This window comes from the organism of the source record quoted next, unplaced genomic scaffold (genome assembly GCF_019419815.1).
Source record: "Pyrus x bretschneideri cultivar Hongxiangsu unplaced genomic scaffold, Pyrus_bretschneideri_v1 Contig7, whole genome shotgun sequence".
NCBI lineage: Eukaryota > Viridiplantae > Streptophyta > Magnoliopsida > Rosales > Rosaceae > Pyrus > Pyrus x bretschneideri.
This window is the reverse complement of record NW_025999809.1, coordinates 7,991,982-8,046,181: the sequence shown is the minus strand read 5'-3', so window position 1 is coordinate 8,046,181 and position 54,200 is coordinate 7,991,982. Positions and strand designations below refer to the sequence as shown.

General features: G+C 36.0%; 6 protein-coding genes across 6 annotated transcripts; 2 read left to right on the top strand and 4 right to left on the bottom strand.

Annotated features, from left to right (window-relative positions):
* Nucleotides 1-3,592: 3,592 nt before the first annotated feature.
* Nucleotides 3,593-4,404, bottom strand: LOC103933755 (auxin-responsive protein SAUR71-like). Its single transcript, XM_009343441.3, has one exon. It carries the CDS (start codon nt 4,298-4,300, stop codon nt 3,881-3,883), a length of 420 nt encoding a protein of 139 aa, XP_009341716.2. The 5' UTR covers nt 4,301-4,404; the 3' UTR covers nt 3,593-3,880.
* An 18,984-nt stretch (nt 4,405-23,388) lies between these two features.
* On the bottom strand, nt 23,389-24,228 carry LOC103933757. Its single transcript, XM_009343443.3, has one exon. The coding sequence runs from the start codon at nt 24,146-24,148 to the stop codon at nt 23,540-23,542; it is 609 nt and encodes a 202-aa protein (XP_009341718.2). The 5' UTR covers nt 24,149-24,228; the 3' UTR covers nt 23,389-23,539.
* A 2,381-nt stretch (nt 24,229-26,609) lies between these two features.
* LOC103933758 (probable potassium transporter 13) lies at nt 26,610-31,810 on the bottom strand. Its single transcript, XM_048574087.1, has 10 exons — nt 31,620-31,810; nt 30,464-30,695; nt 30,122-30,367; nt 29,974-30,024; nt 29,501-29,761; nt 29,358-29,410; nt 28,971-29,085; nt 28,334-28,588; nt 27,717-28,239; nt 26,610-27,628 (listed from the first exon to the last, which is right to left on the bottom strand). The coding sequence occupies exons 1-10, from the start codon at nt 31,659-31,661 to the stop codon at nt 27,172-27,174; spliced, it is 2,235 nt and encodes a 744-aa protein (XP_048430044.1). The 5' UTR covers nt 31,662-31,810; the 3' UTR covers nt 26,610-27,171.
* Nucleotides 31,811-40,107: 8,297 nt separating this feature from the next.
* Nucleotides 40,108-42,560, top strand: LOC103933760 (acetylornithine aminotransferase, mitochondrial). The gene is made up of 3 exons (XM_009343447.3): nt 40,108-40,654; nt 40,889-41,323; nt 41,865-42,560. The coding sequence occupies exons 1-3, from the start codon at nt 40,232-40,234 to the stop codon at nt 42,402-42,404; spliced, it is 1,398 nt and encodes a 465-aa protein (XP_009341722.1). The 5' UTR covers nt 40,108-40,231; the 3' UTR covers nt 42,405-42,560.
* A 55-nt stretch (nt 42,561-42,615) lies between these two features.
* Nucleotides 42,616-44,931, bottom strand: LOC103933759 (nucleolin-like). Its single transcript, XM_009343445.3, has 3 exons — nt 44,581-44,931; nt 43,968-44,156; nt 42,616-43,569 (listed from the first exon to the last, which is right to left on the bottom strand). Exons 1-3 carry the CDS (start codon nt 44,761-44,763, stop codon nt 43,063-43,065), a joined length of 879 nt encoding a protein of 292 aa, XP_009341720.2. The 5' UTR covers nt 44,764-44,931; the 3' UTR covers nt 42,616-43,062.
* Nucleotides 44,932-48,269: 3,338 nt separating this feature from the next.
* Nucleotides 48,270-53,975, top strand: LOC103940737 (cyclin-T1-5). Its single transcript, XM_048573955.1, is given in 8 exon segments — nt 48,270-48,293; nt 49,057-49,378; nt 50,686-50,767; nt 51,388-51,522; nt 51,990-52,165; nt 52,243-52,394; nt 52,648-52,890; nt 52,893-53,975. Coding segments are annotated over 7 exon segments (1,803 nt in total). The 5' UTR covers nt 48,270-48,293; nt 49,057-49,151; the 3' UTR covers nt 53,681-53,975.
* The last annotated feature ends 225 nt before the right edge of the window (nt 53,976-54,200 follow it).

Sequence of the window (54,200 nt, the reverse complement as noted above, 5' to 3'; positions counted from 1 at the left end):
TAAAAAATACGTCTTTGTGACGCCTCCATTGCACTTGAGGTAGCCAAGCTTGCAGGCCCCGTCCTTCACTTCATGATCAGTTTTTCATTTGTCACCATATACATTTGGTACCTTATCCTTTTCAATTACTTGTCCATTTCTGCTTGTTTTATTTCAAGCCGGATCCTATTCGGGTCCACAATTAATCCACATTTCACTTGATTGACTACATAATCAAATCAAAATTTCTTAATTATTCTTCTTCTTCTTCTTCACACTCCGCATTATTTTTATTTAGATAATGCTAAAGACACTAAATTGTGAAGCCAAATTTGCAAACCAAATGATGTGTCACCAATAAGCAATAAGCATGTTAATCTAATTATCAACAACCACATCATCTGGTTTAAAATTTTGATCTCCGTATTATTGTTTTTATTTTTATTTTTATAAAGTAATGTTCAAAATTGAAATAATTTTTTTGTGGGGTCTTGAACCCAATATATTCTACCACCATTTTCCATGATTTCTTGTTTGAGACCACCTTAGCCTACTCATATGTCATGACAAATTACATAGTCATCGGAATATCAGATTTGCATATATCATATTCATAGGCAAATGGGCTCCCCCAAAAAATAATCCTCTCTTTTTATTTTTATTTTTTGGTCGTAAAATTGATATATACAAATCTGATATATAAAGTAAGGTCATGTTTGTTAATTGCACTTTCAAAAATATATCATGGATTATAAAGACAGATTGACTGCACCAATCCTCGATTTTTATGTATTAATTAGGAATACCAAACACATATAAGTAAGTTTAAGGGCTGCATTTAAAACGACTGAAACCGTTTTTAACGAAAATGTTTTAGAGTTCTAAAATCATTTAATTAAGTGTTTCCTACAACAATTGGTGCTTCTTGCATAAAGCACTTTAATTATTTTTAGGATTTACTTGCATTTTTATCAATTATTGGTTCCGAAAATATTTTCAGCAAAAACGCTTTCAACCATTTTAGAAGCACTTCCAAATAAGCCACTATGTTTAATTTGGCCCGGCGCGCATAATGCATTTAGATTTGAGGTTAGGACACAAACTACCTCATTTCAGTAATGCCCCTAGCATTTGGTGTAATCCTTGCCCATTAGAATTTTGCTATTTTTCAGCTCCATATAAAGCAGACTTTTTAAAATCTTATGTTCCATATATGTATTTTTCCATCCTTTGGGAGCAAGAGGAGTTAGGAGAACATGCATACTAAAAGGACGAAAGTTTTTCGTCTTTGCATTATGCAATGCACGAGCTCTAACTAACAAGATTTGACATAGAACTCATTAATGATATACCGTAAACACTATACAAAAGTCAGAAAACTGACGCCGAACAAAACTTACATTGAACGGGTTCGAATCCTTATCTTATTATAAATCTAACTCGTTACGCCGTCGTTCCTAAAGATGTTAGTGTTACTAGCTAGTTCAAAGACCATGCATGGATCTTAAGCTAGTTATAGTTATGATCAATGTTTAGAGCTTAGTATTAAAGAGAGGTAGCTAGGTAGACTTTGTATTTTCCGTTCATGTTTGTGCTCCAATTAGGGTTTTTGTTTTTTACGCGGAAAAACAAATAATTAACACTTGTTTCTTATGAAAATGTTAAAATTAAATTAAATTAATCAAATCCTTGATATATACTAGCGTATAAATATAAGTGACACAAGCATATCACCTACTCAAGATAAATTTTGAAGTAATAATATTGGTACATTTGCTTGAAAAGATCGATAAAAAAAACCTACCTACCTAGAAATCTTTGACAAGTTAGAGGCATGCCACCAAAGCATCTTTGACAAGTTTCAGTGATATGTATCGATTGCATGGTAATCAATCTACATTTCAACTAATTAATATGAGATCAAGTTATAAGCTCTCTATCCCTCTAGCTACCTAATCAATAATGTTACTAATTAAGTTTCTAATTAGTACGTAATTACCTTTTAGAAATTTTAGTAGTGACTTCCTGAACTGTGCAATATTGCTATGCAGACTTAAGGGTAATGCTATGGAGACTAAATTTGTAGACAAAATTTACAAACTAATGATGTGTCACCAATAGATAAGTACGTTTATCAACGTTTAAGTAATAAATCAATCATCAACTTTCATGTCATTTAGTTTTTAAAATTTTGTCTACAAATTTAATCCTCATAACATTACTCAATCCTTATTCATATTAGGTGGCAAATGTATTAAGGAATTAGTCATGGTGTCGTTGCTTTAGGTGGACATGCAATGTATGCCTTGATTTGTGTATCTAGACTTATCTAATTTGGACTCTAAATCGTTGGTGCGTTGAATGAGATTTATTTTGACAGTTTCTTTTAATCATTGAGTTTAGGCAAGATTAACTGCCGGATTATGTGCATGTTTGGCCATAGTTGGTATATATAATTTGCTGTTTTTCTTTTTGTTCCCTCTAAAATATTACTGCTGTACTAAGCAAGGTTGTAAGTTGTAACTACACCCACATTCTTGGTAGAAGGATGTTTAGTCAGTTTATACGATGCGTGGGTTAATTTTGTCTGTTGATGCATTATGAATCATGTGTACATCAACAATCAGATCATTCTTGTTGGATTTCACTGACATGATTGACACCTTTAAAACTCACAAGGTATCAACGATCAATATCATCTCTATCTTACCTACTACTAACTTTACTGAAGCCTTTTAAATCCACAATGTATCAACAGTCAATATTACCTCGACTCGACCCTCGCTCTAATTTGATTGACATCTTTAAAACCCAAAGTATCACCTCTGTCTGACTTACCTAATAGTAGCTTACCTAACCGTGCATCAACTATCAGTAAATAAATTTATTCACACATGACATTCTGTTCTAATAACTTACTGTCACGTGGCAAAAAAAAATTTAAATGTAACATTGTATTATTGAATCGAAACGGCATATATAACTTGATTGACTACTTTACTCTTGAAGTGATTTTAAATACAATTTTTGAAATTAAACTACGAGGATGACACTCTACTTTTTTATTTGATGCTTGCTTGTGCTTCAGCCCTTCATCTACCACGGTCAAAACTTCATAATCAACCGAAACCATCATCCACGCGAATTGACCAAAAACACCCTTCACCAGAAATCCAGACAGACAAAGTTATCCCTACACTCAAACAGCCACCAACAAACACGCAAATTACGGAAAAGACACCATTTTCAACTCGGTCGTATGGCATCAAAACTTTTTCCAGATCCGTTTGGGACGTTACAACCCCCGACATTAACACAGTCCCAGTTCCGTGATTTGGTCCCAACTTCGTGTCCTGGTTCCGTGCCGCCCTCATTTTCCAGGAAAACTCTGCCCCGTTTGGACTCCCAGAAAATGCAAAACACTGTCTGGAAATACAACTCACTATTCGCTAACCCCAAAACAAATGAATAATTTCTTCATCCAATTTTCCACGAATCCAAATTTTAATATTAGCAATAATCTACTCTAACACATGAAAGATTCGAAATTCAGTGCAGAGGAAGAACATACTAATACCGCCAATTTAAGCACAGGTATGCGGAATCTCAACTGTAGAGCTACATGATTTCTTTTCTTTACCATTTTCCATCCCATATTTTCTTGGGAAACAAGCAGAAAATTAAGACAAGAAGAAACAGAACACAGAATTTGGGACAAAGAAGTACAAATATTTTCCATTCTGCTACGACTGTAATTTCTAGCATTTCACTAGTATTTCTTCCCTTTACAACAACACCCCACCCCACAAAAAATAAAATAAAAAACGTATCGCTTCGCGTCGCTTCGTTTTAATCGATGTATTTACATAAAAGGCCAAAACATTTCCCTGAATTACCAAATCTACCAGGATCTCAGGTCGACGGAGTTCGAGTTGAGGAGGTCGTGCAGGTCGCACGACGGGGCCTGTCCGAGGCGGAGCGCCTCGAGCACGCGCTCGAAGACGATCACGTGGCATGGGATCCGGAGGACTCCCTTCTGCTCGTAGCCGTACTCCTGTGCCGACTTGTTGAGGAGCTCGACGAAGACCGGGTGGTTCAGGAGCTCGGCACTGACCACGAACCGCTCCATCTCCTCGCCGACATAGACCGGGACGTGGCCCTCGGGGACCACCGGCTCGCCAGCGGATGATGTCCGGCGCCGGAGCTTTACACGGAAGGACTCGTTTCTGCGCGGGCGGGCGGAGGCGTCGGCCGGGGAGCGCAGGAGGCAGTACTGCGATGAATCGGCGACGCGGGAGAGTCGGCGGATCAGCTGCTTCATGGTGATGTACGGACGGCGTAAGGAGATGAAGAGAGAGAATTGAAGAGTTTTTTAGAGAGAAAGAATTGGAGAAGTGGGTGTGAGGGGTGTGAGGTGCGGAAGGGAATATATAAAGGGCTAGAGAGAGAAAGAATAGAAGAAAGAGCGGAGGAGAGAGAGACTGTCATAGTGAAATGTTAAGACATGGAAAGGTGATGATGAGAGAACATTGGGAGGTACAATTAGGCGTACTTGGCAGGTACAATAAGTGAGACAGACTTTTCTTTTCTTTTTTTTACCTTCAAATTTTTAATTATTCTTAAACAAAACTATTAAATATCATGAATCATTTTTTATTTCTTGATTGCAGAATTATAATTAAATTACCGTATTGTCTTTCTTCTTTTGTTTTAGATTTTTGGTGGGCACCATCATTCGCCTTTGCAGGTAAAGACTGCAGGTTTGGCATTCATCTTTTAATCTCATTTTTTTTTCTATGTTTAAGAAATGCTAACGAGATTTTTTCAAAGTAAAACTCTCTATTAAACTCTTCGTCATTTTATGTTTTGATACAATATTTTACAATGTTGGCATGAATATTATGCAAAAAATATAAGATGGCGAAGAATTCATAGAAAATCTTACTTTTGAAAGAGTCTATTTAGCATTTCCCTTCTATCTGTATATTAAGTGAGAAAGGTAAATAACCAAATATAAAAAGCAAGTAAAATTGTAAAAACAAGAACAATTAAAAGAGAGTGAAAACAACTACGCTTCCTTTAATTTTCTTCACATTCTAGCTAATGTTGTAGTTACGCTTTCAATGTAGACAGCAACAAGTGTTGTGCTTTCCACTTTTTCTCTACCCGCTACTTGCACTTACCAAATTAATCAGCACTTGCTCGATGAAGGATGGTAATCCATGCTTGCTAACCATTTGCCCCTTCGCCTATCCATCCTCCTTTGGGCAAGTGACGATTCTTTGGATTTGGTAAGTGCAAGCAGTGAGTAGAGAAAAGTGGAAAGCACAATACTCGTTGCTAATTGCATCAAAAGAGAGATACGATCGAGAAGAAAAGACATCGGCGGTTCCGTCTCCTTCGAGTAACTGTAACGTCAATGTTTGTGAACGTTGGAATGTGGAGAAAATTAGGGAAAGCGTAGTTACTTTCATTCTCTTTTAACTGTTTAGTTTTTATAATTTTACCCTCACTTTCTATATACGTGTCTCTGGTTTTCTTACAGATGAAAGTTTCAAGGATTTTAAAAGTTTCACCATTTTTGCTAAAGTGATACACAGCAAGTTGCTATTGAAACTTTGCATGTTCCAATCATTTCTTGCCACAAAATCGGTGTTTTTTTTATAGATATAAATACATTCGAAAGAACATGCAGAAAAAAACATTCCAAAACCATTCCACAAAAAAGCAAACTGTCACGGGATGATATTACTGCATGCATGTATGCCATCTGCTCAAAGAAATCAGAGCAAACAAAATTTGGAAACTGCCTCAAAGTTGTCACTTTAAAAGTACCGCATTACCTTTTTTCCTTATTTTTTTGGTTTTATTTTTTCTCTCATATATGGATAACAATCCTAAAGAATTCGTTCTAAACCACTTGTAGTCAGAACCGGATGCATACTGGGATCTAGATGGTCCCAGAACCACCTAAAGTTTTGAAAATATAGATGTGAAGATCTTTAAAGGATTTTTCGAATGTTTTATACGGATCTCATTGTTCTTATCAAATGTTTGATGTAATACATGTCAGACATATTTTAATGGGTTGAGTGGACAACATCGGACAAACTCTCTCAATATCACTGATTAAGTGTTCGACGAAATGACTCAATAAATAAATTGATTTTTTTTTTTTACGCATTTCGCACTGTATTTAAAAAATAAGAAGAAGCCTTGAATTTGAACAGACCACCTAAATTCAAATACTGGATTTGCCACCGCTTGTAGTTACCATTATGTCATCATTTCTTTCTCTTTTTTATTTTTTTATTTTTTTTATATATGATCGATTTTGTCACCATGGAAATCGAAATTCTATGAAAAAGACAAGATTTTCTAATCCATGATAATAATATCAATATGCGTGGATTATGTTCTTCAATATCATTTTTTTTCCCACTTACAATTGGAGGGACTCAATAGTCAATCCCTTGATATAAGCCTAATTCTACATCATTAACGCATAAACTCTCGCCATCACTTGGATTACTTTTTATTATCAATTGGTTTTGGATAAAATTCCAAGTTCATTCGTAGTATTGCAGTCAACGGTTGCTCACTTGTAAAGTAACTGGCTACGCATGTTTCGCGTGTCTGACTTGTGTATCAATACGACTGAAGAATGAAGTCTATATGAGGATTTGAAAAGTCTATATTAAAAAGTTGTCATTTTGCACACTGAAGAGTAGATATTAATAAGGGAAATTTAATGAAAATCTCTCGGTACTATTTATTTTAACGAAAAATTATATTTTTACTCTAGAAAGTCACTCATGGTACTATTCACTTACAACACATTTTTATCATTTTCGTTAAAACTCAAAGTTTTCAAACCTTTTTTATTAGTTTTCCTTATTAATAATCAGTTGCTTCCTCCACTTTACTTGGAGGGGTTGTTATAATTAAAATAAAATCGAGAAAGTGGAAAATTGCGTTCTAAGATAGTACTAATACATGTCATGATGCAACATCTACAAGTCACCAATCCATGTATGAACTTTGTAATACAAAATATAAATATATATACATATAGACATATCATGAAATTTAATTGGGTCAAATAAACTTGGTAATAAAATTATTCCATTCAAATGAAATGAATTCTAATATTAATTGAGTTGATTTCTCATTTGAAATTTCCATGAGGGCCATATAATAAAGAGCAATATTTCTTATTTGCGTCCAAACTACACATTAATTCCAGGACTTGTTACTCATCCATAACACAAGCAATTACTTCACTTAGACTTACCTATTGAAATAATGAAAAGTGTTTTTCATAACACTTGGCTCTAAAAACCAACACCACAATCAGTGACAAATTCAGGGTTAGAATCTCGAAGGGTCCCGGTGTTTAAAACATGTTTTTAGATAGAATCAATGCGAAGCATTCAAAAAAATCATATTCACTAAGGCATTTCGTTGAACACTTGATGAACTTGTTATCATCAACCAAATCATGTTTCACACACGTCATCACACATGTCAACAGATATTGACATGTGTCAAAGCAATTTGATAAGTGATATAGAGATAATTTGTCAAGTGTTGTCAACGCAACTGGTTGAGATATAGTTAGCAGACATTCATCAAATACCTCAGAAGACCTTCACATGTATATTTTTCGGATCCCGAATGATCCTAAGAGTACCTTAGTCTCAGAGTCCATCCGCCTTTGACCACAATTAAATTTGTGTGTATAGTTTGACACGTCAAATTCTCTATGACCTAAACCATAGGCTCAACCTTGGTTATTTTCCCTCTAAAGTTTTTTCATATTTACCTTCTATTTTCTAGTTGAAATGCTAGTAAAAAAAGGCAAAACAAAGGGAGTATTATATATAGAGACAAAAAAATTAACTATATTTTAAGAAATTCCAATGACTTTTAAACATGTCAATGAGAGACAAAAACTTAAAAATAATTAAAGCCCAACCCAAAAATATGGAAACAATGTTTTAAAATACTAGTCATACCCCTAAGGCTTTAGGGCAGCTGATAGAACTCAACCCTCACAACTCCAACAAAATTAATATGTGCAATAAGCTTAACCCATCCTCGACTATTTCTATATAATTAGTTTTGAAATTATATGTAGAATCAATTTGTATCCTTTATTACCATAATCAGTTCAACTCATTCTCAACCATTTTTGCAGAATCAGTTGAACCCGTCTTTAACCATTTTTGCAGAATCAGTTCAATCAATCCTTACCCACTTTTGCAGAATCAGTTCAATCAATCCTTACCCACTTTTGCCGAATCAGTTTAATCAGTCCTTGATCTTTTTTGTAGAATCAGTTTAACCCGTCTTCGACAACTTTTGCAAAATCAGTTAAACCTGTCATCGACCATTTTTGCATAATCAGTTCAACCATCGTCAACAACTTTTGCAGAATTAGTTCAATCAGTAATTGATCATTTTTGCAGAATCAGTTTAACCCGTTCTCGACCATTTTTGCATAATCAGTTCAACCCTTATTCGGCCATTTTTTGCAAAATCAGTTTAATCTTTCCTCGATTATTTTTGCATAATTAGTTCAATCAGTCCTTGACCATTTTAGCAGAATCATTTCAACCCGTCTTCAATCATTTTTGCAGAATCAGTCCAACCTGTCATTCACCATTTTAGCATAATCAGTTCAACCCATCCTAGAGTATAGGAGTGGGCATGGATTGGTTCGGTGTGTTTGTGGTGAAACTAAAACCGAAACCGAAACTGAAATTTTTTATAATTCAGTTTGGTACGGTTTTGAAGCTTGAAATAATATGGAACCAAACCATTTGGTTGCGGTTCGGTTTCAAATTATTTGCAAACTAAATACATTATGTCATCAATACAAAAAAAGAAATCCATGATCACCATATTAAAATTCAAGTTGAAATAAAGATTAATAACTATCAAATGAAAATCAACCACATAATAACTTGTAAAGATTTAAATCACATCTTTGTAGACTTTGTTATATAACTAAAATTAGAAAAGAAATGCTGCACGGAAATAGATGTGTAGCAATTACAGCTCCAAAACTCGTTTTACGCAAGGAATGAATTGAATTTGAACAACAACAAATCCATTACCCCTTCCAATTATCTTCTCCACTTCAACTTGTTTATCTTTAAGATTAATTCCCATGGGTTTGAGAACCTTGCATGGCAGCATTACCAGTCCCTTCACCAATAAAACTCAAAAGTATCTTGGAAAAACCCAGAACCTGTACTCCTTCTGCAACTCGCGAAGGACCAAGCTCCAGTCCACTGCAACCTTAACAATCCAAGGCCCTATGCAACGCTCCTCAAGCTCGCTGCCACACTGTTCTTCGCACCGCAGCCTGCATCGTTAGCCTTGCGTCTGCCCAATTTGGGAACTGCAAACAACACGGTTTCAGCAATCCACAGCTTCAGGGGCTGAAGATTTGGGCTTCGAATTTTTGGGATCTGTGGGATTGGTGAGAACCGGAGACGGAGCGAAACCAAATATGAACCCAAATTGTTGAAGCAAATTAAAAAATAAAAAGAAAAAAAATGGGAATGAAATTGAACGGAGACGAAACAAAATGGAATGAAAGATCAACTTCTTGCCGTCAGTAGCTATTTGGTCACTTAACACAAGTGCATTAAAATTTCTCTCTCCTTGAAATAATTAAAAACCATTGACTCAATTCAAGATTAAAGTTTAAACGTACTAAACCTTAGGTGTAATTTTTCCTAAAAGAAAATCAACCCAAAAAAAATAAAGTCTTAATGAAACAATCATAGGACTATTCATTTTTAACGTTAATAACATTTTTAGTCTAAAAAGTCACTCATAGTACTATTTACTTTACCATTTATTTTGTCATTTTGATTAAACCTAAAGTTTTTTAAAAAATTTCGTGAATTTTCTTAAAAAAATAAAAAATAAATAAAAAAAGAAGAAGAAGAAGTAAAAGATGAAGAATATTGAATAAAATGCAAACAAAAGTAAGGGAAAAAAGGGCGGGGACTCGGCGAAAGCGAAAAGATGGCAGCGTAATTAGCAGTTTCCGAACGGGTCGTCTTTCTGTAGTCCATTGCAGGAATGAGGTTCTTCTCTTGATACTTTTTGTGAAGATTTTAAGAATTTTTAAATTGTGTTCGTTTATTGTACATCACGTCATCATAAATTATTTTAAATTAAATATAAATAGTACTTGGTGAAACTAACCAGACGATATACGATGATCGGACACGAATTGAAGATTTTTATAATTCTAAATGAATTCAAAGAGGATCCTTCCGGCTGTTGCAGGTAAGGTTCCGTGACTTTGAATCACGCTTTTCCACGCATTCCTTTTCTTACGTGTCACGTTCCCTTGCCTTCACTCGCCACTCATCAATTTCGATTAACTGCGCCGACTATGTCCACACCAACCCCCCACCCCCCCCCCCCCAAAAATAAAAAAACAAAAAAGTCCCCCTCCACACGAAACCTCTCCCTTAAAAATAAAAATAAAAATAAAAATAAAAATAAACTAATAAAAAATGTTTGAAAACTTTGAATTTCAGATTTTTAGTTAAAATTTTTCAAAAAAAAAAAAAATCAATTTTATTGTTTGCCGCGATCGCAGGCGTTGTTTTGGTTTTGTTTTTTGAAGCCGGGATAAAATGGGAATTTTCGTGTCCGTCCTTCTTGGTATAACGTAATATGTGGTTTCACCTTAACCTTTAACCTTCTAATCCGTTGAACTTTAACTTCAGATCATGGTGATCCAAAAGAAAAATCAAAATTTTAGCTTTTAAGTGTGACGAATAATCTGCGTTTGAAAACCCAAGATTTGAACTAAGTGTTCCCCAATTGTTGGAAAAGAATTTCATGTCCGTATTCTACACAGTATGTCATGAATTCAATTCTTGACGCTGGTGTGATACACAATAGTTGCTAAGAGGAGGTTGAAATATTTCTATAAGTCTTCTCAACATGTGAAATAGCGGTTTTATTGCAAAACCACCAACCGGTTTTTTTTATTAAAAAAAAATATAACGTTAGAAATTTTGAGAATTACTCAAAAGTACTATTCCAATAATCTTGTTAATTAATTAGGGAATTATGTTTCATTCGAATTTTTAAAAAAAAAAAAAGAAAAAGAAAAAAAAGTGTGAGATTGCCACGTGCATCACTTTATTTTGTGGGGACGTGTCTGTACTGGACGACTATATCATACTTTTAACCTTATCGTTTATATTTGAGTGCTTAAACCAAAAAATAAATAGACAAAACAAAACAAACCAGTTGACTCAATTTTATAGAGTTACAAAAGAACTTGAACTATATGTTTTAGCTTTAACTGTTGGAACTTTAAAGGCTAGCTACAACACATGAAACAAGTGAAGTACATAGTATGAATCAAAACAAACATGATGAAGACATTACTGAATGATCGGGGAGAAGTCTTCTACTCAATGGGAATCTTATGTTCTCGCTAGACTATGGCTAGTTACAGAAAAAGAACGTGGACCTCTTGAGCAAGGACTTAACTATTTTATAGACGTGAAATCACAACCGTTTCTTCCTACCATCGAAACAGTTTGGCAAAAACTGCACGTCCACTAAATGCCAACTGGGATATAAACGGTTAGTGTTCGACCACATTGTCCTACTTTAAAGGAAAAAACATTTGTTCAAATATCAACTCTAACTGATTTCAGTTTCCACTAAACTTAAACCCTTATGTGATAAGTTTAGAGTCCAATAGGGTTTTAATCGGCTATATTTTATGATCAGATTGCAAAGTTTGAGCACTAAAATGCATGCGTTACGTACTTGTTTATGTTTGTAAAACTCTAATATTCAACACTAAAAGAAAAGGAGAATAGAGTATCACATTGCAAATATAACAAAATAGTATTTAGTTTATATTTTAGAGGTTCACTACTAATATTAGCACAATATTTTGTGGTCAAACTTTACACAAAATAATAAATTACTTTTTTAATTGAAAAAATGACAATGAAGTTAGTGATGACCGTGCCGAATTTGTCAAAAGCTTCTTTAATTTCCATTTGCGTGATGCACGCACACCAATTACTACATTCACTACTACATTTCATTTGCGTGATGCACGTGTGAACAAAATTATGGAAAAGGCAATACTATTCTTTTTGACAACGTAACCAACAAGAGTTTACAATTAATTAAGAATGCCTTTTTTTGTTGAAAATATGATTAAATTGCCTAATGTTTGCATTAGTTCCTAATAAGTACCTTTTTGTTGCCCTAGCTAGGTCCCGCGTATATATGCCCCACTCATGGATAGCGAAGTGCAACTAGTTATATTTCAAATTTAGGGTTTACACAACCCAATCCAAGCATAAAGTAATGAACTAACTAGCTAGGGAGGGCCATGGAGATTTTCACAAAGCTTACTTGTTGTCTAGTTGGAAAGCCATCCTTGCTGACCAAAAAGAAAAGGAGTGAGTACCCGTCTGCATGCACTTTATACACCAGCAGATATTGATATAATCAATATATGCCTAAGTTCGTGATCAATCCAAACTCCTCTTTTAACCAAATAATTTAGCATAATTGAAGAAGCACGAGAATTATTTTGGCATATTGTATAAGCCAATGATGAAATCATAATAACATTATTCAATACATACGTAAACAGATATTGGAAAAATCAATGCCGTGGTGCATATATACATTCTGCATAGATTTATGGGTTCTTTAGATATAGACCCTTGAAACTCCTATTTTCCAAATAAAAACCCATCTAAATTTAAACATTCAAATAAAACCCAAATTTCAAATAGCCTACCATGTAGACAAATATATGACCAACTATTACAATACAATTACAACTTATGCCATAGAATCCTAATTTGGTCAATAAATGTTATTACTCATCCTAATTATGATGAGCAATTAAATCCATATGGATATTTTACCTTTCTTGTATCATAAATATTAGCAACATATATAAATTAATTTACCAAATTTAAAAGAGAAAGACAATCTTGTACGGAAAAAATAATATTGTTTGAATTATGTAATTACTTACATACAAATTAATTTACCTACTTATAAAATATTATACTAATAAACCTGCATTTTGAATCATGCAATTACCTACATATAAATATTATACTAATTTACCAACATTTAAATTAATTTACCTACTTATAAAATATTATACTAATTTACCTACATTTAAATTAATTTACCTACTTATTAATAGTATACTAATTTACCTACTTATTAATATTATACTAATTTGCCTACATTGAAATTAATTTACCTACTTATAAAATATTATACTAATTTACCTACATTTAAATTAATTTACCTACTTATTAATATTATACTAATTTACCTACTTATTAATATTATACTAATTTACCTACTTATTAATATTATACTAATTTGCCTACATTGAAATTAATTTACCTATTCCAAATTATGAAATTAGTATTATTATTTTTCAATTAGCACGTTATAACAATTTGAAAGTTAATACATTGAATATACAATGAATGGCATGAATTATTTTGTAAAATATATAAAATTAATTAAATGGATATAACAAGTAACTGATCCAAAAACCCCATCCAAGTATTAATAGGGGTAGTTTAGGCATTCAAAAAATACACAATTTGAAAAGTCAAACTTAATTAAAGAATTTGTTTGATTGAAGGTTAGTCAATGGGCTTTATTCAAGAAAACAAAAGGAGATGGGTTTTAGTAGAGGAAAATATAGTTTCAAGGGGTAATATCAAATTTTCAGTAGATTTAAGGACAAGGATTTAGTTCAATTATAATCGCAATGAATAGACTAAATTAATTGACCTACAAAAAATCATAATGTTCGCCATGTGAGAAATAAGATTTAGTAGATTAAAGTTTTGCCAAGAAATTTCAAGTACTATTATTAGCAAGGATGAATGACCTAAAAATGAACGATTTGGATTATGAGGTTAAATTGTGTAAATGCCTAAACAAGTAGTTAGTTTCGTATTAACTTAATAATTGGTAAGCGCTACTATATAAATTGACTTGATTTGAACTGACACAAATACATGTGCCAGTTAGTAGGTATAGTCGTCCCACATAATTTTTTTCCATATTGAGAATTATTCACAGTTATATTGCATGATTAGACTGGTAAAATTTAGTTAAACTCCGACACTCTAATCATATCATGTACATAAGAACATGTTGTGACTATGTTGAACATGCTAATTCCATCTGTTTTTTAATCTATACCTCCGAATGATTGGATCATCAATTTGTTGATATTCAATGCTAGCTGGGGATTCATGTTTGGAGATGAAGGGCAAAGCATTTGAGAATATAAGGTGGCCGAATGTGAACTCAATTTGGATCTTCATTGTCATCCAATCAACTACCTACATTTGGTAATGTAGACTAATTTTGTAACCACATAGTCCCTTTAACTTGTTAACTACCCCTTGTTCTTTATAAAATTAACTAACCAACTGTAACATATATGCTTATTTAAATGAGAACCCCCGGAAGCCATGTTGATGCCATCACGGTGCACCGCAGAATAATAAATATTCATTTTAATTTTCAAAATCCAGTAATATATAAGTTAATCGTTGAACTATGTGTGAACAGAGAGACCAGCTTGAACAAAAGTCATCCGTAATCATTCGCAGGCAGCTCATCACAAAACCCTAGCTATCACCGTTTCCACACCGCGTGGATATAGCGTGTTCTAATTATTACCAATCATGCATGCAAACCTAGTTGTTATTATTTTAAAATTCCACGACTCTGATGAACCTTCCAAACATATTTAATGAACAAGCAAGGAACAGCGGAAATTCTCATTGATTGTGAGGAGGCTGCAGGAATGGAGGTCCATAAGCTTTACTGCATCAGGATACAGGAATACCAGGGCTGACTCACCGTCCTTGATTCTTTATGTATTTAGGGTCTGTCTTAACTTTGCTAATCTAAATTTGTGGAAAATCCACAGTGCTACGGTATTTCAATGTAATGTGAAATATGAATGGGGGAGATTTAAAGAAATAAATCATATATCGTCATCACCGTTGATCTATCCTATTAATATTCCGGTGCAATTAATTAAAGCCACATAATATTGTAGCCACGCTTCTAACTTTGTTCATAGCATTGGATTCTAGCAGAATTCTCAGGGCAAGATTTAGGAAAACTCCAAATCCAGGGGTATGAACTTTGAAATGCGATATAATTATGGAGGAGGACAATTAATCATTTTTTAATTAGAGAAGTACCCAACATTCAAAAAGCACTAGTATTAGGTCAACTATATGGTTGTCTAAACAATGACGTTTGGTTTGGGCTGTACTCGAAAGCTGCAAAGAGATTATTTCTTGCAAGATACGTATATTGCCTTTGATCAAGGAGACAAGCCACCCCCATTTTCACGCATATATTTGCTAGCTTTTAAGGGGGCGTTTGTTTGCCCTCACTAAGTTGGACTGGACTGGATTGGACTAGCTATTAGTCCAATACTGTGTTTGTTTCATGCTGGGACTAACATTAATGAGACTAAATGGGACTAGCATGGACAAAACCCTTCACTAAGAGGTCTTAGCGAGACCCCCCCAATAACTATGGGACTAGCTAAGGCTATCCTCTCTTTCTCGTTCTCGTCATGCTCAACGACCACTCTCGACAGACTCCTCGTCATCTCCGGTCACCTAGATCAATCATTGACTTTCCGACTCTCTTTCAGATCCATTTGTACAACCAACTTTCATACAAAATATACCAAATTGAAGCTGGGAGTGACAAGATTACGATTTTACCTGAATTGAGGCCAAAATGTGGTCGAATGTGGCTGGAAAATGGCCTGGAAGTCTCGGCCTGTTTGGGCTTCTTCAAATCCATAACAGATTCGAGCATTCAAAGCTAAGATCTCGGTCTAGGGATGGTGATGAATTTTTTGGCGGTGCTAACTTCATCCAATTTAACAAGGAAATGGTAGGAAAAAATGAAGAAAAAGATAAGATCATAATAAAATATTAATAATTTATATATTAAATAATATAATATTATAATTTGTTATTATACAGCTTCTTAGTCCAATACTGCACCAAACGCTTTACTAAGTTAGTCCAGTTTAGTCTAGTCTAAGCCAGTCCAGCTTAGTCCTTGAAGCTAATCCAGTCCGAGATAGTCCGGCGCAACAAACGCCCCCTAAGAGTTTTAAGTTTCTTCTTTTTGTTGTTTGTCAATGAGATGGAATGGATAATACAAATTTATAAAGCTTCGTAGAACTCCCCGCTTTATTTTTTGAGTATCAAAATTTTTTCTGTCCATATTACATTTTATGTTTGTGCAAAAGAGTGAATTTTATATAATAGTGTCAAGAGAAATCAATAAGTTAGGATATTTTTGTTGTTTGGTAAAATTGGGGTAAAAATATACCGCACTTTACAAACACCCATAAGAGTTAACTCAATCCAAGCATGCACAAGTGACGAGTGCCATAGAAAACAAAGCTAACGAGATCCGTATTAAAACTCCAATTCGCTAACTGATCAACAATACCATTTTGTTCCAATAGTTAAGATCGATGTTGATACAAATGAAAAAGAAAACCCGCATAGGGTTGAAAAAGTTCAATGAGCTACGTGGAATCTAAAGTACCAGAAGAAAATACATACCAAGGCAACAGATTCTTGAATTTTGATTACTACTTCAATGAGTTTATTGTAAAATACAAATTAATAGGGACCAACTACAAACAGATCAAGACAGATTAATTTCTACTAATGGCTACTAGAAACTCCGGACGATGACAAACAAATCAGACCTACACTAATATTTACTAATATATTTCACATCTTTATCATCAAACGAACTAAACTAAGATGGTTTAGATACAATCGGGTAAGCAGCGAATTGATCGAAGTCACGATATTCAATGTCTTTTTTTTCTTCTAGCCATGTAATTGTCTCTTACTGTGGTTGGCTATCTGGAACCTAGCTTCAAGAAATACATGCTATCAAAAGGTAGTTAACTGCAACTTTAATTATATTCTAATTTCAACAAGATTTATGGATTAATCGATATATTCCATAAGATTTCCTCACCATCTAATATATATGCCCCTTATTTGAAGGCACAAAGGTTTTTTTCTCCATTCCCATCTAAAAAGCTCTTATCAAAGACATAACATACAATAGTATTGTTGGATACAATCAATGATAAATTTATATATGCTAATAAATTATAAATATGAATAAATAATTTAACAGAGTATGAACAAAAAGAAATAATATTAAACAGACAAATTGAAAATTGACGCTTGCGTACCGCAATATCCTTGAAACAGAAATTTTGTCCCTACTCAATGCTTGTAGTACTTCGGACGTTTACTTCACTAGGATTCAATGATCTAAGTCAAAATTCCAACACCGAAAAACTTGACTTCTGGCAAATTTCTTTGTGATTCTCTCAGTAAGAATGTTTGGGATTGTAGAAGAAGAATTTTATTTTTCTGTGTTTTAAATACCATGCAGATGGATATATATAATAGGTTTATACCTGTTCGCAACATGTATGAGAATGAGATGCGTCTGTCAGGAGACATCTTCTCATATATAGGGGTGCTTTGCTCTTTGTTGTTCTTTCATCACTACAGACTTCATCTGAAAAGATGACTGTTGACATAAAAAATAAATAATTAATTAAATTCAAAATTAATTAAAGAATTTAATTATTAGAGCCCGAGCCCGAGAACCCCAAGGCCCATCTTTTGATACATCCCAAAACTTGGCCCCAAGGTTAAGCCTAATTTTATTCTCCATGGTCCATCACTCCAATTAATTTCTATAAAGGACAAAATCTTATAAAGTGAGGGAACCTTTTGGTAGCGACTAATGTGGGACAATGAAATTTTTACCCAAAATTTCCAACAAGTATAATAAACAGGTCGCTATCTAGATTAGCTTCGTTTGGTCATGCTGCTAATTTGAGCCTTGGATCAAGCTAATCCGAAATGGTGGGACTTTGTTTGGTTCATTGTACAATTCTACACCTAAACCCTAAATAAAACCACACACATTGTCAATATGCAACTTTAGACGTAAACCTGAAACAAAATCAGACACGGATTCTAGATATAAATTCCAAACAAAATCACACACTATCGAGTTAACATTGTGTGTGGTTTTGTTTGGGATTTGAGTCTAAGACTACGTATGGTAAATTAGTAGGATATTTTTGCATATACAAACAATATCACTCTTGATTTGGAGTAAGCAAGAAAACAGGGAAAACAAATTCAACTATTGTAGGCTAGTTTTTGTTTAAATTATTGGGAGACCATCGAAGAGCAATGTAGGTCCGGGTCCGGCTGGCAGCCTGAGTCTTGTAGAAGGAAGGGCAGAGAGAGTCCTACACGGCCCGTGAAAAGGGGCGCAGAATTTGGCAGTCTAGTCTCTATATATAATGAAATGATAAAGTGAAGTTGTTGCCAAAGTGCCGTACATGTCAGTCAGTCGGTATTGAACTCACCCAACGACCAACACCGAACGACACAAAATGCAGAGAGAAGACATTTATGTCATCACCAATAACCTTAACTACGCACTTGCGGCCTTCGGTTTCTACTGCAATGTGCCTTTGACAGTGTTTAAACCTCTTTTATATTTTCGCACATTGCCTATTTGATCACATTGTACTGATTTTCTCAATAAAAATTTTCATTTTCCCCAACCTATCCATTACAATGTCTATTAACATTCCCAATGAGCTAGCATGCATAGGTAATATTTATTCATTATAAAAAAAAATTCACTACGTTAATTGCTTAGGGCGTCGAGTTTAATTTACAAATTTTGGCCACCTAAGCTTTAAGCTCCCTCCAATGACATTCCTAAACTCAAAATGATCAATTACAAACCTTGACGGACCTTCTTAATTTACTTGCGATATTTTACAAATTTCAATAGTAGATAAATATTTTTTGTTAAAGGGGGAACTAAACATGCGATAACACACAATTTAGTGCTCCTTAATTTATTGTTTGTTTAATGTTCTTTAATAAATAAAGGGAGCTTCTAGTCCCACCCAATGACCAACCCTATCACCCCAGCCACCTTATAATCTCACCCCCATGAAAACTTAAAAATTAAACAACACTATTTTTCCACCCACCATAATTCCTAAAGATTGTTCTTGTAAATAAAATAGTGTACTAACGTCGTACAATTGATTGTCACGTTAGCAAATATATGAGTCAGGCATTTGTCACATCATAGTTTAACGGTTAACTTAATAGAATCTCTAACGGTTGTACGACACTGATACTAAATCGTGAGTCGTTGCATGAATTGAAAAAATTTTAAAATCCTTTATTTGAATTTAAAATTGAACAAAAATGGGAGAGGTCAAAATGTAATTTACCAATAATAGGATATTACAATAAGATAAAATAGCTGGTCGAAAATTGACTGCCTCGATCCAAGCCATCGATGGAGTAAGTTTCCTTTTCTAATTATGTTCTGCTTCTTTATTCTATTTCCTAGAAAACCAGAGTTTGAGTTGAACTTTGAAAATTGGTTGGCACTTTGCGTTCAGTTGAAATTTGAAAACGATCCGAAACAATAGTCTAGTCTCCAAGTCAATCCGTACATGGGTGCAATAATCTTATCAGATTGGCCCCCATGGCTTATATATCCATGGTAGCACATTGGAAGTTGACTGGCTTTCGTGTTGGGTCCCTTATCAATATGATAAAACGTATAGGCCACACTAAGTCCCTACATACCTTGGATTTTCTTGACATATTTCAAGATTTGACCAAGAAAATTTGTAGAAAGTTCAAAAAAAATTGAAGGTTATTTTATTTGTATAAATGAAATACATACACATACAAATACTGAAAAATAATTAATTATTTACTGTCAACGATGTAGAACAATTACGAACAATCTAGAGAAAATCTAGAGAGAGAGAGAGAGAGAGAGAGATAAGAATCAAAGAGAGAGAACCTGACAAATGTATTTTGAAATCTCAGTTAATAATTGTGTAATAATGACGGAGCTCATATTATTTATACAACATACACGGTAGATTAACTAAGTTAAGACAAATCCAATGGTATAATGACGCATGGCATATTTAATACTCTATCATCCTCATCAAGCTCATGCTTTGAACAAATAAAATAGGGAGAACACAATCCTTTTGTGAGTATACCTATACATACTGATCTGCAAAAGCCACATGCTGCAACATAATAGTTCCTTATTGAACTCTTTCACGCACAAAATGATAGTCAGTCTCTATGCTTGGCCTTGGAATGCAATACAAGATTAGTGGCCAATGCCAGAAATGTAAGTCCTTGAGTAGCTGATGGAGGATCTACTTCTATGGAGGATCTACTAACAGTGTGTTGCTTCTTAGAACTCCAAGAAATAGGATTGGAGCCAATAAATACTACAAAATTAGTATGTTGCCCCTATGATACCTCAAAAACGTTTTGACTGCTGCAAAATGAGATTCGAGAGGTGAATGCATGAACTAACACACTTGATTTACTATGAAAGCAATGTCTGATCTCTAGTAAATATCAAATATTATAGAGCACCTACAATACTTTTGTAAAATGCAATATATGAAAAGAGAGCACTTCAGGATTCAACAATTTCTGATTAGGATGATAAGAAGTAAGACAAGGTTTACAATCCAACATGTTGGCTTTGTTCAGTAAATCCTTCACATACTTCATTTGATGTACAAATAGCCCTTGTGACTGATAATAATTTGAAGTCCAAGGAAAATTGCAAAATACCCAAGTCCTTCAAATCAAATTTCCCTTGCCGATTGAGAAATCTTGAATTGCACCACCACTATCATCAGTGAGGATAATATCATCAACATATAATAGTAAGACAATAATAGACTTACCATCATACTTGACACAAAGAAAGATCTTCATTAGAGGACTTCAATCCTAACTGAAGCATAAACTTGGTGACCTTGTCGTTTCAGGCTCTAGGAGCCTGTTTTAACTTTTAAACCAGATAAAGAACTCTCCAACTTACAAACATAATTTGGGTGAGTACTATCACTGAACCCTTGGCGCTGAGCCATATAAACTCTCTCTTCAAGAAACTCATGTAAGAATGCATTGTTTTTACAGCTAATTGCTTAGTTTCCAGCTATGTGAGCAGCCAATGCTTTACCAATCTCACTGTGGTTGGTTTAACCACAAGACTAAAGGTCTCATAGTAGTCCTCCATTGGCTACTAACCGTTCCTTGTATCTAGCAACTGATGTGTGAACTCGTAAAACGTGGCTGCACCTTCGCTTCAGTCAAGAAGCTGTGGCTTAGAAAGTAGAAGTTTGCAGTTGGCATAAGGGATCCTCGGCTTTTCTGATGGTTAGGACTTGAGAAGTCATATTTTTGCTAGCAGAAACTTGAGTGCCAAGAACAATGAGTTCTCTACTTGGCTGAAAGAAGAGAGAGACGTGTTGTTCTCCGATCTTTCTTCAGATTCTGCAGGTCAACTAATTTTCAGACTTTGCCAAAGTTTGGAAAGAACAGAAGCTTGAACCCAAGTACTACCAGTGGATCACGCGTACGTGGAAAATTAAAGAGTGAAATGCAACCGCAGGGGTGGTTTCCTGACTAAACGTCGCAATATATATATATATATAGCTTATTTCCATATGTAATTTTCGTATTTGTAGATTGGTAAAACAAATTGATTTTCTATATATGAAATTTCAAATTTGTAATATTAAATGGAAGGATTTCAGTTTCGGAATCAATGAATTACTCACACATTAGTGTTTAATTCCTTTGTTTAACTCCTTACCAAACAAGTTAGTGCAGAAGTTGCAATCTCCACCATCCTTCTTATTCCGGTAGTTAAAGTTATCGAACAGAGAGTAGTATCATCAGAAAATTACAGAAATCGGCGAAATAGAGACATTGTAGACTGCTTGTAAGGGTGGAATAACTAGCCATCTCCATTACAGTGGCCTATTTTTTCCCCTACCTTGAGAACCTCGCGGCCATTGTTGGCTCACTGTTTAATATTTTAGTTTCTTTCTTACTCCCCATGCATGTGCTATCTCAAATTTTCTTCTTAGACCATCTCCAACACATGGGATAAAGTTTAAAATATAAGCTTTAAAACTCCCTCAAACCATCTCCAACCATGGGCTAAAATAAGTCATGGGAAGAAAATATATCATTGGGCTAGATTCTTCTAGGATTTAAGTCTGACTTAAATTATTCTGGACCCACCAAACAGTAATATTTCAAACTTTTTTTTTGTTTTTTACTTATAATATAACCGTTATAATCAAACGAGATCAAATCTAATAGTTTAAAAAAAAAAAAAAAAAAGATTTGACGGCCCGAAATTAAATATAACGTTTAAAATAATTTAAGAAAAATATTTAAATCAAATTTAACTTAAAAATTTATAAATACCTATGTATTTGTATGATTTTTAATTATTGATCAGAATTTAAATATTTTTAGATTAAAATGTTCATAAAAATCAATTAAAAATAATTACTAAAAACAAAAGTTAGGCTAAAATCATTATTTAATCATCATAAGCTAAAATTTTAGGCCACATTTCTGGCTTATGGCTTAAAATTTTAAACTTTAACCCCAAGGGTTGGAGATGGTCTTATGGAAAATGGAATTGCGAGGTTTTAGGCATTGTTGGTTTGGAACTTTAGCAGGTCTCTTGGGGACTTACTCTTCCATTGCAGAACTTGTACAAAAGTATTGAAACGTTTTAAGGGTCTATTGTATTAATGCCTAGAGCAGTTAATGTTTGAGATTGATGTAGATCAAATGGCAAAGTAGATCTGTAATCAAATTAAAAGGTGTAGATCTGGCAACAAAGTTTAGCAGTGCATATTTGGGCTCTAGTATTTGATTTGGGCCCATGACAGCCGTTTTGGAGAGAACGGCATCACAAGCAAGACTCGGCACTTCACCCGACACCACAAAGTTCTTCTCCCAAAGTTGCAAGTTTATGAAATTCACTAATGACATCAACATCAAATGGTTAAAAAAAAAGAATTTTAACGAAAAGCTCCAGTTACTGTTCACTTTAACGAAAAACTATATTTTTACATTAAAAAATCAATCATGATACTATTCATTTTACCCTTTATTTTGTTCTTATCGTTAAAACTCAAAATTTTCAAGTTCTTTTCATTAGTTTTCCTATAAAAAAACCTACTCTTTTTAGTTCATGGTGAGAATTGCAGAGAATGGCTTTGCTCCACACCAAAAAGATACTTTTATTTGGGATTCTAATCAGTCAAATTACAGCTAATCAAATTACAAACTATCAAATTACAAAATTAATTAATTAATTAATTAAAAAAAAAACATATTAAGGCTAATATAAGCAGTCATCCAGATTTGTTTCATAACTATGCCAATGTAAATTCCCGGAATTACAAATAGCAGAACAAAACATTCTGCAACCAATTTCTTCCCCCACCACTTATCCAAAACCCAATAATTAACCAATCTAATCCCCGATTTCGACCTTCCTAGTTACACAAAATAAATCTGGTGACAATGATCACAAAGCAAGACACAGTGAAGAAAAACAGAGTCACAAAATCCCTCGCATTCCACTTCCTCACCGCCTTCGCTTCGACTATCAAACTCTTGGCCCTCCTCAGCGCGTCGACCTCCTTCAACAAATCGAACTCCAACCCCTTCTTCTTCAGCTCCTCAATGCACTTTCCCAGCAGGTTCTTATCCTCCTTTTCTCTCTCCAACAACTTCTCCAGGTGCCCCTCCGTGTCGCTTTTATACCTTGTCGCCCAAATGATCCCCAGCGAGAAGCAGAGAGAGCAGAGCGACGGGATCCAGGACCTGCGGCACGCGAACCCGTGCGGATCCCGCGACGAGGAACTGAAGAGAAGGGTGAGAGCCGTGGAGTGGAAGAGGAAGAAGAAGATGAAGAGCATCGTGATCTCCTTTCGAACTGAGTCGATTTGGGACTCCTTGAGAGAGACCCTGTTGAGGATTAGCTCTTCTTCTTTCAGCCATTGCTTCAGGAGAAGCTTGTGGCTCGGAGACTGAGCTATTTGGTGAAGTGGGTGCGAGAACTTCGGCTCCATGATCGATTTGTTTGTGCTCTCGTCGGCCATGGATTTTTGTGTCAGAGAAGGGGAGTGGGAGTTTCTGGGGTAAGTGGTGAGTGGGACTTTGAAACGGTCGCGAGGGTTTCGAGTGTTATAACGGTCAAATTTGGAATAATTTTAAAGTAATTTCCGGAAGTACCCCTACCGTATGCGGGTATTCACGAGATCGCGAGCTTTTTTAACGGCTAGGATTATTCCAGATCATCAGATCCGTGATAGTGAAATTTCATGTTTGTCCCCTGAAGTGGCACGCTCCAACGGTCATGACGATTTAAATTAGTGCCAAAATATTTGCAAGTTGATTTAGAAGTAAGTGTTTTTCTTTCTAAATAAAATCAGAAGAGTCTTCTAATCATACAATTTCATTGCCAATAGAAACGGTAAAATATTTGCATGTTGATTTTAGGAGTAAGGTACCTCTATTTTCTTTACCCCAAAAAAAAAAAAAAAAAAGTTACCTCTATTTTCATAAACTTTTTACTTTATTTCTTTTCCTATAGTTTATACTATTATCATGTTTTCTATATTTACGCTCAAACCGTCATCAACGACTATTAGTATTTCGGCGTTAAAATTTTTGGTCGGCGCATATACAAAAGTTGCTCTTCACAACCTTCTTCGCGTAATTGTGTTAAATTTGACATTCATAAACGATTGAGCGTCAAAACCTCAAGGACGGAAGCAGGTGGTAAACTTTTAGAGGTAAATAAAGAAAAATGTTCACACAAGAGAGGTTTATAATAATTGCCCGATTTTATATATTATTCTACTCAAACAAATTTCTTAGGGATTTTTTGGCATCGGAATTTTATGATATATAAATCAATGTACACATCTTCTGAAATTTTTATATTATATATCATTCGTTTTGGCACGAAGTTGTGTGTTTAATTTCCTCACTCCGTCACTCGTATTGCTTGCACCATACTTGCTACAAAAAGTTAAAAAAAAAAAAAAAAAAAAAAAAAAGGAAACTTCATTTCAATCCTTGGCAAAAAAGACTCTTAGCAACTTTACTAAAACCATGAGTAAGATGAAAATTAATTAATACATTTCAGTACATACATTTCGGTACTAAAATTTAGGTACATTAATTGAGTCTTTCAAGCTTGAAGAATGTTAAATGAGATTAAAATATTAAAAATCCTTTTCTTTTTCTGTCAAAAAATAAATTCAAATGTGTATATTAATAAATTCAAATATTTAATAGGAGATATTAAATAAAATATACATTAATTAATTTGAATTAAGAACACATTAAAGGATTATAATCAATATATAATCTAACACCATAGTTTTATTAAATTTCAATCTGTTTCAAGGATTAAAGTTAAAAAAAAAAAAAACCCAAAAAATAATACCTTGTTACAAATATGAAAGCAAATTATTATGATTTTTATATCAAACTCCATGCCTGACGACTGACGATCACAACCGTCCATGCCTTCGATCTCCCAAACCAGCGGTGGCGATCATCTCACCTTGACCCGTTATATGCAGTGGTCTCTTGAAACCGGAGATAAACCAAGTTCCTGACCTCTTGCTTGCAACCAAAGGCAGATAATGCATGAAAGCTCTTCACTCTCTCAAAGAGTAAAAAGACATAAAGTGAAACCAAGAGAAGTAGAGCAAGAGTAAACATAACCCTAGATGCATTGAAGAAGATGCTATAGGCAGCCAAACACAGATAATACATTTTGTAACCCTTAAGCCCTTTTGTTTGGAGAGAGAGATTCTTGTGTCCGACCGGTCGTATGCCAAGACAAAAGTTTTCAGATGGGTGAGCCCTACTTGCAGGGGGTGTGGAGGAGGGTTTTTTGTGTCTAGGTCGGTGGAATATGTTGGTCCGACGTCAACCGACCATCGGAACTTAGAGAGAGAGAGAGAGAGAGAGAGTGAGAGATGAATGAGAGAAGCTATATAATGGAAAAGTAACCCCAAAAACTTTGAAGGCAACAAAAGTGTGAGGTTGGACAGTTAGTTAGTGTTAGGCATTGATTTAAGGGAGTGATTTGCGGTCACACAATTAATTGATCACAGGAAGTTAGTGGCTTAAGCTATCAAATTTAAGTTTATAATGTCCATGTCGCAGCTCTGAGGCCACTCATTAATTCATGGCCTTCATTTGGTTGTTTGTCAATTTCTGTGAAAGTAACCCATCATACAGTTGTTGGATAGTGGCCAAATTAGGCTAGGAAACAAAACAAAATTGATGAGGGAACATCATGATGAGGATTATGTTTCCTTGTTTTATGGCTTGTTTTGTTCCTTGTTTTGTGGCTTGTCTTGTTCCTTGTTTTGTGGCTTTTTCAAAGCCATAAATATTTGGCTTTCGGGTGGAAGATGAGGAGGAGAACAAAAGAAAAAAATTAGAGAGTCAGAGTAAGGAACTCTTGGGGTAGAGTGAGGCTCTTGGGAAATTTCTGTGGGTGGGTGTACAAGGGATATGGGATTGGGTTATGTCGATTTAACTCATGTGTAACTTGTACTGTTTTTCTCATAGTGAAGAGCAATATCTCTCCGAGGACGTAGGCAGGTTTTTGCCGAACCTCGTAAATTTCTCGGTGTCTTTATTTCTTGTATTTTAAACTATTCAACTGTGGGTTTGTATGTTGGTGAGATAATCAGCCAAGGCACAACAACAGTTACTTTCATACAAATTAAAATTCAGAAAACAAATAAAGAAATGACAGAGTTACCGGGTTTCCAATCCTTTCTGCATGAAAGGTTCAAGGAGTTGCTAATGAATTTGACGTTAAAAAAATAGTCATCATGCACTCCTCTCTAGTAAGCTAGTTTAGAATTTCTGTCTAGGTCTTCTAACGTGGGAGAACATTAGTGTAAACATGCTTCACAAAAGAAATATACTATGAACGTACGTGAGTTCTTCGCCAAAACTTTCTTGCTTATTTATGATCATATTACAACCTGCACCATATACACATCTAAGCAATTTCCATGTAATTGGTATCCATAAGCATCCTGTCTTACCTTTGAGTTTATTTACTCCGTCTCCATCCACACTATATTTACACCTGATAAAGCATTCCCACTTCAATCAGCGAGGTATGCGGAATTCCTAGTGTGACTGCTGGACGCCTGCAATTCCGCCTCAGAAAATTATAGACAATGTCAATCGCAAACTTCTTCAGGAACGGTGATACCTCACTTGCCTCAACATAAGGATTGCCCACCATGTAGGCCATGCCACCAGCTTCCCGTGCCTCCATGAGTTTTTTCATCCACTGCTCAGCACTGCCAACTCCATCTCTCCACTGCTCACTACTGCCGCCACTAACATCATCACTCCAATGCACAGCTCTGCAGCCATAAACCTCATTTCGTGTTGCTGCAGATATTAGGTTTGGTGACTGCCCTCTAACTGCCAATTCTTCACTATTCCTCTCCTGTTTCAAGAACTCCGCCACCTTTTCAATCAGTTGGGTTTCAAAGTTGTAGCAATCTTTCACATCCTTGTATCCATACCTGACCAATTATAGTATTAGAGAAGTTCCGAGAGCTATTCATGCAAAAATTCAATGAGGTTTGGCTTGAGAAACTTTGTGGAAAGTACCTTACAATACACCGGAAAATGGACAACTCTGGTGGGCCAATCCGCTTAACAAGAAAACGCTCACCAAGTGGAACTTTTGGAATCATCAGATATTTAAGGGTCACAAAGATGAGAGTATGATGAAATGTAGGGAAGTTCGTGACAAAATGTGCAAACATTGGAGGGAGACCAAACGCAACTTTAGAGTAAACTAGGCAGATTCCAGGGACCCTTGTAATACCTAGGCTTGGCCCAAAGCTTAGAAGTCTATCCAACGATACCTTGTTATCTAGCTCAAATGCATCCTTCTTTACAGTCCCGTAATTCCAGATAGACATCAAAGACACGATGACAAGAGCGAATACAAGGGGAAGCCAGCCTCCGTGATGTACTTTTCCAAGGCAGGCAGAAATATAGAGTAGTTCAAGGGATCCAAAGATTACAAAAAACAAGAATGCCACGATAACCTTCTGCTTCCAAACCGTACTAATAATTAGAAACATCAAGCAGGTCGTGATGAACATCACTGTCACTCCAGCAAGCCCTGTAAATGCAACATGGTGTAAAACCGCTTATTTCAAAATAGCAAAAATGCAGAGAGAGAGAGAGAGAGAGAGAGAGAGAGAGAGAGCACAGACCATATGCATCGCCTATCATATGAGTGTCTCTGAAACCTATAACAACAGCAAGACATAATACCATCAACATCCAGTTCACCTCAGGTATGTATATCCGCCCATGTATCTGATTTGATGTATGTTTGATCTTCACACGAGGGAAGCACCGAAGGGCCCTGCACTGACTGACTATTGAGAAGGTAGCTGAAATTATTGCTTGACTTCCCACCGCAGAAGCAAGAGTTGCAATAATAACGACTGGCCAAAACATAACCTCTGAAAGGAAAGAAAATATTTTACAAAAAATTATCAGTTCAAATTCAACACCGGCAGCTTCTGATTAAATAAGATTAAATATAAAGCCCAAAACTGGTAAAGGCGTTCACACAGATTGAAGCTTCTAAAGATGCAGAAGCTACACCAGAAGGTTTGCAGGTTAAAAAAAAATGCAGACAAACGTGTAGCAGATAAAAGCTAATAATATAATGAACATAAAAATAACGGCCGTATACTTTGAAAACTGTAATAATGAAGAATAATGGCATGCCTTAGGTGCAAGTAAACTTTCTCTAAATCATTTGAATTCCTAATAAGAAGAATGACGTTACAGGAAACAACTAGTTGATGTACCGTTGCATCAGAAAGAATATAGATTTACCAGGAATGGCCATGTAAAAACTCCAACGCAGATCCTTTTTGTTCTTGGAGAGATAAGCAGCTTCTCCCATGTATGCAAGAACTAAACAAGGGTAAACGAGCGCAGTAAATGCAGTCTGCAAGATGAAAGAACTAGTAGTAAATAAATACATAAAAGAATAAATAATTAACTTGCATATGAAGCCCAAAGAGTAAACAAAGCTATATAGTTAGCAATGTGTGATACTAATAGAAACAAGCATGATAAATTGTACTGTCAAAAAAACTGTAAAACTATGAAGAATTAGGATGCAAGAGAAAATTTTTGAACAGCCGAAAACACAACAATAAAAGTACTGAGCAGTTTTCTGCTTCAAAGAGTTAAATTAAAGGATCAGAATGAGCTTACCCTGATAGACAGTTTGGAAAAGTGCCCAAGATCGGCAAACATTGCTTCTGTACCTACCATAGCCAAATAATGTCTTAGCCTTAGAAAATATGAAGTTTTCTAGGCGACTGCAGAAGATGTGGAGCTTTTTTCTATGAACCAACCTGTAACACAAAGAACAACGCCTCCAAGGGAACTCCACCCAACTCTTCCAGTTATTTTGAAGAAGTTATAAATATAGTAGGGCGACAAAGCACGTATAATACCAGGGTTCCAATGGAATATATTGTAAATGCCTACCCCACAAATGCATAGTAACCATGTTAACATGATTGGAGCAAAAAGAAACCCAACTTTGTGTGTCCCAAAATGCTGAAGAGCAAAAAGTCCGACCAAGATGATGCATGCTATCAACACGGTATAATCTGCCATGTACAGACGTAAAGGTAATTAGAAAAGGTAGTTTTCAATGGAAATCGAATAGAAAAAATGTGTATTGCTTGATATCAGACAACAAATAATGTTGCACTATATCCATTATTCTCAACTCCATGTATTGCCAATGTGAAAATCTTTATGCAAGAATATACTGCAGAAATAATACACACACACACACACACATTTATGATTGACTTACTCTCATGTAAACCTGGAGCTTTGATTGTAATTCCAGAAACTGCAGAAAGAACTGCCAACATACACAAGAAAACCTTATTAGGTCAACATCAATAACTGCAGAAAGGGTCAATTGGTAGGGCCAGAGAGAGCATTTTAGAATATCATACCGGACATTGTTGGCGTGAGGATACCATCACCAATTATCATGCCAACCCCTATAAAAACTACAAGCAGCAATACTATTTTAGAACTCTTATGCTTCTCAAAGAATTTTTTTATGAGTGAGCTCATTCTTGTATCCTTGGTAGATAAACCAGAACAGTCTGGTATGCTTTCATATTCAGGATGAACTGTGTTCCAAAGGCCCATCCTTGAGTGTCGGCATAGCGATGAGTACAAAGCAAAAGTTCCACCTGTAAAACTAAAAGTGAATCTCTAATGTCCAACAACTATCAACCAATATATATTCTCACAAGCTGCTATAAGATAACTGAGGTTACTGTAAGCACCTTCACCATTGTCATCTGCTCCTAACACAAATATAACGTACTTGCAAAGAGGGATAACAGTCAAAGTCCAGAAAACCATTGAAAGCACGCCAAGAATCTCATGATCCTCCGCATAAAGATTCAAACCACGTGAGAATGTACTTTTGTATACATAAATGGGGGATATGCTAAGATCCCCATAAACAATACCAAGGCTCTGATAAGCGAGGCATAGAGTGGTCGTGTAAAAATTCTGCACATAAACAAGTAAGACAAGTGTTATTATGCTTACAATATTATAAAGTAAACTGAATTCCGCTGCAAATATAACCAAGCAGGAACAGTACTGGAAAGAAAAAAGATGGACATCATAACTAGGACAAACTTCCCCGCTGTAATTAAACCAGTCCAGGACCATGATTAAAGTTAAAATTACTAGACCTACAAATATCGATATTAAAATCAGCCCAAACTAGTTTGGAGTTTGGATACTGTTCTTCTAACATGCTCTGTCTCCAATGCAACCAATTTTTTGTGGTGCTCATACAAAAGGATCACTTAAAAGTGAAGCAGTAGTAAACTAACATGACAAATAAGGCTGATAGAATCCGTGAACTTAATCTTGAAAGAACCGATAATTCTGGTTTATAAAGCAGCAATGGAAGTGAATTAAGAAGCCATGAAGAAAATTACCATGAAATAACTCATACTTGACTTTGTTGATACAATAGAGATATAATCAGGATCAAAATTATATAAGTTAATCCTGAATCGACTAAATTGCCCAAACAAAGGGAATAGTAGAAAATCTATAGTACAACCAGAATTGGAGTCCAAAAGGCCATAAACAGAAAGCAAAAAAAAATGAAGAAAGATATTCCATAGGCCACACCAACTTAAATTATAACACTTTTCACAAAACAAAAATGCATCTACTGTTTGGTTGCTAAGAAAATCCGGAAGAAAACAGTCAAAAACATTGTAAACACTGAACGAACATTCATTGGGAATCAAAAACAACAAAACCCCATTTTCCAAAAACCAAAAATATTAAAAAAAAAAAAACTCAAAATTTCACTCTTTACATTCCTCTATTACTTAACTTCCATGGAAATAAACACACAAAAGAAAGAAAGCAAAAGATTGAACACCCATAAGAACGTAACGAAACACTCACTGGGCGTAAGCCCCCGGAATGGGAAGCCGATTCCGGGTCCATTTTCCTTTCCGGTCGGACCCCAAATGCTCTGAATCAATGTGAAGTTCAACAGACTTATTCCACCAGTAAAGTTATTTATACTGACGTGGGTTTTCTGAATGGTGAAAAAGAAGAGGATCCAAAAGGGAGACGGTGTGGTAAAGAGCAGAAGCTAAGGTTCAGACTTTTGAAAAAAAAAATTATTGTGATAGGAATATGGGTACATCACGTGTTTTTATAGAAATAGTGGGAAATTTTACTTTTTAAGTTATTAATTTTTTAACACACATATCCCATCATTTATATAGTAACACGTGATGTATCATCTCGTGTACCGGTCACATTGAAAATTCTCTCTAAAGGTGGTCAATTTCTAAATTTTTATACAGTAAATAATGCTATTGATTATCTGACTTAACAAGTAATTATTCTCCTTTAAATGGTTGAATAGTTAATTGTCGCAAAAGTTTTAAGTTCGATTTTTACATACACAAAGTCTTCCACACAATTAAGATACGTGTAGCTCCAATATATAGGAATAATGCATTTTAAGATTAAGTTTGAAACCGGTTTCATTTTACTCTACGAGTACTGAACTAGGTTAACCAATAAATCATTCACTAATTAAGTATCGAATTCTAGTTAACCAATAAATCATTCACTAATTAAGTATCGAATTCAACACAAATACGATAGGTTTTACTATTCATATGAGACGAATTTCATTCCACCAAGGTGAAGGAAACCAAATATAAATGAGCGTTCAAGAATATACGTTTATGTCATCGGCCGTTTGTCGGTGTTGTACTTTCTCAACTCCTCATGTACTATGTTGATGTTTTGATACTGTGTTTTTAAACTATGGCTACGGCTGTCCAAAAATAGATTCTCTTCTGTGGCAATATGTTCACATGTGTTTATCAACTTGTCAATTCAATGAAATCTGTCGGAAAGTGTGGCATCTTACAATGTTTGTATAAAATACCACGTATAATAACAAAGTATTGAGCAAGAACTACACAGTTGACTATTGCATATTTAACGTCCGTCACGAACAATTATTATGCAGAACTCTGGAGTAATATGATCACATAATATTCTGAAGTGTAAAATATTAACATGTTCGTCTATCTATACAATGTGATCATATTTTACCGTTAAATAATCACTTTCTCGAGTTACAACATTTTTTTTCTGTTCGGCTCGAAAATTTCTATATTTTTGCTCATATTTCTGACAACCTTTTCTTTTCCTCAGTGTCAAAAATCAGAAGTCAAGATTAATTAGTCGTATCTGCAAAATGAGAGTGACAATCTAGCATGACATATAGGAGTCGAAAAATGTAAATAAAGGAGTCACATCTAAATGAGAACATCTAACTTGGGAGCATTCTTTGGGAGACCATGGCAAGTATCGATGGTAGCCCTCCTTTCTCTGCATTGGAATATCAGAGGGAGAGGGAGAGCTTGAGGACTCCAAAGCCAGTGAACTATGGCAAAAAGTTATTCTTGTAAAAGATGAAGGAAGAAAGTTTGCCTTTGTCTTTCTCTCTTTTTAATTTTCTGTCGCATAATATTGTTATCATTTTTGGTACATTTTGATAAACATTTTAAGTCCCAGTATGGCCCGGGACTTTGGTCACGGATGTTGTTTTCAACTTAAACATATATTACTAAGTTAGAGGTTTTATAAAAAAAATACGTCGGTGATATTAGTGGTGAACCCTTCATATATGAATTGTATGTTATTTTGTTATATCTCAGATGTAAAATTTTGTTATATTCAATATATTTTATTGTCACATATTTCATCTACGTTATTAATTACATAACAAAACAAAGATTAACTTTAGAGTAAATTGTAGCAGTGGTTCCTTAACTTTAACTCAATTGGAGCAATGGTCCCTCAACTAAAAATCCATTACCATTGGTCTTTCAACTTTAATTCAACTGAAGAAATGATCCCTCAACTTTATCCACAATTGGAGCAATGGTCCCTCAACTTTAACTCACATAAATCATTTTGACAAATTATGACGAAGTTGGCGAAAATGACCATAGTTACACGTTTTGATGAGTTGAGAGACCCAAATTGTAACAATGGTCCTTCCAACATAACTTATTTTGACAAAATTCTGACGAAATTAACAAAAAAGACCATAACTACACATTTTGATGAGTTAAGGGACCAATTGTAATGGATTTTTAGTTAAGGGACCATTGCTCCAATTTAATTAAAGTTGAAGAACTATTGGTACAATTTACTCTTAACTTTATAAACACTAGATATTCTGCAGCATAACATGTTCGCGGGCGCAGATAAGAAGGTCCATCACTTTCTAGTTCAAACTGTGCAATGCATGGGCTAAGCAAATCATCTGAAGTACACAATTGGACTAGTACTTTGCTTTGTTTCTTTTTGATTAAGCAGTGGCGAACTCAGACAGTGTCAAGTTTTTTACCAACAAAATTTGGTTTGGCTTGGTTGACATCATGAATATAAAATCCATCGTAGGTCGTACGCACTAAAAAAATCATACTTAAATATAGATAAAGAAATAAGCTATTGTAGCCAACTTAACTAAACTTATACATATGATACAGAGCATTTAACCTAAAATCCTACTACAAAAAGATTTGCATGTCATATATGTAAATTGTTAGAGCAGTTCCACCGGAGGTGGACTTGCCCAGCACCCTGTCCAAAACACAAGCCAGCACCCTGTCCAAAACCTCCAGCCAGCAAAACAGCTTGGCACCCAGCCCAAGCCAGGCAACAGACCAGCCCATTTTGAACAGACCTAGAAGCCGGCCTATTTGGCTGGCACGTGCACAACACTCGCGACTGGGCGCGAGTAGGAGACAAGGTTGCAGGTGGCAGGGCCAGCTTCTCAGGCCACTTGCGTTTACCCGACTGAGGGTTATGTGGCCCTCCTTAGAGTCGTTGGATTTCCAACGGTAAAAAAATTTAAATTTGACTTTTAAAATGGACCGTCCGATCATAGATCAACGGTCCATGCTTTTTTCACCAAAAATAAAAATAAAACAAAAAAAAAAAAGGCCCAACGGTCAGAATTTTGACTGTTGGCCACGTGGCAGCTGGTTGGCTGTTGGATTTGATTATTTTTCAAATTCAACGGTCCAGATTAATTACAACATTAAAATTTATTAAAAATTGTGAATTTTTTTAAAAAAATACAGAAAATTTTTAAAAAATTAATTTTTTTTTTCTGTAATGACATGTGACGTGACGAGATTGGTTAAAAATCCTATCCGAAATTAAAACTATTTTTTAAATTTAATATTTTATAAAAAAATTATTTAATATTTTAAATGGACTGGGTGCCAGCACATTTTTTTTGGGGTGGAGATGCTTTGGCCTATTACTGTTCATTAGGGTCTATTACTGTTCACTAAAGTGGATAAATGGGCTGGGTGCTGGCGCAAAGTCTTTAGGGGTGGAGTTGTTCTTAAAGCAGTGGCGAACTCAAACTCTGTCAAGTTTTTTACTAATAAAATTTGATTTGGCTTGGTTTCGGTACAAATATTGACATTACCAATACAAAATCCATCACACAAAAATATCAAACTTGAATGCAGAAAAAAAAAAATATGTTGATATAGCCAACTTAACTAAACTTACGTTTGCCAAAGAACATCAAATGAAAGAACATCTAACCTAAAATCATACCACAAAAAGCGCTGCATGTTACATACGTAAACTACTGTCAGGTGGTTTGCATGGTCTCTCATTGCATTTGGGGTTTCAAATGAAAGTTTAACTCAAAAGTCAAATGTTCGACCTTACCACCCAAATCGAATTAGCCTATTTTAGTCAAACATAAAATATTTAAATTTAGTGGTCCAGCCTCTTTGTCACATTTTACTGCCAATAAGCAATAATATTGTTTAAACCATTTTAAGTCATTGGACACTCTAATTAGTCTATGTTTAATTTTTGTATTTTGTACAAGTATGCATCCAAATTGCAATTCCCATCGTTTTCTGGTTGACATTCCTTGCGGAGAACTCCTTATGATCTAAAATATGGAATATAGTTGTTTGAATCTTCTGCACCGTTTTTGTGTGTGGTTTCTATGTAGTTTCTATCAATGATTGATATTGTTCATAAATTTAACATTCTTTAACTCTGTTGTCGTAAACTTAACACGTATAAATTAATGATAGAGGCCACAAGAAAGCTCACACACAAAATAAGTGCAGAATATTTAACTTTAGAATGGCATGCATGCTTTGATTTTTGGAAAAACTATTGTCACCGCTCAAATATTTGAGTTCATAACATGATGTAGCATTTCACCCAGTGAGGTTTGACTTTTGCATGTTTTACACCTACGGTCTCATTGACTTTGCTGACTTGAAGGAAAAGTAATTATAAGACATTAGTTCACACGATCAAATGCTAAAAACTATGATGGTTGTCTTTACTTGGTCGGAGAAAAGCTCATGTTCGGCAAATATGGACGCGAACTTGGTAACAACATATATTTCTGATGGGTTCGGCCCATCAGATTTGAACTAATATTGTCATGTAGCATCTTGATTACATGAGATTATCTCTCTTTTATTTTTCCGTGCAAAAGGCTAATTAGAATGGCTAATTATTATTACGATCTAGTACTATTCATCTTTACTAGTAAATAAAAAGTTTCAAGTTTCACTCGTCACATAAATGACAAAAATATAATACACTTGCATTGAGTTCGATATCTAATTTGTGTGACTTAACCTAACCTGTCTTTTCCTTAGAGCAGATTATTCCCTCCTTAAAATTAGAATATTGTTGTATATAAAAAATAATAATAATTAAAAGGCTCGGAAAAGAATGAGTTGAAAGCTCATGAGTGTTTACATGGTGGCAAAGCTGCTGATGGGCTTCGAATAAAGAAGGGTCGAATGTAAGACATTTTGGTTCGAAAAAAGGGCAAAAAGCTAGCATAGTTTTAGCTTGGACAGTGAAAGAAACTTCACTCATTAACACAAGATCATTTGATATAATTACCCCCAATTTGAAGTTCTACTCGAAAATTTAATTGCAGAACTTGCAATGATCGGCTTTGTTCACAAATGTCCTAGTCTTCTCTTCTTCTTGCTATATATCCATTCGTTCGTCGACTCCAAAACCTAGCAATTGCAGATGAGAACTATTCCAAGCGGAACGTCACATTGCTGAGTTGCCAACATCCTGCATTGAGTGCCTTAAATCTGAGTAGCGTGCCAAAGAGGCTGGAAGATTTGGGATTGCAACTATACTCATAACTTGTCAGGCATTGCTTCTGGCACCAAAGATGTAAGAAGAAGTATTATTCCTCAGCAAATACGGTGACCCTTAAAGAAGTTGGGAGTTTTTCTTTATTCATAAATAAGATCCTTAAAGCTTGATCGTTCTAATTAAAGCTTTGTGATTTACTAATTTTTAATCTCGATTGTGATTTACTGAGTTATGTTTGCTCAATATTCACAGGCATGCACTCCTATATTGTTAAGCATTAGTTCTACTTAACCTTGTTGGTTGGATGAAGTTGAACACCAGATGGCTTTGGTCAGGAAAGAAGGCTACAGCAAGCTCATCCCCGTCGTCGAGACAGAACCATTTTGCCCAGTGGCTGCCAAGCGCAATCAGCGGGTGGGTGAATGTCATCTCCATGCTACTCTTCTCTTATATAGTATATGCCGTCAAGCTTACAGAACCAAGAGAGAATCCCAATAACAACCAGACTCCGTTTGAGAGAAACTCATAAATATCAGTAAAAGAAAGATCATATATCCAAATGATTAGATAAATGTCTAAATGACAATATCAAATCCTAAACTTGTGCACAAATCGGAGGTTGAGCTCGATGCAAATCATCAAAATACAGTCACAAACCAAGTATGTCAATATTTTTCCAATTGTTAAATGGATATGATTTATTTTTTCTCCAAACGGCCTTTACGTTATTGGGAGATTCAAGCAGACTCTTTACAATTGCCGGGTGAGATTCCAACTTAGAGCCATCCTTATGGTTTAATCTAAACGCGCCAGCTTTCTAAATGTTCCAAATTGAAGACAAGTGATCTCTAACACTGCACTGTTACTTGTGCAAAAGCTCGTGGACAACTTGGACTACAAGTTAACGCGAACCTAGTGTCGTGCGGAAGCTTCAGACATGAGGCCAATATTTAACAAGGAAAAATATGACAAATACAAAAATTCAAATAACACAAGGATTTATATTGGTTTAACGTAAGCCTACGTCCTACGTCCTAAGAAAATTTCACTAATATCAAACGGAGATTACATATTGTTTAAGCTTTCACAACCCAAATCCCACAAACAACCAGATCACTCTCCTACAAACAAATCTCAGATTCTTGGCAACAGAACTCTTACAGACGTGTGAAGCAAATATAAAAGAGCCAATGAAAGAGAACATAAACTAATGAGTGGAAAGGGTTGTGCTCTCCCATCTTTGGATGGTTTTATTAGTCCGGCGTCCGGTGGATAAGAGTGGGAAGGGTTGGGATTATTTATAGACTTTTACAAAAAAATTTATCAAACATTCTGCTGCTTTATTTCACAGCTGCTTATTCTCATAGCACAGCAGAAACAGCTTTTTTTTCAAAGTACAACAATACCAAAGAATACCATCATCGGATCTTCCCTTGTTTAAGAATCTTCTGAAGGATATAGCCAAACTGGAGAAAAACCAAAACGGAGCAGTTTGGGTTCTTAAGCCAGAGTTTGATCATCAATAATCTCAACCGTCAGTTCATCGCTCGAAAGTGCTGATTAATTTCAACCTTTACCATTGTTAATATCTTTTGTAGGATATATTTTATCTGTACAGTAATTTGTAGAGTTCTGATAATTTACTCGTTCCACCGAGCACAATGACATTCTAGAATTCATACAACCGATCTCACTTAGTGGAATAAGAGTTTGTTGTTGTTGTTGTTGATAATTTACTCTTCCATTTAACAATGTTAGGTCAACTAGCCAAGTTTCGAGTTTGAATCTTCCTTCTGTAAATTGAAATAGTTTAGAGAGTAAATTGTAGCAATGGTCCCTCAACTTTAATAAAATTGGAGCAATGGTCTCTCAACTAAAAATTCATTACTATTGGTCCCTCAACTCATCAAAATGTGTAACTATAATCCTTTTCGTCAACTTTGTTAGAATTTTGTCAAAATGAGTTATGTTGGAATGACAATTGCTACAATTAGAATCCCTCAACTCATCAAAACGTGTAGCTATGGTCATTTTCGTCAACTTTGTCAGACATTTGTCAAAATGAGTTATGTTGGAAGGACCATTTCTACAATTGGGTTAAAATTGAGGGATCATTGCTACAATTGGGTTATAATTGAAAAACTATTTCTCTAGTTGAATTAAAGTTGAAGGACCAGTGATAATGGATTTTTAGTTGAGATTACGGATTGGTCGGCGTTTGGAAGTAATAATTTAATCAGATAAACGGTGTCGTTTTAGGTTCCCTTTACCGTTCTAAAAGTTTCTGCCTAGCGCCGCCTAGGTCACCGTCTCAATTAATACCTAAACATTTGAAAATTAAAAAAAGCCGCATAAACCTATTGAGGCGCCGCCGTAGACCGCCTAGGTTGTGACTCACTTAAACAGAAAATAGATAATTTTCATTTTGCATTTTATTTTTTTTAATAAATTATAAGATATTTGTTAAATACTTAAATGAACACACATTATATGTTTGTTTCCATGTTTTCATTATATTCTAACACTTCATAACATATATGTCATTTTATTTTGTAATTTATGATAAAATTATATATATATATTAAATATAAACAGACATGTATTAGATATAATAAATTTACTTAAATTTGTGTCGTCTGCCTAGGCGCTAGGCTCTAACCTGCACTGGCACCTAGCGTGTTTTAAATCTTGCCTTAGAGCAAGTCCAACGGAAGAGATAGCCCGGTGGACCGGGAACCTTTTCAATCCAATTGCCTCCCTTCTTTGCTCCAACCCATGCGGGCGATTGGGCTGAGGGGGGCTCGTGTGAGAGGGGAGGCACGAATCAAAGGCCCGAGCGCCTAAGGGATGTCAACCATGTTAAAAAAATAATAAAAAATGTAAAAAATTAATAAAAAAATCAGAAATTTTTTTTTAAATTAAAAAAAAAGTTGATTTAATTTTTCTATAAATATCTTATCATTATATTCCATCTTACACAACAATTTTATAATTTCTCAAATACTTTGGGTTGTAATTTCTTATTTAATGACATGTGGCGCAACGAGACTGATTAAAAATCCTATCAGAAATTACAAATAAACTTATTTTTTATTATTTAATAAAATAAAAAATACTAATATTTTATTATTTATTACCATAATTATTCATTTTAAGAATGTAAATACAAAAAATAATTACTATTCATTGCAATTCCTATTCATCAGACGGCATTTATTAGGCAGTCCAACACTTGAAGTGCTAATGACGTTTTCAGATTTCTTGCATTTTCCTATTGGGGTTCTGACACATTCATTCTCACCCGCCAAGCAGCCTCCGCCGCCAACCCCCGATTTCGCACCTTCTCCTTTCTCACCAGAATGTCATCCCTTCACGTTTCCCAAAACACCATTTCCCAGCCGCCTCTCAATCTCCGCCGTCGATGCATCCCCAATTTAGGCAGAGAAGTCCGATTAATCAAGGGCCGGAGGCCGTCCGCGGCTTGCCTGAGCGTGGACGTGGAAGCACCGGATACGGCCTCCAAATTAGGGATTTTGAAGAGCAAGGAGGTAATGGAGACGGAGGCGAAGGTCCTGCTACAGACCTACGCGAGGACTCCAGTGGTGCTCACCAGTGGCAATGGTTGTAAATTGTACGATACCGAGGGGCGCGAGTATTTGGACCTGAGCTCGGGGATTGCGGTGAATGCGCTCGGCCATGGCGACGAGGACTGGCTGAAGGCGGTGGTTGATCAGGCCGGAACGCTTACCCACGTCAGCAATCTCTACTATTCAATCCCGCAGGTTTGCCCTTTATCTTAAATTTGGGTTCGTCTGCTTGTTTGGTTCCCGAGAAAGTGTGGCAAAATTGTAAAAGATTGCATTTTGCGCATAAACAGCGTCGTTATTCTGGTTTAGGGCTTCTGGGTATTGCTTGGTTGCGGAGAAGGTGTAGGGAATGTGAAGGGTTGCTTTTGCGTCTAACCGGCGTCGTTTGTCTGGTTAATGGACTTATGGGCATTGCTTGGTGTAATGTAGGTGGAGCTAGCAAAGCGTCTGGTGGGTTCTAGTTTTGCAGACCGTGTGTTTTTCACTAATTCTGGAACCGAAGCGAACGAAGCAGCCATTAAGTTTGCAAGGAAGTTTCAGAGACATAATCACCCTGATGCGAAAGAGCCTGCCACGGGCTTCATATCTTTCACAAACAGCTTCCATGGGAGGACCATGGGTGCTCTTGCCTTGACTAGCAAAGAGCATTACCGGTCTCCTTTTGAACCTGTTATGCCTGGAGTCACGTTTGTGGAGTATGGAAATATACAAGCTACCAAAGAACTGATTCAGCCCGGAAAGACTGCCGCTGTGTTCGTCGAACCTATTCAGGGTGAAGGCGGAATTTACAGTGCTTCAAAGGAGTTTATGCAGTTTCTGCGTACTGCATGTGATGATGCTGGTGCTCTTCTGGTGTTCGACGAGGTAATCAGCTACTTTTTATCTTCAGTTTGTGCTCAATTTAAACAAACTAGATGGTGTATTTTGTGCTGGATTCTCTTGTTAGCATGCGCTATACTTTTATGTTTTCTCCAAAATGTTTTGAATTTGTTTGGTTCGGATGGCAATTTCCCTGACGATTCGTGATTTCATTGGTCCCATGGATAATTGTTGTTATGGCCTCGAGCCATTCCCTTTCCCAACATGAAATATGAATCCTTGCATAATGCATCTGATTTTCTTGTAGTAGATTCTTCCTACATTCCCAATTCTTATATCGGCAATATTACTCTCATTGCTTCTTTATGTTATGATTTCGCCAATCTGGGAGTGTGGGATGTTAAATAGGCCGCAGTTCGAATTCTCAAATGTCAAACTTCATTATTATGCTCACATTCCTTCATTGTTGTTCTTGTTGTTTCTTTTACTCATTGTATTTTTAAAATTCTTTCAGAGGGATAAGTTAAAGGATTCAAGTTAATGCTCTCGTCAATGAGGTTTAAGAGTAATGCTTTATTTTCTGTAGGTTCAATGTGGTTTAGGTCGAACTGGGTATCTCTGGGCTCATGAGGCTTATGGTGTATTCCCAGATATAATGACACTTGCTAAGCCACTTGCTGGAGGCCTGCCCATTGGAGCTGCATTGATGACCGAAAGAGTGGCTTCAGCCATAGCTTTTGGTGACCACGGAAGTACTTTTGCTGGTGCACCTCTTATCTGTAGCGCGGCCTTAGCTGTTCTCGACAAAATATCCAATCCCAAATTTTTGAATAGCGTCTCTAAAAAAGGTATCTACTTCAAAAACATCTTAAAGCAGAAGCTGGGAGGGAACCCACATGTTCGGGAAATACGTGGTCTAGGGCTTATTATCGGAATTGAATTGGATGTCTCTGCCTCACCCGTTGTGGATGCATGTCGAAACTCTGGCCTGTTAATATTGACTGCTGGAAAAGGTAATGTTGTGAGGCTGGTGCCTCCATTGATCATAACTGAGCAGGAGCTTGATGTTGCAGCTGACATTCTGTCCCAAGCTTTGCCGGTACTTGATGAAACTAAATCAAATTAGGAGGATGAAAGTTACATTTTGTAGTAGATTTCTTAAGTTAACGTATTAATATTGTTGTAATTTCATAGCTCGTTAAGCTTTTATTTTTCCTTCTTTAGGGCTTGCCTGATAACGTTTTACTAAGAAATAATAGATTTGGGTTGAGTTTGCTTGTTATTGGGTACTGCGCTCGATTACTAATCTACAACTCACACTACATAAGAAACCAGAATGCAGTAAAAGAATATATTGAATATTGAAAGTTTATGTCATCTTTCGGGTTTCCAAGTTGATTGAGGATGGAAGCAACCCTGGAAACCTATATACTTTTCATTATTTTCTTACAAGCATTGCGGTAAAAATTTACAAAAGCATGTAATTACATCACAACCAACAATTTTACCTGACCCTGTAAGGACTAGTCTAGCCTCGACAAGTTGGAATTCAACTGTTGTAGACCGAGCTTCCGCTTATTTTTGTGCCACAGCATGAATTGTTTGTAAATTGCAGAATCCTGTTTCTTCAAATGATGCATTGCCAGAGCTCGCCCACACGTCAAAGCCAGATTCTCATAGCTTTCAAAGTTTCTCCACTTGTAACTACCACAACTTTCGCATGCTGCTTACTTCACTATGATTTTTTGACTTTGTGGTTGGTTGTCCCAAAAAAATATGATGCTTCACTTCACTGGTCGGACACCAACAGTTCTAACACGGAATCTATACTGAGGTTGAGAGTCTTCATCATCATCGTCATCGTCATCCTCTTCACTAGAGTCATCTTCCACTCTATCCCACCGTGCATAGTCCAGAGAAGAGTGTCCCTTTGGTTTTGGAATTGCTTGCCATCCATTTTCTTTTTCTTTTTCTTTTTCAGACGATACCTTGACTGCACGAGCGGCAACAACTTCAGCTGGGGAAATGGTCTTTATGTAGTTACCTTTTGGATCCCTTCCTTGTGGAGGAACTTCCCTGTTTACCGGTGTCTTAGGGGGAATAACATCGGCAACAGTAGTTGTCTCATTAACCTCAGGAATCTGTTCCTTTCCTGCACCTGAAAGTACCGCATCTTTTTTTTCTTCGTATTGCTCCTCGTCCTCCTCATATCTATTTGGCTCTGCTTCATCCTCCTCGTCTTCTTCCTCTTCTTCTAGCTCTGCTTCGGATTCAGGTATTGGAGCGAGTGACTTTCCTCAAGCAGAAAAATAAACTCTTTACTCACAGCCAGGAAATTGACAATTGCAAATTTATGGTTTCAGCACCGGCTGCATTGCTGCTGACGATGATGATGTTCATAATTGTAAATTTTTGCAACAGCGGTGTTCATGATTGTAAATACAATGATGAATAAGATGGTTATAAGTCAACAAAATGTCCCAAATGACACTGAACAAAAACCTAGAGGTTGTTCGAAGGGTAGGGGATTTCCTTCGGGTTTTAGGTGACAACAAAACCATCCATACTAACTGGCAACCAAACCTCAAACTGCCCTTAAGCTTCTATTGATTTGTACCAGACAATAAAGGTCAATCATTTGTAAAACAATGTAGAAAAAAAAATAGCAGAAAGAACGAGAGAATTGTACCACTTGTGTCTTCAATCGGGCTTGAAGGTTTTGATAAACTTCTGATGATGGATTTAACTCAATGAGCCGATGAACATCAAAGAGTGCCGAGTGATATTCCTTGAGGGTCACCAAGGTCTGCGCCCGCAACATCAATGCTCCAGTGTGATTGTAATCAAGCTCAAGCACTGAGGTACATTCATCTGCTGCCTAAAATATAGTCTTATGAAGTCAACCAACAGATCAACTATTAAAAAAAGAACAAAATTCCAACCATCAAATTCCACATTTTTATTTAGCAAATCAAAATCGAGATCCAGAACGCGATTTCCAGTCGCAAAATCGTGTCTTGAACTCACGATACCCTCACTGTCACTGGATTCATCATTAGAAAACACAAATTACTTGCTCTTATCAACTCATTGGGATCAAAACTGTGAAAACGACGCAATTTTCAGCAGAAAAATCGTGTCTTGAACTCGCGATATCCACACTGCCATTGAAATTTTCGTTCGAAAACACGAATCGCTAGTTCTAATCAACTCATCGAGATCGAATGTTGAAAAAGTTGAACAATTTCGTACAGCAAAAACGAATAGATAAAGCGATAGAGAGGGAAAAAAAAAGCGCGAACCTTTTTGAAATCGTGGAGCTTCAAGAAGCAAGCAGCTCGGTTGCTGTGGAGGGCGATCTTCTGGGGTTTGGTCTTGGCCATGGATAGGGCTTCGGTGTAAAACCCTAGCGCCTCCGAGTAGCTACCTTCCCGGTACATCAGGTGGGCCCGCTCAATCTTGTTCACCGGCGCCGACGCCATCATATCCTCCTCCGTCCGCCAATCTCAGCCGCCGGAAATTTCACAGTTGTTCACTGTTAGCTTGCGATTACTGCCACCAACAAGTGAATCAGGGAGAGAGAGAGAGAGAGAGAGAGAGAGAGAGAGAGAGAGTGTTTGGGGTGTTTTTGAATTGTGATTTACAAAGCTGGGAGAGTCTTGACACAGCGATTTGATTTTGATTTGATTTCTTTTTATTTAAATTTACTCTTTTATTTGGAAAAAAGAAAAAAAGAAAAAGACCGATTGGGTGTTCTCACGTGACTGCCCACATGTGAAGTCAACAAACGAGTGTGAGTTGTGTACTTTGTATTAGGGGCGGGCAAGTGGGCCTAGACCCACGGTCCGGGTGGTTCGGGACGAGGCGGGTTTAAGTATATGGCGGGATGGGACGGGTCTAATTTCTGAGTATACACAAGCCCCCAACCTAGATCATATACACATGCATTCATTCATTCATCTCTCTCACACACAAACGGGTCTCTGCAATTCCTCTCTCGATTTCTCTGGTTATCCTCAGTCCTCAATCCTTAATCGTCTTCGTTGAATCTTGATTGTCTTTGTCGATTCTTAAACTCGGAGACTCTCCTCCTCTCGATCTATCTCCCCTAGATCATCTTCGTCAATTCTTAAACTCGGAGACTTTCCTCCATCTCGATCTCTCTCTCGTAGACTGACCGACTCTCACTCACCCAGACTGATCGAATTCTCGATAGCTGAGCTCCCTCCTCAGCTCTTCTCAACTCCGACCACCATGACGATCCATCTCAAAGCCAAATCTTCAAACAAAAAGTATCCAAATATGATTGTTTTCTTATTTCCATACGCACCCAATCCAACTCAAATGAGTCCAGATCTCAGAAATTAGCACTCGTCTTCTTGGAAGTTTTGGTGGTGGTGGACTTGGTAATTGTTATTCTTCTGCTGCCTTGACCGCTTAAGCTCCACGAGGAAGCAACAGTTCTTCTCATTGGAAATCGCATTGAAGTTGACCTTTCCAGTGACGAGGATTCGCTGGCGAGTCTCTGATGAGGATAGGAAAACAGTGAACTGCCCCAACAAGATTCCGATCTTATGGCTCAGAATCGACAGGAACTGCGGGAAATCAAGCTTTGGGTAAATGACAAGGTTGCCGATATTGGTATTAGTCTAACCGTAGGAGAAGACGACAGGAAACGAGACACCTCTTTCGCCCTCCATCATCTTTACTTTCTCCTGTCTCCAGCAAGATCACATCAGAAGGTGGTGGTCCGACATCTCCTGGAACAATCGAGATTCGAGAGAGCTAAAGAAGAAGAGAAACAAAAAAGAAAAAAAAAAGGACTTGTGGACCGCCCTGAATCGGCTCGTTTCAAATTGCCTGACCTGGTCCGTTTCTTTTTAACCTGGGTCTGGTCCGATCCCTTCAAAATTGGGCCTGGCTCGGTCCGTGCCTAACCCTACTTTGTGTGAGGATTAAGGAATTCAAAGCCAAGAGAAGAATCACGTAATACTACGTTCTAATAATATTTTATTATTATTATTAACTGAGAGGTATTAAGTTCAATTCTCTCCAACTGAACCATATTATTGCTAGTTTATTATGAGGTTTAGCTTAATTAATAAACAAATTTAATTTTTGACAAAAAAAAAAAAAGGATAAATGAATTTTATTTAGTTAATTAAAAAAATCAATGACTTTTTTTTTTTTGATAAACATCAATGAGCTCTTTTGAGGTCATCATTTTCACTATATAGTTTGGAAAATGGACAAGGTACACTTGGCTAGTCACCGCAGGATGTCACAAACATTGTTTGACAGAAAACAGGTGATGGTAGCAACACTGGAAAGACAAAGGAAGTTGCAGGGCGACGTGACAGAAACAGTGACGTTGAGTAATGTGCATATTTGCTCCTTGCCCTCCTCGTTACTTCGCTGGTCGAACACCAACAGTTGTTACATGGAATCTTTACCGAGGTTGAGATTGTTGATCATCATCATCATGGTATTCCTCCTCTTTCGACCCATGTCTACTACATTATTAATGATGTACAAAGTTTTAAAAGATGCTAAGTGTTGATCGAGCGTTAGGTTGGACCTAGATAGTGGACTATGCGGATTTAAGTAAATTTACTATATATCGTAAAAGTAAGTGTCTATTTATAATTGAAAAAAATACAGAATTGTATTGGGATACATAATGTAAAATAAAATGACATATATATATTATAAAGTATTAGAACATATTAAAAATATGTGGAACAAGCATATAATGAGTGTTCATCTAAATATTCAACAAATAACTTACATTTTATTGAAAAACATAAAATGCAAAATAAAAAGTTATTGATTTTTTGTTTAAGTGAAAACCGAGACATAGGTAGGATAGGCAAACTCATAAGTAGGTTTAGATGTCATTTCTTAATTCTCAAAGGCATAGAGATAAATTGAAAAGGAGTAGTCAGCCGTCTAGTGCCTAAGTGAAAATTTTTAGAATAGTAACACTATGTATGTTAAGATCGAACGACAAGCAATCAAAATTTTCTTAAAATGATTTTAAGAGAACAGACTCCTATAACAAATTAAAGAAAAGGAAAATAATTTTAGTTTATTTATTTTTTGAGTTCAGAAGGAAAATAAAATTTGAACAACTAAAAACCTCATACTTTTTTAGATATATATACTTTTGTTGGAATGAGATACTTAGAAACCAAATTAAAGAACAATAAAAATGACAAAAATAGAACACGTGTTACTTAATCCAAACAAGGAGAACCTATTCGGATGAGAGATCTCACACATCTGTGCATGCCAACGTGGCAACCATAAAACGCCAATCAGAAAAATCGCAAAAGAATTATTGAAAAAAAAAGAAGAGGAAAAGAAGTCTTAAAACACAGCGATTATTTTCTCTCGCGCTCTGTCTCTCTCTCCAAAGTCTGCACAGCATAAACCCTAAAATCCAAATTGGGAAGATTGGGTGGGATTTTGCCCTAGTGCTGCCGTCTTCGCCAAATCAAAGGTAACGTTAACTTCTCTTAACTTCGGTTTCGGGCTTTTAGCTTCTCCGTTCAAGTTTTCATTCTCGTCGAATTCTTCGAGTTTTTTTGAGATTTTTTTACGTAAATTAGCTCATTTGAGATCGTAGAAGTACAAACAAAAAATTGGGTTTTGTTTATTTGGTTTGAATAATCTGTTTCTGTAGTTATTTTTGTAATCTTGTGTAAGTTTGGGGTTTTAGGATAATCTTCTGTTTATCTTAATTGAATTTGGAAAAATAGGGTGCAGAAAAGAATCGCGGGCGGATTATGGATTAAATGGGGGAGAATATATGTGTATGTGTGTGTGTTCTGTCTAGTTTTCGTTGTCCAGTATTGTATTTATAGTTGTAAAGTTTGATAATTACAATTATGATTATATTCATAAGGTACGTTTTAATTGATTTTTTGAGTTTTTGGCTTTCACGGTAACCAAAGTAGTAACAATGAGACCATTTACTTCACTTGTTTACAAATGGAGTTTGGCATTGGTTGAGGTAGCGAGGTTGTTAAGAAATTTTCTAAATCTTTTGAATTCATGCATGCACATTTTTGCTATTCTTTTATTTCAAACTTCTGAAATTGAGGCTTGGTACTCTTTCCGAGATAGAAATGTGGTGGTGTTTATATAGTTCAATGATGAATGAAAGTAGTTCTCCTTGTCTCATGCGGTAAATTCAAGAAAATAGTGGCTTTTGATAAAGATAGTTCATGTTGTGCACAGCATTGTATTCCACTAGTGTAATAGATAGAATACTGTTGAAGGACTTGAGAAGGATTGGAAGAACCCTAGAGATTATTAGCTTCAAATTATTTGGCGATGTAGGCACTATTAAATAAGTCAATGAGGGATCAAGATTTTCTGTCCAATATGTAGATTTGGACCTTGTTTTTTTTTCATTGTGGTTTTTACGAGCTGAATCATTTACATTTGAATAAACTTAAGTGGAAAACACCAAATTGGACCAATTTGAATCATATTAGACAAATAGAAACTTCAGGCGTATGTGCAAATTCACTGAAATGGAAGAAAAACTTTAAAATGTAGGAAAAGAGTTAGAAAGCTTGATTTCGTAGAAGATGCTGTGAACAAAGTAGAATATGAGGGTGAAAAATGTGTCTGGTTTTCTTATCTATGCGTATAGCCTATTTTATTTTATCTTTTTCATTTGTAAACTTTGTGATTACTACTACTTTTTTATTTTGTTTTATCCTGTTCTATAATAGTCTTTCTGACCCATTTTGGTAATCCATGAACAGGAATCTGGTGAACTTTGGTGATATAGTCTTTACAGTTTTCAACAACAGAAGTTGTTTATATCAGTTTTATTTTAATTTGGCGATCTGAGATACGTATGGCTAGTTCTTCCCCTGCTGAATCCACTCCTCATAGCGTGAATGATGGAAGTACCCATAAAGACATTCAGGACAGGATAGAGGAAGGATCCTATTGGTACTTCTTTAGAAAGGAAATTGAAGAAAATTCTCCATCTAGACGAGATGGCATTGACTTGAAGAAAGAGACTTATTTACGCAAGTCATACTGTTCTTTTCTACAAGATTTGGGTATTAGACTTAAAGTGTGAGTTTTTTAGCCTTCTCTCTTATTTCGTTCACTTTTTCTTTGTCCCCAACCAATTAATATTTGTGGCAGATGTGATTCCATCTTTGATAGTATGTCCTTAATCTTAAGCTTGAATTAAGTCTATGTCACTCCATTGATTTTCCTTTTAGGGTAACTCTCACTTTACTACCCTCAACTATCGTGAAATTCACACTTTGCTACCCTTAGTTTTTTTTTTTTTTTTTTGTCCCAGTTTCATACCTAAACTTTGATTTTTCTGACACTTTAATACTTCTGTTAGGGTTTCCGTCAAGTTCTCCGTTAAGTAATGACATGGCATAACTTTGGCCCACCATATTGTTTAGGCTTTTAGAGTTGAGGGTTTAGTCTCAGGGATTTAGACGTCAAAATCACTTAGAACCCTTAAATCCAAATAAAATCCAACAGTCCTTAATACCTACTAAACCTTCTATTGAACAAAAATAAATGATGTGCAGTATAAAAGAGACTTTGTGACAAACTGATGGATCACGTATTTGTTAATGTTTATGTAGGTAAATGTTTTGTTCAAATGTTACTCTAGAAGTGATTGTGCATTATACATAATGCATCAACGGGTTTAATTGGTAACATTAATATAACATTAGGGAGGATGTGTCTAATAAAAATGTCAAAGCATTAATAGCTTAAGGAAAGAATGAATTAAAAGTTAAAACCAAATCATGTTTGCTCAGAACTTACTGTATGGATAGTGGGGTAGTTTCAAAATGCAAAAGCATAACGCTTTTGAAATGCAATTCAGATTGGGGATGAACTCTTGGATTATATGAGAATGTTCTTACTTTAGGAACTTGGTATGTTTGAATACTTCTTTAATCCCGATTTGTGTATGGATTGAATTATGATTATTTGAGTCTTATGAGGGTTACTGTGACAAAAAAAAGGTCTTATGAGGGTTAAAGTCTAATTGAAAACACACCCAATTGAATTAATCTGACAAAAAGAGATGTGTTATTCTTTTAAAAGTCCAAAGAGGTTATTATGATTCATGCATGTAAGTTTAGACAGACATATTCATATATGTTTTGAAAAGTCTATTCATCAGCACTGAACTTATCCAACATGCTCTGAGTCCCATGTAAATGGTACTTAATTTTTAAAAACAGAATTAACTTTGAGTTGAATCTTACTCAATATCCCTGTATGTTTGAAAACCTCATGTTAACCACTGGAACTATCCTTGTCAATATCATACTACATATCTTTTATCTTGTTTTGACTCATTAGTTCAGCATGATCAAGATCCTGAATACTTTGTTATGCAGACCCCAGTTGACGATTGCAACATCCATAATTTTCTGTCATCGATTCTTTCTTCGTCAATCACACGCAAAGAATGATAGAAGGGTGAGTATTTGAAACTTGAACGCCCCCATGCCTATGGCTTGCATTGTCTATTAATCTATGTCTGACTTAGCTTTAGACTTTCTACGTGGGGTGAATGCTCACCCATTAGTTACTATCACATACATGAAAGTTCGTCTAACTTTTATTGTACTTGTGTTGCTAATGGCATGCAAGGCAATGGGGTCACAAATATGCCATGATGTCCTTAAAATTCTCATTATTTAGCCTCAAGTGTACCGTAATCCCCAGTACCGAGGTCGGGGCAAGTGACCTTGTCCACCCTCTTTAAAGGATTTATTGTATTGTTTTACTTAGGTGGGGTTTGGGGTGGGGGATAAAGTATTTAAGTTCATAAATGTGAAATCTCGTGAGTCAATGTATTACAAGTTACAACACTCTTTCTCAAATTTTGCATTGTCTCTATATAAAGGAAATACCCAGACTTATATCATTGCAAAGTTCAATTTCGTCCTTTGTATACATGCACCTGTGGCGTACAGGTGCACACGTGTCATAGAGAGCAGGTAGATTGTAGGGTTCAATTCATCTTTGTAGAGAAAGAAGAGTCATGGACAAATGATCAAATTTTGTTCACTAAACTCAATTAAAATGTGCCGCAGACAATCGCGACAGTGTGTATGTTTCTTGCTGGGAAGGTTGAAGAAACTCCACGGCCGCTAAAAGATGTTATCCTTGTGTCTTATGAAATTATGCACAAGAAAGATCCTAAAGCAGTACAAAGGATCAAGCAAAAGGTAGTCTTTATTAGAGTGTCTTTATGCAAGACATTCATCTACCTCATCTATCAAGATATTTCTTATTGATGCTTATAATCTGATATGAATTCATTCAGATCTTTATAACTTTTAAGGTAGTCATGGTGTGCATACCATTACTTTTTTCTGGTCTACTCACAAAGCTATCAGCTGTTTATGCTTGCTTTTTGGTTATAAAATGGTATGTCAACTTACACCCTACTGGTGGAGTGGACATTTGCATCTTGTGTTGCGATTTTGCAAAACAAGATGTTGTACTGTTTTCTTATTAAAAAAAAAAAAAAAAATTGAGCGGCTAAATCTTGTAGATTGAACTTTGATTAATTGTTATTTTCTTTCGTCCATTTTATTTAGATAGTCTTTTTTTATCTGAAAATGTCCTAGAGTGTGTCTTCTCTATCTAATTCTGCTTTACTCATGGCATAATCCAAATTGAAATCCTGCAGGAGGTATATGAACAGCAGAAGGAATTAATTTTACTTGGTGAGAGGGTTGTTCTTGGGACGCTTGGCTTTGATCTTAATGTACTCCATCCATATAAACCCCTCGTTGAAGCGATAAAGAGATTCAAAGTAGCTCAAAATGCCCTTGCTCAAGTTGCATGGAATTTTGTTAATGATGGGTATGCTTGTCCTAGATCATATATGCTGTTTTTGGCCTTTCTTCATTTCATTCCTGAACTTGGAATGTGCCATGCAGACTTCGGACATCTCTATGTTTGCAATTTAAACCCCAGCACATTGCAGCTGGTGCCATTTTTCTTGCTGCCAAGTTCTTAAGAGTAAAGCTCCCGTCAGATGGCGAGACAATCTGGTGGCAAGAGTTTGACATCACCCCACGCCAATTGGAGGGTGGGTGTCCTCATTTTTAATTCAGTAGGTGATGCTACAGAGCAATCAACAGTGTCCTTACCTTCTCACTAATTCTTCACCACTCCAGATTACTCCTTTACTTGCATCCCTGTAATTATTTTTGTTACTCGATATAGATTGTATGTTTGAGGATGAGCTAAAAGTAAAAAGTTTTAAACAAATTAAGAAGATTGTTAGATAATTCTGTGATTCTATGGGTGTCAGCTCTAATGGTACACATTTATTTGTGCAGAAGTTAGCAATCAAATGTTGGAACTGTATGAACAAAATCGAGTTCCAGCTTCCAATCAAGTGGCAGGAAGTGGAGGCGCTCATCGGACTCCAGCCAAAGGTACAGCTAGCAATGAAGAACATGCTACAAGCAACAGTCATTTACTGGCTGGAGGTGCGAGGCCTGAAACCTTGAAACCTGCATCAGCTACACCAGATGTTGGAAATGATGACGGATCTCCTAGAACTAACCAATGTGAAAATAATGCTACAGAAGTACAGAAATAAAAAACGTTCTGGACCAGAATGTTGATGTAGAATTCAAAGATAATCAACACGCTGCACCTTTGCTGTCTGATCAGGAGAAGATTGGAGATGCTCAAAACGTATTAGAATTTCAGTCAGAGGGATGTGGTGAAGAAGGTCTAGAAGATAACGGGAAACTTGATACAATAGAAGCCGAGAAATTGAAGGACAAACAATTAGGTCAAAGCCTGGAAAATGGGCAAGGTTCACTTGGCCAGTCACCCCAGGATGTTATAAAGAAGATTGACAGAAACAAGGTGAAGGCAGCACTGGAAAAACGATGGAAGAGCCAAGGGGATATGAGTCTAAAAAAGGATTTGATGGATGAGGATGATCTTATTGAGAGAGAACTGGAAGATGGTATTGAACTGGCTTCTGGGAGTGAGAAAGTAAAGGGAGACAGGAGTCAAAGCATGCCGAAGCCCTCAAGTACACCAGAAAGTGAGTACCTGCATCCAGGAAAACATCATGAGGGTGTCTGTGATGATGGAACGGATCTAAATAATGCCGAAGGTGAGGGTTCTGCACTTGCTGATGGTGGCCAAGGATCACCCATTTTCAGTGACCACAAGAGAAAAGCAGTAAGCCCTCCTCCACTCAATGATGCAGAGAAGAAGCAGCGGCATGATTATGAACCTGGAACCCTGAACCATAATGAGTTTGATCATACAGAAGATCACATCATGGCAGGCCTGGTTGGACACAGTGATATGGATCACATAAGGCCAGTACAGGAAAATCCTGTCTGAGGTGGTGTGTACTGCTTGCAGTTGCTGGAGATGTCTTGATATAATCACTTGCGAATTCTCTTCTTGTCCGAGTGCTTATTGTGATTTCTTCAGTGGCCGTCCTTGGTATGCTCTAATCTTTCGTCTATTTCTTCCCCATTGTCATCATTTGCGGACATATACATTGTGATGAATGTGAGGTTTATCATCTCATCTCATTTCAACAATGTTTTGGACACTTTGTTGATGGTGATGATAAATTGATAATCAATTAGTGGAAATGGAAAGTAGGGAAGAAACTTTTGGCGTTGTTGAATCCATCAATTAGCAAATTCTGCATCATCCATCTTTGGCTCTCTCTTCCTTCTTTACTTTCCTCTAATTTCAATGCATTTCGTGTACGCAACGAAGTGTGAACCACATAGGCATCATTTACCAGTCTTGGAAGTGAGGATACTTTTATGAGTTGCAAAATTAAGGTACATTTCATGACATAACATGACAAAGCAAATATGTATCCTAAAATATAAGAACAAAAAAG

Coding starts and splice junctions, on each gene's coding strand:
- LOC103933759 (XM_009343445.3), bottom strand. CDS start 44,763: ATGATGGCGTCGGCGCCGGTGAACAAGATTGAGCGGGCCCACCTGATG. Junction 44,157..44,580: donor AGCTCCACGATTTCAAAAAG/GTTCGCGCTTTT, acceptor ACTATATTTTAG/GCAGCAGATGAATGTACCTC. Junction 43,570..43,967: donor CCCGATTGAAGACACAAGTG/GTACAATTCTCT, acceptor GCTTGAGGAAAG/TCACTCGCTCCAATACCTGA.
- LOC103933760 (XM_009343447.3), top strand. CDS start 40,232: ATGTCATCCCTTCACGTTTCCCAAAACACCATTTCCCAGCCGCCTCTC. Junction 40,655..40,888: donor TCTACTATTCAATCCCGCAG/GTTTGCCCTTTA, acceptor GGTGTAATGTAG/GTGGAGCTAGCAAAGCGTCT. Junction 41,324..41,864: donor CTCTTCTGGTGTTCGACGAG/GTAATCAGCTAC, acceptor TATTTTCTGTAG/GTTCAATGTGGTTTAGGTCG.
- LOC103933758 (XM_048574087.1), bottom strand. CDS start 31,661: ATGGACCCGGAATCGGCTTCCCATTCCGGGGGCTTACGCCCA. Junction 29,762..29,973: donor AGCTCCAGGTTTACATGAGA/GTAAGTCAATCA, acceptor TGTACATGGCAG/ATTATACCGTGTTGATAGCA. Junction 29,411..29,500: donor CGTTGTTCTTTGTGTTACAG/GTTGGTTCATAG, acceptor TGGCTATGGTAG/GTACAGAAGCAATGTTTGCC.
- LOC103933757 (XM_009343443.3), bottom strand. CDS start 24,148: ATGGCCGACGAGAGCACAAACAAATCGATCATGGAGCCGAAGTTCTCG.
- LOC103933755 (XM_009343441.3), bottom strand. CDS start 4,300: ATGAAGCAGCTGATCCGCCGACTCTCCCGCGTCGCCGATTCATCGCAG.